Below are 72,089 nucleotides of genomic sequence, written 5' to 3' on the forward strand. Positions count from 1 at the left end.
CTACACCTTCAAGGATATCATTACACTTTACTGCTGACAACATGCTACACATCCAACCATTGCTATACTTTATTAAAGTCACCCTGTGCATCAGCACCATGTTAGCCTGTTCCTGAATCAATGTTACAGATGACAGGAGATGGCACAGGTTTCATCATATGCACAGGGTGTGTTGTTGGTTTGCCAGAGGCCTACACTGAACCATACAATTGACATGTGTGTGTGTGAGGGCCATGAGTACTGTTATGGGCCAATGTTGATGTCATGTGTGCGGGTATGTGTTTGCCGTAGGTTTCTGGTTTATGTGTATGTGTCTGCATGCGCACAGTTCCAGCATGTGTCTGCCATATACTGGGATTTGTGAGACAGCTATAGACTGTACCTGGCAGGCTTTACAGAGCACCATTTCTGGGCAAGGATACGGAACCTGTGCCTGGCAGGGGTGCTACAGACAGTGTCAGGTACTAATCCAGATTGGGTACTATCCTCAGATGTTGACAAATGTCAACTGGATCTAGGTTCCTGCTGGGACTGGCCAGAGCCACGTGCACGTGGTCTGCTAGGACGGTCTATGGACAGCCCCCCCAACATTGCTGGGGCTGGTACTGGCATTACGGGAGCAGCTGTGACTTGCTGGACGTCCACAACGACCTCCAGCTGGTGATGTTGCTGGCATACGTCCATGTCGACGTCTCAACCTTCCCGCACTGTCTTGACACATGGACATGACATTGTAGAGGACATCCAGTGTCTCACCCCAGTGTCTATCAATGACATCAGTGTAGTTACGTATGGCACCTGCTTGGTCACGGATACTGTCATTTACAGAGGTGTAATGAGCCTTCTCTGCCCTTAGCCCCATGTCTGGTGTACCGCTCCATTCGTGTCTCTGCCTCCATGACAGCCTGGAACATGCGTGTAGTAGAAAGAGGTGTGGCGCGTCTGCCAGGGGCATGATGACCAGCAGTGCTCTGATGAGAACCCCTGAGCATATGCCTATGTGGTACCATTCCAGACATCTGGCTATGGCTGCTGTGTCCTGATAGATGTGCCATAGATACCACACTGTCTTGGCCAGTGCCAACCGTACACTGTCCCTCAGCTAAGGGTAATGGTGATGATGGATGTACAGGCAGTATGACTGTGCGCATGGATGGGGTGGAGACTTGTGTACTGTCAGTTGGTGGCCCAGCAACAGACCCTGACAAACCTGCCTGTGCCTCAACACACCTATCCTCATGATCACTGTCTGTGTCAGTGACATCAGGTTCCCTGCTGTACTGAACCAGCCCCACCTCGCCACCTGTGAGAGGAAAACAGAAAACACACTTTAAGACCTGAACATGACTTCAGACCATGACTTCAGACCACATGCACACATGCACACACACAAAACTACACTCCTCCAGAAAGCAGACACACACAACACCAGCAGTCACAGAACATACACAATAGCAGGTGATGGTGGAGTACAGTATCACAAGCAAAACAGTCATATCACACCTGTCAGCATGCAGGACATGTGTTGCTCAAAAGCATGCAGTACAATTGTAGTCAATTCTTGTCACTAACAGTATACATGGCTTTGATGCATGTGTTCTGTTATTCGGTGATGGCCCTCCCCCTGGAACAGAATGCATACATGGACACAGCATTGCTGTGCAGGTATTCATAACCCTGTGATGTACTGTGCACCATAACTCACAGGTGTACATACCATTGCTGGATGTTTATCTGTGTGTCAGATAGGTATCTAATGCTGATTACAGCCTCTGTGTATTTAGCAAATAATTGTTGACACGTGTTAATTGTGGACACATTTTTTGCAAATGCATGATGAGTATTCACCCAACATCATCAGTGGTGCATGGATAACTGATAGAATACCATTCGGCCACATACCCAATGTACGGTACTTATGGTGAGTGTAGATCATATTGTGGACATGCCAGTCTCATCCATGACATGGCATGCTATTACATGACTGCATATTTAAACACTACACATATCCAATATGTGTCATATGACCTAGCCACCCAATAGCATCACAAGATATATGTGTCAGTTGTGCAAATGGTGATTGGTATGCATACTGTTTAGAGGTGCATATGTGTGCACACACGCATCATTATGGTGTGTAGCAATGACAGCTATGTGTAGTACTGTGGTTACAATAACTGGATGGGGTATAGTACCATAGGCCATCATCATGAGGCATCAGGTGGTCACTCAAGGCTACAAATATTTCACAAACCAGCACAAATCATGCTGTGCCCGAACTGTACTACCTTGACTAAATTCACCATTTCACAACCATTTGTTATGTGATTTTGTAAGTAGGCCAGTAAGGAGCATTCCCTGACATGAATGTGTAGTGTGTTGCAGAGTGCTTAGATGCCCCAGGATAGGCTTCTACCCCTCAGATATATTCTGTGTAATGTGTGGATGAGATTTTGGATACTGGAGTGTGTCTTTACAGAGGGTTTGGGAATCCTTTATGTGTAGCATGTCAAAATGCTCTGTGTATGACATAGATGTGTATGTTATGTGCATGTTGAGTATCAACTATGCCTATCCAGTAGTCACTACAGTCTAGCCACATTTGTTTGAGATGGTCTGAATATTGCATGAGTTTGAGGCTGCTAATCACATTAGTGAGATGTGCGTGCTCTTACAGCAAACATGCAAAACATGCATTATGGGTAGGTGTGTTACAGGTGTACATGGCCTACAATTTAACTATGACATGCACTTTTTATTTCCAATAATAAATGTAGAACACACTCACCAGCATCTGTCCGCTGCCTTGACGTCACCCTAGAGGTACCTACATAGAGATGAGACAGTTTGTCAGTGGCCACAACTGTGGCATTGCTATTGTGTGTTTGCAATCTTACAGTACAACAACAGTTTACATTTACAGGGCTATAGATTATGTTCCAAATGATCAGTATTGAACAACAACAGGCTCCACATCTTTGAACGACACACTCCACATCTCACATATGCATGATCTACCAATACAGATAACAGTAGTCTACATATATGCCATGTTACCTGCATGCTCCATGTGTGCTTGCTGGCTGGCTCCAACCTCCATCATGGTGTATGTCTGCTAATGTTGTTGTTGGGCAGGTGCCACCAGGCTCATGAGCAGCTCCTCCACTGTAGTGAGGGGGGAATGGATGCTAACACCACCCCCTGTTGCAAGCTGTTCTGCACGCACATCAGAGGCATGCTGATGGACATGTTGGAGAAGATCACTGCAGTGGTGGCGTACCTGCTCATATGTGCGGTTATGCAGGCCTATCTCATTGATCCTGCGGACAAGATCTTGCCACATTGCAGTACGCTCCTGCTGGTCGTGGCTGGTTCGTGAAAACAGTACATGGTAGTGCTGAATCGTAATGCTAGTGATGATATCATCTTTAGCCCTACTGTAGCTTGGGTTCCTGTGGTGGGCCATGATCCCTGGAAGACATAAATACTAAAAAATATGTCTGAGCAAGTCATATTGCACATTTAACATTATACAGTACAAATATCACTGAACTGCTATATATATATATATATATATATATATATACTTACATACATAATACAATATGTTGTACCTGAGCACAGATTACCAGATTACAATAATTACTCACACACATACATCTACATGTTGGAGTACATTTTCTGTAGTGTTGTATGATTGTATTGGATGTTATGTTTGTGAATATATAAATGATATGTATATCTGAGATGGCTTAGTGGCAAATCACGTATGCTGGAATGTGAATGGTTGTGGGTTTTTTCCTGGTAAATGCTTTTTATTTTGTTACTAACCAAAACAAAGGTCAGTGGCTACAGGTGGAATAAGGCACATTTCAGCATTTGTAAGTGGGTTTTCAGAAGGATAAGAACAGCTTATGGACGTTTAGCAACCTATAAGCTAACCGAGAGTGAAACACTGTAACTGCCACTTTTACCGCTCACCCCACAACTGTTTGAAAGTGCCTTGCTCACTCTCTATCCAATGAGCCATGTTCTGCACAGCAACAGAATAAAATCACTATATAAGACTATACAAGAGTACCTGGCACACTGTATGCAACATGATGCACCACCTAGCCACAGCAGATATACATCAAGCTGATGTATAAATAAATATATCATCCATCACAATCAGTGTAAGGTCCAACAAATGTATTAATATTATACCACACAACTTGTTAATGCCAAACCAGTGGCCAAAATATGTGCACGACTGGGAATATAGGTCACATACTGCTGTAGTACACTATGAATGTTGCTAGATACACAGTTATATGTATTAACACACATATGTCAAAGGACATGTTACCGACATACCCACACACACGTCAGACATAATTACAGGACACAAAGGTATTACAATCCAGATATGCTTTCACTGTGTACTATACAGTACTGTGTGTCAGTACATACACAACCTTAATCTTGAGAAATGTTATCTGTGATGAATACAGGGACCACACAAAGCAATGTGGACATACACCATACTTTGCTGTACAGGCCCAGAGCTTCAGTTAGTACTACAGTACACACAGGATTTGCATTCAACATCGGTACCAATCAATAATCATAGATGTAGTGCTTTAGCCTCCAATGACACACCCTAGTTAAAACCAAGGGACTTAATCACACTGTATGCAATAGCACTTGTTCTGCCTAGCAGCAGAATACACAGCTTTTGCTATGATCAAAGCAAGAACCCAGAATACCATAACATAAACAGTTTCCCAGTAAGCTATCCCACAGATACATATCTTTGACGTATTTACAAACATATTGACCATCACAGTCAGTCAACAGTACAGGGAATCTATTGCAACAAGTAGATGTAGGTAGGTGTGTATGAGTATATATATATATATATATATATATATATATATATGTATGATAAATATATATATATATATATATATATATATATATTTATATATATATGTATATATAAATATATATATATATATATATATATATACACACACACACACACACACACACACACACACACACATATACACATCCATTTGTCTACATCTATATATATATATATATATATATATATATATATATATATATATATATATATATATATATATGGGTCTACTTCTATTCGTTGACAGCCCATTTCACTGAAACCCATTTGGTCGACAGCTCATTTCATCGACAAACATTCTAGGTGGGGGGCTGCGCCCCCCACACCCACCCCAATGTGGGGGGCTGTGCCCCCCACACCCCCCCAACTATATATAACAACTTCACAGTCGCACAACAGTGGGGAGGGGGGCAAATCCCAGGTTTTTGCCCTGAATACTTTTGTCAATGAAATGAGCTGTCGACCAAATGGGTTTCAGTGAAATGGGCTGTCAACGAATAGAAGTAGACCCATATATATATATATATATATATATATATATATATATATATATATATACACACACACACACACACACACACACACACACACACATTTCACCTTTCATAGTGAGAATATCAGTTATACAAAGGATGTAAGGTGTACAGTAATGTAATAACATCGCACAGTCTTGGGATAAATGCATTGAAGGTGTTCACAGCCCAGGTAGCTTTAGCAGGCCTTACTGGCTTCAACATTGCAAACTGAACGAATAACCCACAGTGTTTAACCACCACATGTCATATACCAGCACTGTATGCTGTCGTGTTTGCCACACACTAAAACCTACATACAAATATGTGCATACTAACCTCCAACAACATATATCTCCCCCCTTCGCAAACAGTTGCAATATGTCCCCTGCTCTATGCACATATACAGATGTGAATATATATGACACTTATATATTTCTCTGTATGTGTGTGACATACACACACATGGTCCACACTGTTGTAAGTCCCTGGACCTCACAGCTGAACTGTTGGGCCTTGCTGCAACACAAACAGGTGCCACATATGAACACAGACTAACATTAGGGGGTATATATGGCAACAGATGCTAGATAAGCATACTAGACTGCTACAGCACTTTCCAATGCTAAGCTACACTTTAATATGTCTATCATGCATGTGTTGTTCTGTCATACCCATGTTTATATAATGTCAGCGCTAATCCACCCAACAGCCATTGGCCGCACTACTATACAGAACACAGATAACATGGATCAGATCTTTGACATTTAATGCTGAGCTACACATTTCACAGGTATGTCCCACTGCCCACAGGTACACACAGTATTGTCCATAGCAGTAGTTAAGCAGAACATCTGTGCAGAAAGAAGTACTGCTGCCACATATGAATGTTTCACATTATGTAGACTATTCTTCAGTAACGTATTACATGCCAGTAAATACATATGTGTCACATACCTTATTCATTTCTCTCTCTCTCTCTCTCTCTCTCTCTCTCTCTCTCTCTCTCTCTCTCTCACTCGCTCCAGTAGAGTATTTGAGTTTGTTGGCAGAGATTGCAGCCTGCTTTTGTAGGAACTGCACATGAACATGTGATGGCCTCTGCACCAATTAGTGCCCACTATTTGCTAATTGCATGCAGCCTGCTGTGTAGTAATTGAAGTAATCACTGTCATAGCAACCCAGTACTATAAATTGCTGACTCATGTAGGCGTGGCCCTTTCAGCTTTCCAAGATGGAGATCATCCTTGTTTGATGTGGACATCATTGTTTAAGACAGAAGGTTGATATAGTTCTTCTATTAGAAGCCAGGGGTGTAGCCAGAGATTTACATTTTGTACTCAGTCAGACCTAATGTTGCTGCTTCCAATACCCACTTGTCAGTGTACAAATGTACTCACCCCTCAAAATGCTTCCCCAAGATACTTGGAAAGATGTACTTTCTTTTCAACTGTTACAATTAACTGCCGTACAAAGATAGTTATAGAGATGTATTCCTTTGGCACAAGAATTGTTTGTGAACTGCTATACTGTTAATATTCATTTACACAGTTCTAAACAGTTCAGAAAAACTGGACACATTTCAGTACAGTGAGTATGCTTACCTACATCCTTGGTGGACTCTGCACACACAGGTATGTTCTACATTTGGGTAGGGTAGCAGAAGTACAGAGAGTTTAAGTAGTATTGTGTGGATTTTATCTTGCTGGACTTACAGGTTGCTGTTAGTTTATCAAGGCATGTAGTCTGTCAGTGTAACTCCCAACTGTGGACCTATCCACATGATAGCCAGAGAATAGCCTGTTATTTTTTGCCTGTGCACCACATAGGTCTTTTCAGCAATAAAGCAATGGCATTCTTACAGTTGGTTGCTACCAGTACATGGCTACATCCATTTGTATTTCAGTGTTTTATTCCTACATAAGGGTATGTTTCCAAAACTCCTTCCAAAGCTATTTGCACAGTGTGTAACAGCAGAAAGGCTAATATGCCTCTGTGTTTCTGCCTCTACCAGACCTCACAACCAATCAGGTACAAATTTGAACAGAATCAGGGAAAAGTCAAGAAAAACTCAGGGGCAGTCAGGGAGTCTTTTAAAATATTAGTGCCATTAAGTTGAAACATTGAGAGAATCCGAGTATATGAATTAATACACCTTTTCTGAAGTAAAAGAAGTGTATAACTCTTAATTATTGTCATTATTTCTTAAGTGTAATTCACCACCTTTCTGCCCAAAGTCAGTAGTTTTAGGAGGGATTCAGAGGGACAAAGCTAAAATTTGGGTCAAAATCAGGGACTTCCCTGAAAATTAGGGACAGTTGAGAGGTATGGCTTCTGCCCTAAACAGATATGCCAGTGTTTGTCCTGCTGTGATACTGTGTGTGGTTGTGAAGTGATGGTGTGACATTATTTCCTGCTAGAATGGCTGCTTCTCTTATCACAGTCATGTAATGTAATCCCACAACAACTGTTGATCAACATCCACAGAGCAAGTTGTGTGGTATGATATTCTGAATTTTCCTTTACATTCACTCATTCTGATGCATGATATAATTATTTAAGCAGCAAGTTGATGTATATCTGCTGTGGCTTAGTGGTACTTCATGTTGTGTAGTGTGTGCAAGGTCTGTGGTTCGAGACTTATATAGGTGTTTTCTTTTGTTCCTGAGCAATACAAGGACCCTCACATACAGAGTGACTAAGGCACTTTTAAGCAATTGTAAGCGGGTTTGCAAACAAGCGCAAACCCGCTCACTACTGCTTAATGTTGCTTACTCCCGCTCACCCCCACACTAATTTCTTTGAAAGAAAGAAAAAATGGGGAGATAGGAAAGTGGTGAAAAAGGGGCACAAAGAGGGAAAGACAGTATGGAAAATAGCTCGGGATGTGCAGGACGGGTGTAGGGAAGGTCCATAGCTGCCCATTTCTTCAAAAGCAACAGCTGTGCATATGCAATAAATTTGGAGGTAGATATGAACCCTTCAAACCTTGAAAGAGGGGTGAGGACAACAAAGTATGTTGTAATGCCAATTAAATAGCATTTCATGTGTCCAGTGGACATGTGTGCAAAATAGGCAGCTATGTATGGGGCATATTTTTTTTTTGGGAGCAAATTGCCCTTTTTTTTCAGGTGAGAGTGGAATGTGGGGTAAGGGAAGTAGGTATATTTGAGGAGGTCGGTTGGGGAAGTGAACAGACAAGACAAACAAGACGCATACAGGAGCGGTATATGACACATGTGGTGTGTGAACACCTTTGACGGGGAGGGATGTTTGGAAATCGCAAGCCCATGAGCCCCCAGATGGAAACAGTGGGACTGAGGTCCCCACCCGTGGGCAGTCACCACTGCACCTTCATGGCCCAGAAGGTGGCTGTGCTGGGGACTGTGTAGGAGGGGCAGGCTCACCCGGGAGTTGCGCCACTCGGGCCTCAAGCTGGCGTAGAGGTTCTGCAACAGAATATTCAATCTGTCTATGCACCACAGCCCAGACCGTACGAAGGGTGATAGCTGCCTCTCCGGCCACGCTTGCACGGGGGGGGGGTGAGCCCCATCCCCTGCAGCGCTTCCACCCAAAAGTGGCACAGGGCCAACAGAGGAGGAGGTCCCAGGCTGGGCACCGGATCTGCTGGTGCCAGGTGCCATAGCCGGCTGAGGTGGGACAGGTGGGTCCGCTGGGACCACCCTTCCCATACGAACTATGTTTTGGAGAGTTTAATAAAGATATGGGTTAGTAACAGTCAACAGCATTCCCAATTAGTTATAACAGCATGCAGAAGTATTCCCATTAAACCAACACACCAGATTTTCAACAGTTGAAAAGCAAGCATAGCACATGCATAAATAGTGGATATTACAACAGCATGCAGGTTTAATTGATGGTAACAGGCCGCCAATATTGTGGTATTTTAACAGGGCACATGCATTGAAATAAATGCAAATATTTATAAACCAATAGGACATATGTTCCATAAAATGTTTTGAGATTAGACATACCCATAGAGGTGTGGAATTTCATTTTTTATGCACATACAATAGGGTGAATACATTCCTATTAACTGCAGTTATGTGTCCCTTACATGTATTATTACACTACCCAATGTCCTTATATTGTGCAGTTGGATTTTGCTAGATCATTATAAACATGAGCTGTATCTTACATACAAACTGTCCAAGATGCAGATGTTACTGCAACATATTTTGAGAATTGCTCATACACACTTCTGCTAAGATGGTACACTGACAGCACTACTTTCATATAATTATCTACATATGTTCAGGTGAAAGTATCAATTATATGTTGACAGCTCCCTACATTTCTGGCAACACACTGACATTTCTGGTGAACACAATACCAAGCTACTCATGTGCCAGATTAACCTGTACATGCTGGCCATGAACCAACAGTTGAGGGCTGTACATTTGCATACACGCTATTTGCACTCCCTTCATCCATGTTATATGGGTCTACCCAAGTGTGGGTTGACACTGCGTAATACAACACTACTATTTGTAGAATGCAACAGTACAACAACATATCAAGGAAAATGACACAGACACACTCCATGAATCATACATTTATTAAAGGATTATTACACCTTTATTTATTGGGTTAAAAGACTTTTTGAATGCTCACTCATTTATTTTATATAACAGTACATGCAGAATAATTACTAACCTGCCTCATGATGCAGCCTTTGCAGCCTATCTTCATGGGCTTGCAGGTTCATAGCCCAGTCACCTGCAGCTGTGAAGCAGCTGTGAAGTAAATGCAGTGATATTGAGACATACCTATCCATAGTATAGACAAGCATGGCAATTCTTAACTACTTAATACAATGGCTAATTACTCAGTACTGGGGCATTAGGCATCGTACAGGATTCCTGGAGCCACCGGTCCAATTCATCCCTCCTACGCTGCTTCAGGTCAGAATAATGGTGCCTGACCTACTCACCAGTCTGAGGAACACCAGTGGCACTGGTGAGATCACGGGCAAGACTGTTCCAGGCCTCCGTTTTATATTGGGTACCCTGGTACTGGCCCTGCAGGAGTCTTTCCTCATGTTTGTGGATGAGGAGAAAAACCATAATTTTGGACTCCTGGATGCCCCAGCGTTGTGCTCTAAATCGAGTGCCTTCACCTACACCAGCCATGCTGACTGCAGAAGGAAGCTACAACCAGTTATAGCAAGTATTCCCGCCTGTGGAGCTTAAATATGCCTCATTTCCCACACTTATTTGTGATTGGCCAGTTTTGGAAAAGCTCAGCTGTGGGCACGCCTGCTTAGCTAATGTTAACAATGTTTAAAATCCCTTTGATAAATATATGTCTGTTGAAAGTGCATGTTTGTGAAATGCTGTCATGGCTTAGTGGTTAAGTACTGTGACTATAGTGCACAGTATCCTGAGTTTGAGCCCTATCATTGCTTTTTATTTTCCTGCTGGGCAGACCTGACTGGTTAAGGAACAGTAAAGCAGGTGTGAGCGTGTTTAACCGACTTTGCTCGACTTTGCCCGACTTTGCTGTACGTTGCCTGACGTTGTGCTTGTTAACGCATTGTGCAGCTACGCACGAATGTATTTAAATATGCTCAATAGTGGCAAAATGTGCTTAGCAGTGCTTTATATTGCTTAAAATAGATTACTCATGCCTCAGAATGCATAAACATTTGACACCTTCATATATATATAATTCATGCACTACTACATTTAAGATTTCAATGATTTTACAAAACTTATACATAAAAAATGTCAGGAAATGTTTTTGTATACAGATTTCCCACAGTAAATGGAATGTGCAGTAGTGGGACTCGAACCAGGAATGCCTTCTCTTTGTGCGAAGGCTCAAACCACTATACTATCGCTATGTTGCTTAATTTGCATATATTTTTCTTATTATCCTCTTCTGGTGTCTAAGCTGCTGTAATTGTAGCTAAGCAATGGGCAAACCTGGGCAAACCTGCGCAACTACGGGCAGCTATATCGGAAGAAAAAAAAATGTTTTATTTTTTATTGTGTAAGTTGTTTAACATATGGGCGAGTGTAGTGTTACATTGTACACATGTGAGCAGACTCGCTCATTTAAATGGAAGTTGCGGCATTTCTTCATTGCAGGGGCGTGGATATTTGAACTGCTCGGCAGTCCGACATACCCCCTAAATGTGTCCACGCTCTGTGTAAGCTTTAGAGTTGAGGCAGCGCGCCCTCATTATTATGAATGGCGCGCTGCCGTCATACTCTTACACTGGCGCTTCCGTGCAAGACTAATCTAGTCTTACACAGAAGATTAGTGAATCCGGGGGATTATCTACATAACATAAAAAACTTAAGTTAAACCAAAGATGTACTAATATATGTATGAAAAACACTTAATTAGCGTAACGGCGTATTGATCAAGACCGGTTGAATAGATACCTTATCATTGAGGCCTCTGCCCATATTCACCCTCATCCTAATGATCCACTCAAGTTCCCTGTTTTCAACTCTATTTCTAGTGGCCCCCCTCTTTATATTGAATTTAACATTTTCAATAACCATAAATCTAAATTCATGCCCCATGCCCGTAGCCATAACATGTTGTGAAAGTGCATTGGTATCAGTCTGTCTGGATATATCGTAGAGATGTTCCCTGATCCTGTCTCGTAATCTATGTGTGGTCATCCCTATGTAAAATGAACAGCGATTTATGCAATAACTTAAATATACCAAATTGGTACTATTGCAATCTGCTCTCAATCGAAAACTCACCTGTTTGCCTGTATCTGGATGGCAAAATCCACCAAAGCCATCCAGATATTGGCAAAAATACATTGATTACAGGCCACAGTTCCATGGCCACTCTCTACAGTACAATTATCAGCTGATATACCTGGCTTAGGGCCACAAAGTATCCTTTTGAAGGATTTCTTATTTTTGTAGGTATAATGTGGAATGTCACCAACTATTTGCCTAACATCCTCATCAGCACATAGAATGTTCCAATTTTTCTCAAATATTTCCTGTAGTAGTCTAATATTACTAGCATATATCACAGGGATTCTCATAGCTGTATTACTGGAATTCACATCAGCTGTTGGTCTTCGTTTATTAGGAAATATGGTTTACCCTTCCCTTTCCTCATGGCCTGTATATCAAATAATGCTGAATTGACCTCTTTTGGGAATATCCCTTTCAACAAAACATGTCAAGATTGCCTAGTTCCTCCTTGAATTTCTCATCATTGGCTGTAAGTCTGGATGACCTCAATGCATGTCCATTCATTACATTTTTAAAAATATGTTCTGGGTGCATACTATTACGTTCCACATATGTATTCCTATAGCATGGTTTCCTGCATTTTTCTGTATTAAAATTTCCATTTGGAGATTATGTATGCATACATCTAAAAATTCCAAGCATGTTCTGGATGTACTGGCTGTAAACTTCAAAACGTTAGTTGTATTATTAATATGTTCCAAAAATTGTGCAAATATAAGTTCATCCCCTTCCCAAATAAGAAAGATGTCATCCACAAACCTTGCTGATGAGGATGTTAGGCAAATAGTTGGTGACATTCCTCATTATACCTACAAGAATAAGAAATCCCTCAAAAGGATACTTTGTGGCCCTAAGACAGGATCAGGGGACATCTCTACGATATATCCAGACACACTGATACCAATGCACTTTCACGACATTTTATGGCTATGGGCATGGGGCATGAATTTAGGTTTATGGTTATTGAAAATGTTAAGTTCAATATAAGGAGGGGGGGCACTAGAAATAGAGTTGAAAACAGGAAACTTGAGTGGATCATTAGGATGAGGGCGAATATGGGCAGAGGTCTCAATGATAAGTTATCTATTCAGCTGGTCTTGATCAATAGGCTGTTACGCTAATTAAGTGTTTTTCATACATATATTAGTACATCTTTGGTTTAACTTAAGTTTTTTTATGTTATGTAGATAATATGTATATGTGTAACTACATTATAGGACAGTCTCTCTGAAATTCTACACTGGCCTTTTAAATCTTAATTGTTCTTATTTTAAATTGCTTTTAATTGCATTTAGAGCTATTTGTGATGTATATATGGGTGGAGCTGTGTAATGAACATTGTCTGATGAAGCAGCCTGACTGCGAAAGTGCTCACCATTACTGTTTGTTACAGTCTGTTCATTAAAGTCTTTTATTAAGTTACTCATTGCCATGGTTCAGTGCTCACTATATATTTTTTACATTCATATTGGTTTATTGCTTAAGCACTGTTTATCCACACAGCCTACATTTTTTCTTGCTTGTGTATGTGTGTGTATATATATATATATATATATATATATATATATATATATATATATATATATATATATAAAGAGAGAGGGAGAGAAAGTTAGGAGGTTGTTGGTGGTTTGATTTATTGTGGTTTCTTTTTTGGAGTGCTTGTGGACGAATGGTTCCTAACTCTGGTAAAAAGTCTGTGGTCCGCTGAAGTGAGTTTCACTGATCAGTGTTCAATGAATATATAGTTGAAGAATATGTATTTCAGTTAAGTGATATAAACCCTTTGGAACCTCAGAAAGGTGAAAACAACAACTCCTAAAAAAAAAAAACCCAACATCACAAATCTCAGTGGTTCTCAAATAGAAACAACCACATCCTTTGAATACGTAGGATTATTGCTGAACTAGTTACTTAACCTCCAAAGCCACATTGGAAACACCAAGTAAAAGATTAAATCTGATGTTGTTAATCTTCATTCCATTCATCACTGATAGGTTGTTGGTTCCATCCTTAGAACCGAGTCGTCCTTATACCAAGCTCGCACCAGCCATAAAATTTCGAGCTAAGCTTTTACCCATAGTACCCTTCTCCCTGTTACCTCAGATCGCGTTTGCTGCATAGCCGTAAATTCACATCCAAGCCTGCTCTCAACAAACTTGAACTTTTTTGCTATTTATTACAGTTTTGGTAATAATTTCTTATATTTCTCCATTCCTTTATCTAGCTTTCACTGTTGCTAGCCTTTCCCCTTTTACATTCAGCTTTCTTACCTGTTTACCTTTTGGTAACTTTAGTACCATTGGTGGTGTGGCTATTCTCCCTACCCTTGTGGTAATCCTTATATACCATTGCTGGTATTCCTCCCTTTCTTCCAGATTTAGTGAGGTCATTGTTCCCCTGTACTCTTCACTTATCAGACCAATGATCGAGTACAATGCCCCATTCGGGATGTATCTCACCCGACATCTGCAGCAATTGGAGAGACCCCAAAAGTTCCTCACCAAAAGGATAAAGGGACTCCAAAATCTGTCATATGCTGCCAGATTGAAGAAATTCCAGCTCTATTCAGTTGCATACCGTCTGCTCAGAGGTGACATGTGCTTGACATACAAGGCCATGTCCAACCCGGAATTAATGGACATGCTCCACCTCAAAAAATCTAAATCCACCAAAACCACTAGAGCAAGCAAGTTAAACCTTAGCACGGATATAAATAGGACGTGCTGGAGGGATAGATTTATCACTCAGAGACTCCCTATGCTGTGGAATAAAATCCCGGTCCATGTGAGGCAGAGCACCTCGCTGGCTCTGTTCAAGAGAAATCTTGACCTGTGGATGGGAGATCGTAGGTTTATCCCGGGAATCATCTCTGTGTCACTGCTGGACAAAGGCACAACAAACTAATGGGCACAGTATTTTTTCGTATAAGGGGTGGCGTAAGCCACAAAAATTTGGGCTAGGCTTATAAATGCCTTAGGGCAGATAGCCTAGTATAAACCTATGAACCTATGAACCTATATATATGTATATATGTATAGAATATATATATATATATATATATATATATATATATATATATATATATATATATATATATATATATATATAAAATATATATATATATATATATAAAATATATATATATGTGTGTGTGTGTGTGTGTGTAGTCTCTCTCTTTGCTGTTTATCCTGACTTAGTATGTCTGAAAAGAAGAAAATGTCAGGCTTCAAACATTGCCTGAAATGTTCTTGGAAAATGCCTAATTGTGACTTGCATGATGATTTTGTGTACTATTTGGGAGTGCCTCAGCTCTTGGTACAACCACCTTGCTCTATCTGCAAAGGGTTTAGTACCCGTACTATAAATGAATGGAAAAATAAATTAATTCTGAAGGGCCTTCTTAAGTCACCCTTTTCAGAGGCTCTTTCTGCATCAAAGGGTTCACCCCCTCCTAAAAACGAGAAAAAAGGACCCCACTCTGTGACTTCTTCACCTTCTGATGTTTTGGATAAGCCACCTAACCCTAAGATGCTAAAATTGTCGTCGGAGTCAAAGCCAGTCTCTTCGACACCGGCCTCGGTTCTGCCTACTATTCCTATTTCCTCGACGCCTACTCCCCGTCAGTGGATCCCTTTCTGGGGCAGATATATAGCCCCTTCCTTGAACGGCCAGAGTCCCTGTCGGGGATATCCACTAGATCCACCGGGTGCCTTTCCGAATTTGATGCGGTGCGCCTTGGGGACCAGCTGCTCACAGACCCAACCACCTGCTGAACTTGGGACTGTTCCTCCACGGACTCCATCCTACTCTCCTCCTTTGACCTCTTTGCAGGTTTCAAAGCCTTCAATTCCAGTGCCCCTCTGACTTGGGACTGTTTCTCCACGGACTCCATCCTACTCTCCTCCTTTGACCTCTTTGCAGGTTTCAAAGCCTTTGATTCCAATGCCCCTTTCGGTACCCACATCCTCGGTGCCACTAGTGGACCTCACAGTGGCCCCAGGACCTACTCTTTGGCCTTTGGCTTGTTTGGAGCCAGGTCTTTCTAAAGCCCAGGACTGGGCTTCAGGCTGTTTGGTGCCGGGTATGGTCTCATGTGTTTATACGGTTCCGTCCTCTGTGCCAGGAGCCCTGTCTGTACCGATCCCTTTTGAGGCTCCTCTCTTGGGAGTGGGCTCGGTGGAGCGGGGTGTGATCCTGGTTCCGAGGTTGTCTTGCTCAGTTCCGGGCTCCCATCCCTCTTCGGGTGGGCCTGCCTTCCGAGTGATGCAGAGGTTGCTTGCTTCTGGAAGCAAACCGCTGGCGCCAGAACCCCAAACATCGCCTCCCCCTGAGCTGCAGCTGTCACAAGCTATCACTCTGGGACAGCAGGCAGAAGACCTGCAGGAAACCCTACTACATGGTGTCCCCTCTTCCGAATCCTCCTCAGAAGGTCCCACCGAGGAGGTGCCACAGAAAAGTCATGCAAGAGGAAGCACGTAGACTCCCCTGAGGAGTCTCTTACAGAGGATATGGATTATGATGAAGGGGAAGGGTCCCCACGATCACCTCCTGAAGATGTCTCCTTTGGAGACATCCTTGAAACATTGAAACAGAGGGGTGACTGGACACCCAAAAATCATTCCTCTGCGGAATCCGTTTTCCTGCAGGCCTTTCATGCTCGTCCATCTACCTCTTGGGTGACCCCTCCTGCAGACAAGCTAGTCCAGCCCGTGGTGCAGTGGGCCTGGAAGAATCTGGACTCTATTGAGCCAATCCCATGGAGACCAGATAAAATTTAACCCCCCTCCCTGAGGAGAGCCCACATTGGTCTAAAGATTCACCAGTAGATGCTATGTTGGTGGCGGTGGCCACAAAGAAAGAGCTTGCCGAAGAGAGCCAGACTGTTCACCCACCTAACAGGGAGTCTTAGGTGGTAGACAGATTAGGGAAGCGAGTCTTTGCTTCATTGACCTTTGCAGTAAGTCCTTGACCTATCTGGCACATTTTACGAGGCTCCAAAGAGATTTGATCTCCAAACTCTCGGAACTCTATCAGGACCTCACAGCTCATGACCCTGGAATCGATATCGAACTCATCCATGAGGTTAATATCCCATGCAACTGAAGGGGCGTCAAGACCTGTGGGTTCAGGCGCAGTTATGAGACATCATGCCTGGATGCTCCTGTGTGATTTTGCAGACCCTTTTAAGTCTTCCTTCCTGAACGGTCCAATCGAGGCATCTGCCCTGTTCGACCCAAAAGTGAAGGACACTCTAGGCAGGTGTGAGAAGGACGGTAAGACCCTGTTTGCCGTAGGTGTATCGTTTTCCACTCCCCCCAGTGTTCCATCTCCAGGAATCAGAGGAATGGAAAGTTGTGGTACAAGAAGTCTCAGGGTCCTTTTTGTGGCACACGTGGCGAGTTCACTCCCAAAGGCAGAGGGGGTAACTTTTCTGGAAGATGCCCCTACCGAGGCAGAGGGGGGGCCCCCATAACCTGGGACCCAGAGACTCGTTCTCTAGACAGTCCTATCAGCGTTTCTGAAGAGTGGCCCGATTGCTTTCCTCTGGAAGCAGTCGGGGGATGTTTCTTTCTGGACCATGCTGCCTGGCAATCAACAACCACCGATTCCTGGGTGCAGAAGATAGTAACCAGAGGTTTCCACATCCTATTCGACTCTTATCCAAAGCCACCAAGCCAAATTCCCAATGTTCCACCCAGTCAAAGGGAAGAAGCAACCCTAGTGGTAAAAAGGCTGTGTCAGAAAAGAGTCATCCAAGCAGTCCCTCCAGACCATTGCGGATCCGGATTTTACTTGAGATTCTTTTTGGTGCCAAAAAAGACAGGGGACTGGAGACCAATTTTGGATCTCAGCAATTTAAACAGGTTCATCACAGAAATGAAATTCCCCATGGTCACGGATCAGTCCATTCTCCCTTTTTTGGGGGAAGGCGATTGGATGTGCTCAATGGACCTTCAGGATGCATATTACCACATTAAAATTGACAAGCGTTCCAGAAGGCTACATCGCTTCCAGCTGGGAGCCAAACACTACCAATTCCGTGCTCTGCCCTTCGGACTCTCTACAGCCCCCACAGTGTTCACCAAATGCATGGCAGTAGTGACAGCTTACTTGAGACTGCAAGAATTCCGGGTGTTTCCATATTTAGACGATTGGCTCCTCATCGCCCCCACCATGCATCTGCTTGTAATGGCCCTGACATACACCCTCTCTCTGGCGAGCCTTCTGGGAATATCCATAAATTGGGAGAAATTCAACCTGATGTCGACCAATCCATAGAGTTCATAGGAGCAGTATTCATCACCCATTCCTGCTTAATCTCTCTTCCAAATCATAGATTACAAAGGCTAAGGCTCCAACTCCGGGTGATACTCTGTCAAAACAAAGTGTCAGCACTAGAGGTTTTTCAGATCCTAGGTTCTATCGTAGCTTCTTTACCAATGGTACCTCTTGCAAAACTTCACATGAGACTCCTTCAGTTGCTTCTGCTGTCTCAATGGTACCCAAATGAGCATCCTTTGTCCTTCCAGATTCAAATAAGAAATCATTGCAAACAGGATTTAATGTGGTGGATGAGGCCAGGAGGAGCCACCCCTTCCATTCTCCGCAGCCCAGAGCCACTGTGACCACGGATGCTTCCTTAATAGGCTGGGGGGCCATTGTCACGGAATGACAGTCCAAGGCACACGGTCTGCAATGGAGGCCAGTCTGCATATCGGTGTCCTAGAACTGAGGGCAGTGCTTCTAGAGTTTCAAGCATTCCAGTCTGTCCTTCCTTCCAGAACAACTGCCATTCAGTCAGACAACATTTCAGTAGAGAGGCCATGAGGATATGGCAGTGGGCAGTAGCTTCCAATCGCTTTCTGATAGCAATGCATATTCCGGTGATGCCAGTGTGATTGCGGACAAGCTCAGCAGATGTATTCTTCTACCTCACGAGTGGTCCCTCAATCCTTCTATAGTGGCAAAAACTTTCAGCTATTGGGGCTAGCCTTGCTGCAAACTTTTGCCTCCCCGTCCAACCACAAATGCAGCAACTACTTTGCCCTAATCCCCCCACAGGAGGAGTCCCCAAGGGACGCTGTAATCCAAGGGACTTCTGTATGCTTACTCCCCGCATTCCTCCGATTCCCTAATTCTTGAAGAAAGCTCTTCGGTTGAAAAGCAAAATGATCCTCACAGCCCCCTACTGGCCTCGACAAGTATGGTTCCCTTTCTTCTGCCTCACCTGTTATGTCAACCGGGGATGCAGCTTCCACTATACGAGTCCACCTAGCTGCCACTTCAAACTTTCATAAGGGTTTTGGAAATTCTACCCTGATCTCACATCGTCTGTGGAAAACCTTTCTGAAAGGAGTATCTCACATTAGACCCCCAATCAGACAACCTGTAGAACCATGGACACTAGTCCTACAGTCTTTGACGCAACCTCCCTTTGAACCTGCTGCAACTTGTGACATCAAAGTTCTATTATGGAAATCTCTTTTTCTGGTGGCCATCACTTCAGCTAGGCGAATTTCAGAACGTCATGCTCTATGCATAAAACGTTCCTATTTGATTTTCCACAAGGACAGAGTATCACTCCGGACAAATCCTTCCTTTCTCCCTAAAGTGATTTCGGACTTCTCCATTAGCCAGACTATTGCCCTACCAGTTTTTTCCCATGAATTTTTCAAATAAAGGAGGATACTGTCTGCATTCATTAGACATACACAGACAGTTGAGATTCTGTCTAGATGGGACAAATCCATTGTGCAAATCTGACCAGCTATTTGTTTCCTTTTCTGGTCCTAAAATGGGAAAGTCAGTTTCTAAGTTAACCCTTTCTAAATGGCTCAGAGACTGTATACTCATCATTTACCATCATGAGAAAGAACCTATTCCACAGAAAATCAAAGCTTACTCCACTAGATCTATAGCTACTTCTGTGGATTTTCACTCAAGAGCTTCTTTGGATGATATATGTGCAGCGGCTACATGAGCTACTCCTCATACCTTTATCACTTATTACAAATTGGATCTGGTCTCCAGGGGAAGAGCTTCATTTGGCACAATGGTGCTCAAGAATTTTCTTCCATAGGGCCACCCAAGTGACACAAGGTAGTTGGGGACTCTGTCCCATCAGTGATGAATGGAATGAAGATTAACAACATCAGATAAAGAAGTTATGTCTTACCATAACATTACATCTGTGTTGTTGAACTTCATCCATTCATCATGTCCCACCCTCCTTCCCCCTCCTAAGGTTCCTGGGGAGACTTTTGGTCCAAGTCCTGAAATAGGGTACTTGCACAGAAACTGCCTCTGCTTTACTAATAATGGGCAAACTCGATCTGAGGGAACAGGGAGAAGGGTACTATGGGCAAAAGCTTAGCTCGAGAGTTTTTGGCTGGTGCGAGCTTGGTATAAGGCTGACTCAGTTCCAAGGACAGAACCGACAACCTATCAGCGTGAAGATCAACAACAGAGATGGAACGTTATGGTAAGACATAACTTCTTTTTCTGTTTTATTCGATTTCTGGAAAACATCTCCCTTTCCCTCCAGACCAGCTTGATCTGCAGTAGGCAAAGGAGTCCTCTTTGCTCAGCTTGTGTCTGGGCTCCCAATCATAGCTACAGCCTCTAAAAAAATGTATCAACTCTATAGTGCATTGAAAACAAAATCTTCCAATTAATTTCCAACTCCCAGGAAGACCACTGCACCACCTTCTACAAAGCCAGATGGCTACCAGTCTCCTACAAAGCTGAGCTACTCCTAGGTGATAACCAGCTTTAACCAGGTGCCTTCTTGCCTGTTTCTGCCAAACTCCATAATAAAACCACCCCTTACAACCTCTCCCAATAAACTCTGTCACTCCAGTCCTCCTAAACTAAACTGCACTGTACTGATCATTGATCCCCCATTCTTGCATTCATACTCTGGCAGTCCCTCCCCCCTTTCCTAAAGCAAGTCTCCTCTGCCCCCACTTTTAGAGCACAACTCATAAGACAGATCCATGAAGAAAATCTGAGTGCAAGTGCTTTTCCACTGGACACATCACATCTCTCTCCTCGCCTGCATCACTTATACTTTGACCCTCTGTTTTCACCTGCTCCTTCCGTCACCTATCTGCTACTAAAATGAATCCACGTTTCTTTTTCTACTGTGCTAATCCATCTATCCATCTTTCCACAAACCTTTTTCCCATTTTTCTACAGTCATCTGGAGCCAATAATGTTCCTGTTGTCTATGGGATTCTTTGCTTTTTGTGATTACTCCATGTTTGTGAATTTGTTCTGTTTAAATTTTTTGTGATTTTTTTTTTTTTAACCTGAGCTGTGCCTGCAAATTGTCTGTTTTGATCAATGTACTACACCATTAAACAAACTAATTAAAATAAATATAAAATAAAATAAAATGATATTTATATGCTTACTGCCAGCAGCCAAAAAAAAAAATAGAGGGGGAAGAATTATGTTATCAAATTATAACAAGAGGAGGGCAACAACATATGGGATCCTTAGCTCTGAGCTGACTGGCCTAATGCAAACACTTCCTGAACTGGGCACACACACACACACACACACACACACACACACACACACACACACACACACACACACACACACACACCCTTAGCTAAAGCAAATATACATTGTTAAAATTAATTTGGAAACAGATCAAGAAATGAAAAATCTTCACTTATCTTTGTTGTATGTAATGCGACTATTACTAACCAACAATAGCTTAAAATGAACATAGCAATAACAGTTTGAGAATTCTTAGACCATTAGCTCCGAGCAGGCCTCTTCTTGAAACAGTAAACTGTCAAATTTCAGTTCCAGGATTCTGTACAAGAAGGCTTGGAAGACAGATGTCTTTGCTTTTCATTGAACTGGAATATTCCTGTATGCTTTTCCATTGATTTCCTGAGTACTTCTGAGGATTTAGAATACTCTTCAAAGATCAATGTGATGACTCTTCTGGCCCATATAACAGTAGTCCTCACTTCTTTTGGAAATGCCTAGGGGCAATTACCACAGCTTCCTCACATTCTGTATTTACTCACACAAGATAAAGGGTGTTTGACAGATCCCAACCCCAAACAAACTTCAGTTGACTGTCTGGATGAAAAGGTTTAAATATCTTTAGGCAGCACTTTTTTTTTCTGAGGGCATGTAGCAGGTATTAGTGGAGGAAAGAACACCTGCTCTAGAAAATCATATATTAGCAGGTGGAAGAGGTTTTCTAGTTGGGTCAGTCCAGCAAAAGAACCAGCACCCATTCATGTCTGGTGTTTCTCTGGTTTTATAATATTTGTGAGAGTTGCTGTTCTATGGCCTGTCTTACTCCTCAATAATCTTTGTCCACCGTTTCAGCATGTCTGCCAATGGATCCCCGTGTTTCAATGCATCTCATGTGAAAATATTTTTAAAGGGGTTCTGCATAAGAAGCCGCATAGAAAACTAGTGGTTCCTCCTTGGGATCTTAATTTTGCATTAGACAAGCTAATGGTTGCTCCATATCAACTGGTTCTTGATTTGTAGAACAGTCTTACTCTTTCCTTTGACCTCTGCAAGAAGGGTATCTGAGTTGCAAACTCTTTTATTGGCTCAGCTTTATGTCATTTCCTTACCTTCTTTCACAGCTAAAAATGAGGTAGAAAAGATACTTCATCCCTTGGATGCCCACAGGCAGCTCAGGTACTATCCTTTTTTTAAACAAGTAACACTTTTATTAAATTATTATTATGGTACAGGCAATCATACAGTTATATAAATGAAAACCATACTGACATTTTTTTTCAGAATTTCTGTTGGTTGTCTTTTGTGAAGATAAAAAAAGACAGCCTGTGGCAACAGACTATTTCCAAATGATTGTCTCAGTCTGTTACCCTTTGTTATTCCTACCACAAGAAAACTAATCCAGGTAGGGTCCAGGCTTACTTTTCCAGGGTCATGGCTTCATCTTCGACTTTTTTGAAATGGTTAGATTCTTGAAGTATTGTAAAAGCGGAAATTTGGTCCTGTGTGCATACTTTTATAAAGCATTATAAACTCAATTCCCTTTTTAGATCTACAGTAGATTTTGTCAGGACAAGGGGGTCATGGACACTCTTTCTTCCTTCCTCCTTCCAGTCATTCTAAGCTATGGTAAATGACCCATATAGCTTAGAGTTAGACTACTGCAGCAGTGATCATTATGAAGAACATAATACAGTTGTGGAACTAAAATTACCATAACAGTAGATGTTTGAATGGTCACTGCTGCACTAGTTGCTCCCTCCCTCCTTCTCCTTATATTTTTGTAATTTTTTTATGTCAGGGTATGGACATTTATTTTCTTTTTTTCCCTAGAATTGTCTTTACGCTGATTTTTGCCTTCCTGTATCTGTTGGCATTAACGCACTAAAGGGCTGAGTGCTCAGCTCTGTCCTTTATGCAAGTCAGCTCGAGCTGCATTATATTTTGTGTACTTGGAAGGTTCTCTGAAGCTTTGGAAGCTGACCAACTATCATATCCTTGGCAGGATGTAACCCATATAGCTAAAGTTACTGTAGCAGTGATCACTTGGACATCTGCTGTTATGGTAAGTTTGCTTAGACAACTGTACATTCCTCAGTCTTCCACGTTTTTATACCCTCATACTAGTTCTGACCCAGCAGCTCTTGGTTTAGTAAACCCAGCTGCTCCTTAACATTTGGTTGATATCAATTTATCTCCTTCTGGCAAGGATGGGAAGGCTTATTATACATTTGGGGAAATAGAATATTCTTCTGCGCCACTTGTTTTTAGAATGTTCAGGTGTCATGCTCATATGTTGAAGTTGCTTGGCCCTTTTGAGAACATGAGGAATATGTTTGCATCTGTTGCCTCTTGTGAGGAGAAATTTGCTTTGAGTGACTTGTTTTTTTTCTATTTCTCAAGTGTCTACCCATTTTTTTTTAAATGTGCATGTGACACTTGCTGAAGCCAATTCTAGGACTGGTGTCATTGCAACTGTTAAGAGGAGGTTTGTCTGTTTGTTCTCGGAACCTCCCAAAGAATGTTGACAATTGAATTTTGACTTCTTCCTTGGACAGAAAACTTGTTTTTGGACCTCCTGCTGCAGAGATCATTAAAAAGTGCGATGAGAGAGTAGATTTTCTGCCCTCCTCTTTCAAGTGATTTAACACTCCTTCAGATTTCTGCAAAAACAAAATAAACAGTCTCAGCAATCAGCTGGTAAGCAGACATTTAAAAAGCAGTGGCATGGAGGTTACAAAAAGAAAGCTGGACCCCCCCCCCCCCAGAACAAAGACAGTCTAATAAGTCTGAATGAGTATATAAGGGGCTTCCTTCCCTCCTTCCACTCTGGCAGTCCCTAACTTTTCCAGAAAGGCTGAACCTCCATTTCTGTCTTTGGCAACAGATTGTTTCAGGTGAATGGGTTCTGAGATTAATCCATCAAGGCTGCAGTGAGATTCTTTCACTGCATTTCAGAAGATTGCTCTTCAACTACCAGACCAAACTGTTCTTTTTCCTCCTGTCATCTAGAATATGTTAGGTCAGGGACTAATAGAAGCTGTTCCTTCTTCTTAGTTTTGAGAAGGGTTTTATTCAGAGATTTTCTGGTGCCAAAGAAAAATGATTCTTGGAGACCAGTTCTGGACCTTTCCTTTTTGAACCAGTTTGTGATAGTGCCCAAGTTTAAAATGTTGTCACTTCAAAACTTAGTACCCCTTACTCCCCATATGAGTCTCCTAGTGACCTTAGATATATAAAAGATACATAGCATCACATTCCTATAGATCCAGATTTCAGGCATTTCTTAAGGTTTTCTGTGCCTGGAATACATTATCATTGCTCTGCCTACTCTTTGGGTTATCTACTGCTCTAAGGGTGTTCACAAAGTGTCTGGCTCCTGTGATAGCATACTTCCATCTGCAAGGTATTCACATTTTTCTTTCTTTCTTTCTTTTTGGTTGACCTTATTTTTGCAGAGTACTTTTCAAAGTGCCTGGAATCTCTCACTTTGGCAAGGGATCTCTTACACAGGCTGGGATTCCATGAGAACATCATGAAGGATTTTCTGACTCCTTCTCATGGAATTATTTTCCCGGGTTGTCTGCTGGAACCCTCAGTTCAAGAGCTTTTCTTTCACAGGAAAAAAAAAATCTGTATTTAGAGTTATTCCAGGGGGTTTCCACCCATCCTCCCATCTCTGCAATGGAATTCCTCAAGATTCTGGGTCTCATTGCTTACAAGACTATGGTTCTGTTATCAACGTGTATTGATTTTTCGTATTCCAGTTGTGGGATTTGTTAAAAGGAGAATAAAACATTTCTCGAAAACCAGGTCTCACATTCTCCCCTCCTGATTCAACACAGTTGGAAATAACAGACACCTCAGACTTTGTGGAGCAGTGTAAGTAGGAATAAAAGAGCAGGGTCTTTGGAACAAAAGTGAAAGACCAAAACACACAAACATAAAAGAGATGTTAGCTGTCATAAATGCTGTCAACTCTTTCTATCATCTGTAGTCTCCAGGACCTTCATAAGCATTTACAGACAGTACCACAGTGATGTGGTATAGAAACAATCAAGAGGGAACCAGATCTTACCCTGTGTGCAGACTTGCCATGGTAACCTGGAATATTGCTTTTCAGCACAGTCTCACTCTACAGCCATCTTACATTCTGTCAGAGTAACATTATGTGGCAGGTGAGCTGAGCAGGATCAAAACAGACATTCTTGACTGGAAACTGAATCAAAGGTTCTTCCAAGATTAGATCCATATGTGGGAAGCACCTCAAATAGAGCATGTTATGTAATCCAGTCTTGCCTTCATTCTTAACCGTGGGTTCGGAGCCGAACCTCCGCTCCGACTCGGCCATACTCTAGCTCGAAGTCTTCAATTGGCTCGTGGCTAAGAGGTATCCCATCATGCAACAGGTCTATTTCCCAGATCTCATTTGCCACTCGTTAAGCTCAGACGTGGTCTCGCTTTTGGCCGTGGCTAAGTATATTGTTTATAAAACTTTTATAAACTGTTGACTTTTTGTTGCTTGAAAAAGCTATTTTCATAGCTCTGTGTGTGGTAGTGGTGTTTTACTGCCTGTATTTGTTTCTCTGGCTGTTTTTTTTGCCCTTGTCTGGCTGTTTGGGTATCCCATTCGTTTTCTTTCCCCACGGGCTAGGCCCATTTAAGTTAGAGGACCTAGTCCTCCCCATTGTTTCTGTGTGGTGTTTGGTTTGGTGCTCCATTCTGTTAGCATTTTTGTTGTGTCTGGCTAGTGGTGCTTTCCTGCTTTTGTTTCCCTGGGCTAGGCCCGTTTAAGTTAGAGGACCTATTCCTCGCTGTTGTTTTCCCGCCGGTTTCTGGGCCGTTTGAATTAGAGGCTCTGTTTCTTGTTAGTTGGGTCTAGTGCTTGCACGTATTAATTTGTTCCTTTCAGCATGTCCAAGGATCCTAAGGAATACAGGCCTTCAAGTTTTAAAAAGTGTGTTGAATGTAGCAATAAAATGTCTTTAACTGATGGACACTCTGTGTGTGTGTACTGCTTGGGGGCTATTCACCTCCAAGAGTCCTGCTTGTTTTGTCATTCCTTCAGTCCTCATGTGCTACAGGAGAGGAAGAACAAGCTCATTTTGTAAGGACTGCTTAAACACTCCTTTGTGGAAGACTTGACTAAGTCTTCCAGTGCATTATTCTCTCCAGCCAAAAAGGACAAAAAGACTTTCAAGAAGTGCTCTCCGGCTCCGTCTGTTTCTTCAGAGCCACCAGAGAAAGTTGCTAGAACAGCTTCTCCTTCTTCGGTGCCATTGCCCTCAGTGCCGAAAGAAGGTAGTCTCTTGACTAAATCCGTATCTGCTCCCAGCCTTTCAGAGCCAGTCACGGATATTTTGGTTCGGAGCCGGTCTCCAGTTTTTCAACCGGATTCTCCTTCACAAAAGTCCCCTTCTGCTGGGAGATCTTGATCTCCTACTTTATCTTCCAGGTCTTCCAGGACCCTTTCCGATGAGGACGTTGATAGGGTGATGAAGAAACTGCTTCAGTCATCGGTGTTGGCTAAATTGATTTCGGCTCCAACCCAGTCAGCTCCGGAGCTTATGGCCTCTTCATCTTTTGTTGTGCCTCCTCCAAGCCTTTCTCAGCAGCCTTCGTAGCCAGAGTTGTTGGTGCTGTCGGGTGCCGTTAGGTTGGTTCCAGTAGCCTTGCCTGGCTTCTCGATTCCGATTTCCGCGCCGACCCCTTCTGCTCTGTCCACGGGTTCGAGGGTTCATGGTTCTCCGGTCGGACCCGAGGGGGAGGTCTCGGATCGATCTTCATCGTTTCTGAGCCTTCCTGTCGGTGCTTCGGCCCAAGTGAGCTCGGACCCGACATTAGCTTTGGACCTCATCTCCTTGGCGCCGAGGGCTACTACTGTTTCATCTTCAGTTAGTTGGCCTTCGGAGCCGGGGGGATCAGCCTTCGAGGTTATGAAGAGTGTGCTGACCAGGTCGTCAGCTGCATCCTACGGCACCGATAGTCTGCCCCCTCCAGCACTGGTGTCAGTTTCGATCATGCTCTATCCATGGGCAGTGGAGACCCTAAACCTCAGGATTCCTCCCTGAGTGGTCCCCAACTTTCTGACGTCTCCCCAGAGTTTTTGCCTGAGGAGTCCGCCAGAAAGAGATTGTGTAAGAGGAAACACCTTGACTCCCCGGATGAGTCTTATGTCAGATACCAACCTCGAAGAGTCAGAGGGGTCCCCCAAGTCGTCTTCTGAAGATCTCTTTTTCAGATATCCTGGAGATCCTGAAGCAGAGAGGTGGCTGGCCATCCAAATCTCCTTCTGAAGAGGAGTCGGTGTTCCTGAGGGCTTTCGGGTCTCAACCCTCCGCCTCTTGGGTTTCTCCCCCTTTTGATGAGCTATTAGATCTTGTCTGTCGAAAGGTGTGAGAAACTCCTGACACTGTGGAACTGGTCCCAAGGAGACCCAATAAGTTTTTGTCCGCCCCCTCTGACAAGGAGTATCTATCTAAAGGCATTCCAGTAGATGCCATGGTGGTGGCAGCGGCCACTAAGACGGAACTTGCTGAAACTTCGTCTTCCGTCCATCCACCTAACAATGAGTCCCGGGCTATGGACAGGTATGGGAAGCATGTGTTTACCTCAGCAGCCCTTACACTGTGGTCGCTGAACTACTTGATGCATTTTATGAGGCTGCAGAGAGATTTCCTAAAAGAGCTAGGAGATTCTCTACAGGGTAACATTTCTGATGCCGTGGCACAGAAGGTCAATGCACAGATGTCTAACCTAAATTCCCTTACCAACTCCTCCATGAGGCTGATCTCATATGCAGCTGATGGAGCGATTAAGGGCTGCGGGTTCCAGAGTCTCTCTTAGGAGACACTCCTGGACGTGCCTGTGCAATTTCACGCAGGCCTTCAAGTCTACATTCACCAGTGCCCCATTTGATGGTTCATTGTTGTTCGGAACCAAGGTGAAGGACACTCTCACTAGGTGTGAGCAGGAAGGAAAAATCCTGTCTACCGTGGGAGTTCGTTTTTTCATGCCTTCTAGACCTTACCCCAAGGGCCAGAAGGGTGGGAAAATGTGGTTCAGGAAGTCGCAGAGGTTTTTTCAGGGTGCACAAAGTGATTCCCCCTCCGGAGGCAGGGGAGGGGGTGGAAATTCAAGTAGATGCTGCCCTAGAGGCAGAGGAGGCCCGCATAACCAGGGGGACCGTGATTCCTTTTGTGGTTCTCCCTACCCACGCTCCTGAAGGGAGGCCTGACTGTGCATCTCTGGAGCTGGTCGGGGGTCGCATTTCTTTATACCCCAAAGCCTGGCAAGAAGTCACCCAAGACAAGTGGGTATTAAAGATATTTCCAGAAGTTATCATATCCCCTTCTCTTCTTCTCCCCCGCCATCCAAGAGAATCCCAGACATTCCACTCAGTCACAGGGATTGTGCAACTTTAGAAATAAAAAAAGTTGCTTTCAAAGGGAGCCATCCAGCCTGTCTCCGCAGACCAAGTAGGATTAGGGACTTACTCCCGATTCTTTTTGGTGCTGAAAAGAACAGGGGACCCGAGACCCATCTTGGATCTCAGCCGATTGAACCTTCATGTACAAAAGTCCAAGTTCCGCATGGTCACCTTACAGTCAATACTTCCTTTGTTAGGGAAAGATGTGTGGATGTGCTTCTTCGACCTCAAAGATGCTTACTACCATATCAAGATGGACAGGCCATTGAAAAGTCATTTACGCTTCCGGTTGGGAGCCAGTCATTTTCAGTTTTGCGCTCTGCCCTTTGGTCTCACCACAGCCCCCAGGGTGTTCACCAAATGTGTGGCAGTGGTAACGGCTCACTTGAGAGGTCAGGGATTCTAAGTGTTTCCGTACCTGGACGACTGGCTCCTTTCTGCCACCAACAGGCATCTACTGTTACAGACCAGGGACACCACCATTACACTGTGTCAACGGTTAGGAATTATTCTAAATTGGAAAAAATCTGCCTTGTTGCCCTCACAGTGTGTCACTTTTATCGGCGCCAAACTGATACAGTGCTCAGGAGGGCCTTCTTACCAGAAGAGGGAATTCAGGCTCTACAACAGCAGGTCTATGCCTTACTACCATTGAGGAAGGTCAGGGCAAATGTAGTCCTCAAGTCATTAGAGACCATGGCTGCCATGATCATGCTAGTTCCCCTTGCCAGACTACACATAAGGGTTCTTCAGTGGCTGCTTTTCGCCCAATGGTCACTGCATCTCCCACTCTCCCATTTTATTCTGATTATGGACACGTGCAAGTGGAATCTACGCTGGTGGCTTCAGACCAGTATTCTCAACATGGGCAAGCCCTTTATCCCACCTTCTGCAGTTGCCACGGTGATCATGGATGCCTCCCAGATCGGGTGGGAGGGGGGCATTATCTCAGCAGGACTGTCCAAGGCACGATGCAGGATCATGACACCCATTTTCATGTCAGTGTGTTGGAGATGAGAGCAGTGCTATTAGTGTTGCAAGCACTTCAGAGCTCTCTCCCTCTAGGGACAATTGCAATCCACTCAGACAACATGTTGGTGGTGTAGTACCTGAACAAACAGGGAGAAACCAAATCATACCCCCTTTGCAGAGAGGCACTTCGAGTTTGGCAGTGGGCTGTGCCTTGCCAATGCTTTCTAGTTGCAACGCATATAAGGGGAAGTCCAACGTGATTGACGACAGGCTGAGGAGAGCTATCCTAATGCCTCACGAGTGGTCCCTGAACAATTATGTTGCGGAAGAGATATTCCACAGATGGGGTCAGCCTTGCTGCAATCTATTTGCTAGCCTCCTCAATGCCAAATTCAGCAGCTACTTCACCCTTATACCCCCGGAGGGGGAGACACCCAGGGACGCTCTGGCTCACGATTGGCCCTCCGGTCTTCTCTATGCCTTTCCACCATTACCTCTGATATCAAAGGTCATTCAGAAAGCACAGTCTCTGGGGAGAAAAATGATCCTCATTGCCCTACACTGGCCTCGTCAGATTTGGTTTCCCTTCCTTCAACCCTATTTAATGGTCAAGCCCTGGATTCTGGACCTAGTACCAGATCTGCTGACTCATATGTCAGGACAGTTCCATCCCTCCATCCAGACCATCAGGTTGACAGCTTGGCTGCTCCAGTTCCATCCTTAGTCAGGCTTCATGATTTTTCCCCGGAAGTGGTCCATATTCTATCATCTTCCCACAAGCCTTCTACCGGGAAGATTTATTCCAGTAAGTGGAAGAGATTTTCTATTTGGGTCCGTGAGAGACATATTGATCCTTATACAGCGCCTATTTCGGCAATATTGGAATTTCTTTCTCAACTGTTTAGTCAAGGTTCAGCTGTGGCAACCATTAAAGTGCAACTGGCAGCAATTTCTACCTTTCACATTGCTAGTGAGCCCAACCTTATGGCTCATAGGCTTTGTAGATCTTTTATGAAAGGGACATTGTTACTCTGACCTCCAGTCTTTGATCCAGTGATGCCATGGGACCTCAATTTGTACTACAGAAGCTCACCTCAATTCCCTTTGAGCCCACAGCTACGTGTGACATTAAATTCACTTCATGGAAGACAGTATTCTTGGTAGCCATAACTTCAGCTAAGCGGGTCTCTGAACTCCAAGCATTATCGATTAGACCACCTTATTTAGTGTTTCACAAAGATAGGGTTTCCTTAAGAACCAACCCTTCCTTTGTTCCAAAGGTTTCCTCTGTTGTCAATATCAACCAATCCATTGAGTTGCCTGTGTTTTTTCCTGAATTCTCCAACAAGGCAGAATTTAAGTTTCATCAGCTGGATGTTCACAGACAATTGCGCTTCTATTTACATAGGACGAAAGAGTTCAGGAAATCAGATCAAATGTTTGTCTCATTTTCAGACACTAGACTTGGGGTTCCGGTTTCTAAGGTAACCTTGTCTCGCTGGATCTTCGATTTCATCTCATTTATTTATGCTTCCAATGGCAAAGAATTACCCTTTAAAGTGAAGGCTCATTCTACACGATCTGTGGCTACCTCAACTGCATTTCAGGCTAGGATATCTATGGATGATATTTGTGCTGCAGCAACATGGGCGTCGCCTCATGCCTTTATTAGTCACTACAAATTAGATCTGGTCTCTAGAGGCAGATCTTCCTTTGGTTCCACTGTGCTCAAGAGTATTTTTCACTGAGCCACCCAAGATCAAGGTGCTAGGGATGCTGTCCCACGGGTAAGAATGAAGGCGAGATTGGACTACATAACATCAAGAAGTTATGTACTCACCATAACGTTCGATATATGTAGTCCATATCGCCTTATATTCTTACTAACCCTCCCTCCTTCCCCCTCCTGGAGGACCTGGAGGTATTGTCTCTAGGTGTCAGTAGTCCTTTCTGTTGGGGTTGTTCTTCTTCTCAGTGTGTATGTGTGTGAGCTTACAGCAAACAAGATCTGGGGATTAGACCTATTCCATGATGGGATACCTCTTAGCCACGAGTCAATTGAAGACTTCGAGCTAGAGTATGGCCGAGTCGGAGCCGAGGTTCAGCTCCGAACCCATGGGTAAGAATGTAAAGTGAGATGGACTACATACATCGAACGTTATGGTGAGTATATAACTTCTTGTTTTTACTTTTACTCTAAACAGTCAATTGGCAAAATTCTGCTCCAGGACTCCATGCAAGCAGGACTGGAAGACAGATGCTTTTTCTTTTCCTTGGACAGGAATATTTTTCTATGCTTTCCCACCCATTCCACTAATATCCACGGTACTTATGAAAGTTCTGAAAGTCTCCTGAAAGATTATGATAGTGACTACCTTCTGTCCCAGGCAACAGAGTTTCTGTCTTCTTCTGGAGATTGACAGGGACAGTTACCACAAGCTTCCTCACAGTCTAGATTTACTCACACAAGACCAGTGGTATTTGATGCATACCCTCCCCAAACAACTGCAGTTGACTGCCTAGATTAAGTTCATAGGTTTATAGGTAGGTACTAGGCTATCGGCCCTGGGGCCTATATAAGCCTAGCCAAAAGGGTTCCCTGGCTTTCGCCACCCAAGAAAATTATTTTCCTGTGCCCCTGTCAAGCAGTGCCTTAGAAGTGATCCCCGGGGTGAATTTTCTATTTCCCATCCAGTCGTCAAGATTTTTCTTAGAGGGCCAATGAGGAGCTTTACTTGACATGAATGTGTAGTTTGTTCCAGCTTATGGGAACTCTCTTTGACAAGAATCTATCCCTCCAGCATGTTCTGTTTATTGTGGTGACAATGTTTAGGTCCCTGGAGCATGTGGTTTGGAGAGATTAGGATTTCTTTAAGTGCAGCTCTGGGTTTGACATAGCTTTGTATGTTAGGCAGAGATCGCCTCTGAGTAGGCGATATGCGTCAGAGTAGAGCTGGAGTTTGTTGATACTGTCTGCGTATGGCATCTGTTTGAGGCCAGTAATCCTCTTAGTGAGGTATTTCTGTGGCCTTTCCGATTGTTGTAGGTGTCTTGTGAGATATATGCCAAATGGGGCATTGTACTCTATAATGGGTCTGATGAGGGATGAGTAGAGAGGAACAATGACCTCCTTTTTTCTAGAGGAGAACCCTTTTGTGATGAGGTGTGCCACGCAGAAGGATTTCCTGACTACTGTGTGACTACTGTGGCAAAGTGGTTATCAAAGGAGAGACTACTGTCCACCTGTGTCCCGAGGTCTCTTATCACACTTTCAGTGTTTAATGAGCTGCCGCCTATGTGGTAGTTAATGGGTACCGAGTTTTTCCCAGAGGTGATAGCAATGCACTTCTTGGCATTGAGCTTGAGGCCATGACTTTGACACCAAGCATCTGTCTCTGTGAGGCCCTTTTGTAGAATGTCTATATCATTAGGTGATTCCATTATGGCTCCCAGTTTGCAGTCATGTGCGAACTTTGTTAGCCAAAGACCTTCTGTGTTGCTCTGCACTTCAGAGAAGTAATGCCGAACAGGAGAGGACCCAGAACCGATCCCTGTGGTACTCCACTCATCACTGGTCTGAAGTTGGACTTGGAGTCGGCTACTTTTATTGTGTGGGTTCTGTCAGTGAGCTAGTTGGCCACCCATCTTGTGACATAGGGATTTATACCCAGTTTTGTGAGTTTATCTATAATTCCAGAGTGGGGGATGGTATTGAAAGCCTTGGCGAGGTCAAGATAGGCTATGTGCACTACCTTGCCCTCGTCTACAGCTCTAGTGACTGCTTCAAAGAAGTCAGTCAGGTTTAGTAGACATGATCTACCTTTTACAAACCCAAACTGAGTGGGGTCCAGGGTTTGGAGGTTACCTATGTCTTTGTTTATAAGCTCCAAGATGATACATTCCATGGCCTTGCAGACCAGGCTCGTCAGGGTAATGGGGCAGTAGTTTCCGGGGTCTGTAGTGGCACCCTCTTTGGGGGGTGGGATAACTGTCACTGTGCGCCATTCAGTAGGCACATAGCCTGAGGTGAGGCTATGATTGAACATGGTACTTAGGTGGGGTGCCAGTTCGTTCTGTAGTTTCTGCAGTACGCAGCCTGGGATGTTGTCTGGTCCCATGGATCCTGTATTCTTGGCTTTGGAGTGTGCGGTCTTTACTTTTCATCCATGATTACAGGGGCTTTGCATTCTTCTGGTATTGAGATGGGCCCTTTGGAGGGTGAGAGGGGGGTAAAGTTAGCAGTGAACCTATCTGCCAGGATGTTGGCAATATCGGTTGGTTCTGTATATTTAGTGCCATTATGCTGTAGCTCAGAGCAGATCTGAGTGCTGCGATTGAGATTCTTGACATAGCTATAGAATGCTTTGTAGTTGCCTTTGGAATCAGTGGCAATTTTATTTTCATAACTGGCTTTGGAGAGTTTTATGAGGGATCTCAGCTTCTTGCTGAGGCTGACCAGGGAGTTCCTCCAATCTTGGGATTTTACTCTTTTTTGCAACAGCTTCTTCCTTCTGTTGTAGAGTTTGTTTATGACAGGGGACCATCAGATTGGCTTCCTTGTTTTGGAGGATAGCGTCTTGGTTCTGTTGGGGATGGCATGATCCATGCACTGGTGTATGTGCTTATACAGTGCATTTGTATAAGATTCAGCAGATGTACCTCTATTTTCTGTCTGCATGGGTGTCCTGAAGTTTATCACTTCTGTCTTAAGAAGCATGAAGTTGACTTTGGAGTCATTTTTGACGGTGGTTTCATTAATGGGGGGTGGGATATGGATGTCTAGGGTGATTATCTTGTGGTTGGATCTGACCAGTGAGGAGTTGACCTCTGACATGGAACACTGGTTACCCATATTGGTAATGACCAAGTCCAGGATATTGCTGCCCTGGTGGGGGTGTGGACAAGCTGATCCAAGGTGTTAGAATTTATGAATTCCAGAAAATGTTGAGTGAATGAGTTGGTACATGAGTATTTTTCCCAGTTGATGGTGGGGTAGTTGAAATCGTCCATAATTAAGGTATTGGGTTGTACCTTAATATTTTCCAATATCTTAAGAAATGAATAGTGGGAATCCTGGGGCATGGCGGAGGATCTGTAACAAGCTACAACCTGGATTGCAGTCTTGCCCAATGTTAGTTGCACTTGGATAATTTCAGATCCATTATGTTGATCAACTAGCCTGGAGGTGTGGATATCCTTAATGAATATGGACATGCCTCTGCCTTTAGTGTTTCGGTCCAGGTTAGGTGGCCGAAAGGTGTGGTATGAATTATAGCCTGGTAATGCAGGGGTGCTGTCTGGAGCCTTGAACCAGGTCTCTGTCATTGCACAGATGTCAATGCTCTCCATTTTAAGGAGTGCCTCGAGTGAGTGCATTTTGAGGTTTAGACTTCTAGCATTGAGTGGCATTACCCTCAGACTTTGCTTGCTTGTACCTGTTACGGTGGTGAATTTAGCATTTGAACCTTGATAGTTTTAATGTATTTTAGGCACTTTTTTCTGAGGATATGTAGCAGGTATTAATTGAGGCAAGAAAAACAGACACTATAAAATTATATGTTAGTAAATTGAAACATTTTTTAGTTGGTGTCAGGAAAAGACACAGCACCCATTCAGGAGTAGAGTTTCTGTGGTTCTGTATCATTTGAGTTAGTCACTATCCTATGGCTTGTCTTACTACTCAATCAAAATTAATTTATTGGCCATTTCAGCATGTCTGCCCATGCGTTCTACTCTTACACTGGAGTCTTGTATGAAAATGTTTTTGAAAGGGTGTTGCATAGAAAGCCTCATGGGATTATAATTTTATGTTAACAGTTTACTGTTCCTCCATCTGAACCAGCTCACCAGGCTGACTTGAGGATCTTGATATGGAAAGCTGTCTGACGTATTGATTTAACTTTGCAAAAAGAATATCTGAGTTGTACGCTATTATGGTGAGTCAGCCTTATCTTATTTTCCAGAAAGATAGGGTTTCTTTGAGAACTAATCCTTCTTTTATGCCTAAAGTGGTATCCAAATGTACATTAAGCCAAGCTATCCATCTCTCTGTCTTCTTTCCAAAACTTAAAAATGATGGAGAAAGAACATATCATACCTCGGATTTTAGCAGACAACTTAGGTGCTACCTTGACAGAATGAAATCTTTCAGAACTTATGATCCATTGTTCATTTCTTGTGAAGGTAAGAAGAAAGAACAACCAATATCCAAACAGACTGTTTCTCAATTGTTGTGTTATGTTATTACATTTCGTGATCCCTACCACAGCAAAACTATTCTAGGCATGTTCAAGGCTCATTCTATCAGGGCCTAGGCTTCTTCTGTGGCTTTTTGGTAAGGCTGGATTCTAGAAGTATTCCAAAAGCAACAGCTGGGTCCTCTGTGCATACTTTTACACAGCACAATAAACTAGATACCATCTTCATGTCTAGGACAGAATTTACAAGAAACATTTCCTGTGGGCTCCTGGACCCTCATCTCTCCTCATCCCAGTTTATCTAAGCTGTGGTAATTTATTCATATAGCTAAGGCTACTGCAGCAGTAATGTTTGAAGAACATAGTACAGTTGTGTAAGTACGCTTACCATAACGGTAGATGTTCAAATGATTACTGCTGCTGTAGCCACTCCCTCTCGCCATTCTTCTTATTTTTGGATGTTTTTATGCCAGAGTATGGACATTTATTTTTGATTTTCTAGCTTTGTCCTTCTCAGGGCTTTAGCCTCCCTCTGTCTGTTGGAATGAAATCTGTGAAGGGCTTGGTGTCTAAACTTGACTTCAGTCAGCTCAGTCGGAAGGTGCTCTGAAGCTTTGGAAGCTGACTGGCTGTTATATCCTGTGTGGGATGTAACCCATACTGCTTAGGCTACTACAGCAGTGATAATCTGAACATCTATTGTTATGGTAAAGCTTACTTACTGTACTTTTTTGTATTAAGCTAATAAGTGGCTATTGTCTGCATGCAAGAAGTGGCTCCATTCTGCTACTGTTTCAGACATGGTATTCCAGTAGGTCCCAAAAATGTCCACAGCTTCACCATTTGTTTCATTGAAGTATATCCTGGCATAATCTAGTTTGGCAGTAACTATTGTCAGAACTACTGCTATCTCTACCATTTAGGTGGTGTCTATGGCACACCCTTAAATACAGTCTTAATTATTTCATTATTTTCTTATTTATTTTGGAGGAGATTGTATTGAAACAGTACACAAAAGGGGAAACCTTTAAGGGAAGATACCTTAAAAGTCTGCACTGTGAAGGTTAGAAAAAAGAATAATCACTATGTGGATTATCTGCAGTATTTAATATTAGTGTATGAATTGACCAATTAAACACACACCTGAAAACAATGGCAAGAATAGCAAAGATTGATTAAAAAGATAAGGAGGAAAACCAAAATAATATCAGTAATAGTATGTTTTTTATCACTTTTACAGGTTGCATACCACCACAGAAATCTTCTAGCTTCATTAGCTTATCATTAGTATAACTATTAATCCAGGAATGGAACGGAATTACATATTTAACTTTATTGTATTGGAGTTTGGTTCTTTTTAACTATATTTCCTATTCATTTATTTATACTTTTAGATTATAGGTGATCTTGTTCAAGGACTCTTTTCTGGGCCATTAAGAAAACACAGTTGCACAGAGTGACAGATTACAGTGTACAACAAGATAATGACTGCAGCACACATTGTTGACAGATAAAATTCAATGAAAAATAAATGTTTGCGCCTGTATGTATTTCTCAGTAAACATGTTGTATACAATTGATAATTGCAATCCTAAACAAGATGAAGACTGAAAAACCAATAGAAACACAGTATTGCACATTAGTGATAATTAAAGTAAAATGGAAAATAAGCAGTGGCATTAATAATTATGGACTGCATGATATGTACATTGGATTGGCGAATAGTGATGCTGTGTAGAATACATATGCGTAATGTTCAGGCACAGTGGCTCTGGGTTTTACATGTATGCAGCCAACAAAGGACCTCCCAGCCAAACTCTGCAGAGCTGTAAATGTACAAGTCAGAGAAAAGTGTGCTGGAGGTACACACTTGAAAATCTGCTGTAACTTGGAAGTTTGCTGAGTAGTAAGCAAGCAAGCGTGGTCTCTGCTAAATGGGAGACTTTATTGCAAGAAGATGCACATACCTTAGATGCGCAGATTGCGAGAATCTGTATATTTCTCAGCAGATGGATGCAGCCAAGCTCTCCTAGGCTGTACTGGACCTGCAGATGGAGACAAAGTGAGCAAATAATACAAATAGTTACTTAATTAAAGAAGAGACACTGAAAAAGATGGGGGGACTCAGACAGGCACACTGGTGAAGTTTGATGTCTTGTGCTACAGAACAGAAAGGAATAAAAAAAGGGTACTGCTAGCCCAGTAAATGCACTGTCAGAATGTTTAAAGAATAACAGTATGCTGACCTGGTGAATGAATGTTCTGTGTCAGGTGCAGGTCTTTCAAAGGTTTTAATGGAGTGGGCCACCTCCTGAATCGTAAACTCTGACAGTTTGCCTGCAAACATTTAACACCTGTTCATTTGCACACCTATTCAAAAACTCAGTAGTTAATATTAAAATTGCTGGGTGGCAGGGCTGTACCACTTTATGTGAAAGTGTGTGTGTGTGTGTGTGTGTGTGTGTGTGTGTGTGTGTGTGTGTGTGTGTGTGTGTGTGTGTGTGTGCGTGCGTGCCTCCAAAACCAAAGTCTTCCATGGGTCACATGTGGCTTGGTAAGTGGACATAAAACAGAGCAATAAATACAAAAGTTATTATATAAGTTTGGAAGAGAACAGCAGGAGAATAGAATTGCATTACTGCCAGTAACTATACAGGTATTTACAAAAGGACTCAGGAAATTGCTCATCCACTTTTGCCCCTCACTGGGCAAGCTGGTTGGACTGCCTTCTTTGCAGGTCATCAAACCTGTGCCTGCGCTGTTCTGCACTCCTGAGTATATCTCAGTGTGGCTCTTGGCTTTGCTGGATCATCTTCTCCTACCTGCAGCCTCTACTTATACCTGGCTGCATACAGTTATAGGAAGGTTTTTGGAATCTTTTAAACACCATCGTAGGGTTCTGCCCTGGGCTTTCACAGAAGCCATCCTTGCCATGCAAAGTCAAGAATTAAAATGATGCCCTTTCTGTAAAAGTGCTGTGGTATGAACCACACCTGCTGTAGTTTAACTATAAGCAGTTCTTGTTGCTGCTAGATTGCATGTTGGTCTATGGGGCATGGCGATAAGTTCTACTTACCTGTAATAGTAGATGTTTGTAGAACATACTGCTTTACTGGTAGTATGCACCCTCCAACCCCATTTTGGATGTGTAGTTTAGTGACTGGATTCCCATTGAAAGCTGCTCCACAGCCTTTATTGTTGTATTATGTGTGTGGTTTTTAGTTTGAAACACATCAAAGCAGGCACTTTTAGAGGTTTAGAAAGCATAAAAATAAGAAAGACCTTTAGTAAAATAAATTTGGGGAAAAATGCATTATCCTATTGGGAAGGCAAGAAAAAAAAATAAAAGCACATTAATACTTAACACGCAAAACTAAAATATCTATACACAAATGAAGAAAGAAAACTTGAATCAGACTGATAACAAAAGTCTCTTCACATAGGGCCCAATTAATTAAACAAAGCAGAACAGCCTTACATTTTTAAATGAGGCTGAGTCTGCAGAAAAGGTTACTGTGTCATCCAACATGCTCTTTCTCAACCTCATGTACAGTCCCCCACTATGACCATATCAACTAGATATTTGTGAATGGTATGGAGGAAAATCTGATGCACAAAATGAGTCAATAATGCACTATATAGCATAGCCTACATTTAACACTCCATGCACCGTTTTATCTCTGTCACTTAATTACACTGTCATTTAGTGTTTGTCAAGGCGCATAGTTGTCGCCTAGATGCAACTGCTTTGTCTACACTGATGTATACCATATATTAGCCTGTCTGAGCAGGTGTCATGCTGCTAGTCTTGGCTGGCAGTCTTTTCTTTACTCAGTATCACAAGTTTCAGGTGTATGTGCATATGTGTATGTGTGTGTGTGTGTGTGTGTGTGTGTGTGTGTGTGTGTGTGTGTGTGTGTGTGTGTGTGTGGTGATGGGGTGCTGCATAACTTGTTGAGGGTCCCACTTGTGGTTTATGTTCTGGCACAGATGTTCCTTGCCAGTGCTGAATCATACTGTCCAGAATGTGACATTCAGTAAATATTTTGCATGCAGTAGCCAGGTTATACTGAAGATCCCTCCCAGACTCTTCTAGGCAATGGAGATGGGCTTAAAGCAGGCCAAAATTTTCTCAGTAGCTATTTGGGTCTATGATAGGGTGGTGGCAGTGTAGCACTCCTGTGTAGTTCCCTGTGGATTCTGATTTGGTGTCATTAGCCAGGGCTCAAGTACATAGCCTCCATCATCTGGAAAGCATAATGGCAAAAGGTACATATGGAGTTAAGGTGGTTAATCACCAAACCTCTCTCATTGCTCATGTGGGAACCCATAGAGATGTAGGTCAAAAACAAAAAAAGATAGCAGGGTGCACAAGACCCAGGATAAAAAAGTGCCCGATCCTGGTAGGCACACTAGTGGCAGAACTGGAAAAGATGACAGTGTAGAATCCTTAAAATACAGAAATATTCTTACAATGGGGCCAGGCCAGACCCAGGAGGAAGATGGCCCTCCTGTTGTAGAAGGAAGTAGCAGTCCACAAAAATCACAAAAAACGATAGGCCGAAGAAGAGCCATAAAGACAATAAAGTGGACTACTGAGGATAAGAAAGAAATTATGTATTGTTACTATTATGCAGAAAGCCCAGTATTTCCAGACACAAGATATACAAAATGATTAAGAGAGAAATTAGAGGAAAGAAAAATACTTCCGCAAGAAAAACTGTCAGAAGCTTCAAATGAAAATTTGTGTTCATTAATACAACAGATTTGTCAGCAACAGTATATAGATCAAGACATTTTGATCTGCTTGGAAAATGAAGCATTTGAGGAAGTGTGAAAATATAAACAACAAAACCAAAAGATATTTGAAAAGTATAAAAAAAGAAATACGGACATGGGAACGAAAGAGATATTTGATATGGTGTAATATTTATGCAAAGGAGAAAGCCAAATTAATCAATGTAAAAAGAAGGCAGCCCCAAAGATATTTGAAGAGAAATACAGGCAAAGGCATGCGGATATGGAAATTTCACAATAAAAAATATGTCACAAAGATGGAATGTAGAAAAGGAGATTAGTAGTGGAGAAGTTAAAGAAATAGAAACTGAGGTTATGGAGTACCTGTAAAGTGGAGGATTTAATGTAAAAATCTAATTCAGAAAGAACCTCAGCAGGATAGCGTAATGGATATCCAAATTAAGGGGAAACCAGTGGAACAGGAAGCAATTGGCCAGCGGCCATATGAAGATAATTTGGAGCCTTCCACAGGAGGCAAGTATAAATGTTCACTTAAAGCTAGACAGCAAGGGAAGGAACAGGAAACTGTGATGCAGTCAATGTTGAGGAGTGATAGGCCAGTGAGTTCCCATATGATAAAGCAACGGATGGCACAGGATGAAATTGATGAGACTGTGTCACAGGAAGATGCTGTAGAACCTTCTGTAGAATGCCCGTAGGAATTGGAAAACAAGGGATGTGCCCTCAGTTTGGAAGAAAATGAGCTAGGATAAGAATTACTTGATTTAATAGACATGGACAGGTATATCAATGTCAATGAAAGAAATAGACCGCAGAAGATTAATAAAACCCAAAGTCAAAAGTCTGATAAAACAGATGAACACAGTAATTAGGACTGTTCATAGAGATCCATGTGATATAACAGAAATAAACAGGATATATTACTGTGCAGCTAAATTAATAACTGTTAAAGTTCTAACACAAGAATACAGGGTAGTGAGGGAAAGGAAGGGGAGAAATCGAATACCATCGTGGAAATATCGAATAGAGAATATTATAAAGCAATTAAGACAAGAAGTGTCACTGTTAGAAGACTATAGAAGAGGGAACAGATCGACAATAATACTAAGAAAGACAGATGTGATTAAAGCAATATACAGTATTAGAATAGACTAGGATCTATCATGCACTGACGCAAATAACAAACTAAAAATTTCAGCACAGGTGGAAAAACTTAGAAAATACGAAGATAAATATAAATGAAAAGTGCAAAATAAGCAATTTATTAAGGACCCTAAAAGGTTTTATAGAAAACTGGGAAATAAGATAAAAAGAAATGAAAGACCGCCAAAAAAGAAGAAATAGATACATTTTGGAGAAGCATTTATGAAGATCCTGTGGAACATAACAAAGATGCCAAATGGATAGAAAAAGTAAAAGAAAGAATAAGAAGTTTAAAGGCACAGGATATGAAGTGGGATGAAGTAACAGCTAAAGAGATTGCAACAAAGTTAAGAAAAGCTTCTAATTGGAAAACCCCAGGCCCAGATGCAGTACCTAACTTCTGGTTAAAAGTATTAACATTTTTTCACGAAGATTTAGCTATGAGTAAGAACTATTTATATGCACACCTAGAAAAGACACCAACCTGGCTAACAACAGGAAAAACAATGCTCCTGCTTGAGTGAACTTGCAAGCTATCCTAAAAATTACAGACCAATAGCTTGCCTTCTGATGATGTATAAACTATACATGGGAATTGATGCTGACAGAGTTTATAGTCATCTAGAAGAAAACTCAATTATGGCAGTAGAACAAAAGGGCAATAAAAGAAAGTCATATGGAACAAAGGACCAGTTGTTGTTAAAGTCATAGTGGAGAACTGTAAAATAGGGAAGAATCTAAGTATGCCATGCATTGACTACAAAAAAGCATTGATAGTATCCCTCATTCATGGATAAAAGAGTGTTTAAAAATGTATAAGATACACCCCACACTGATCGATTACATTACACTGACCATGAAACAGTGGCAGAACACTTTGCAATTAAACCATGATAAAGGACAAATTGTTATCCCAGGGATAAAAATTCAAAGGGGGATATTCCACGGTGACTCTCTGTCACAGTTACTATTCTGCCTTGCCCTTAATCCATTAAGCTGTTTACTCAACAGCTTAGGCCATGGCTATAACCTGGCTCCAAGAAAACAAAAAAGTGTAAAGACTTCTTGCATTCTATTTGTCGATGATTTAAAACTGTATAGCTCATCAGATAAGGAACTAAAAGCACAACTGCAAGTTGTCAAAACTTTTTCAGATGATATACGAATGTCATTTGGTCTTGATAAATGTGCAAAAGGAACGTTTAAAGCAGGAAAACTGCAACGCCAGGAAAACATCAGTTTGGGTCAAGAATGTGATATAAAAGAACTTCAGCAAGAAGGAGTATATAAATACTTGGGAATTGATGAAGGATCAACAATAAAACATGAACAAATGTGAATAAAACTTAGTAAGGAATACTTGAAGAGTTAAATTAATTCTGAAAACAGTATTGACATCTACAAATAAAATCCAAGCTATAAATCAGTTTGCTCTTCCTGTCCTAACTTAGTTTTGGAGTGATTGACTGGCCCCAAAATATGTTGGATAGATTAGATAGGATAAAAAGAAAGATGCTTCATGCTCACCAAATGATTTATAAAAATCAGTGCATACCAAGATGATATATTCTGTGTTCCGAAGGAGGGATGGGCCTCCTTGAAATTGATTTATATGTATAGATCTGCAATCGTGGGACTCCACACATATCTGCTGACCTCACAAGACCCAAACGCAGTGAAAGTTTTGAAAAATGAGGAGAATAAATCTAAGATGACGTCTCTGCTTAATCTAGCAGAAGCTTGTCAGGGTCAAGCAGGAATGGATGTCAAACCAGAAGTAGATAAAAATCAGGCAGCAACTGAATGTACCAAAAAACAAAAGAAAGAATATAAGGTGAAGGATCAGATGAGAAGGCAAGAAATGTGGAAAAAACATATAGTTGCAAGTATAGAAAACATCCGGAAGAACCTCATGTTGCTCAGGAACAAACACAGGAATGGTTAAGGAGAAGCAAATTCAAATCAAGAGATGAAAGGTTAATATTTGGCGGCCCAAGATAGTGGGCTGTGTACACGTTGGTTTAGAAAGTCCATTGAACATGTGGGAGAAACAGACAAATGTAGCCTTTGTGAAACCGAATTGGAAACAGTTGCACACCTCATTGCTGGTTGCGACATACTAATCGCAGAAGGACTCTATACAGAAAGGCATAATAATGTGGCGAGACTGGTGCACTGGGGATTGTGCAAACATTATGGTACTGAAGTGGCTGAAAAACACTGGAAACATGAGCCACAAAGCATCATAGAAAATGAAGAAGTCTACATCACATGGGATCATCCATTACCAACAGTTCAAAAGACAGATGCTAGAAAACCGGATATAGCGGTCCAAGAAAAGAAGACAAGAGTAGCATTGATCATTGAAATCACCACACCCAGTGACTACAGTGTCTTGCATACAGAGAGACACAAAGTCATAAAATATCAGGATCTGCAGGCAGAAATGAGAGCAGTGTGGAAGAAAGATACCCAGACAGTTCCAATAGTAGTAGGAGCCACAGGTCTTATAAAAAATAATTTACAATCATATTTAGATATGTTACCAACACATGTAACTCCATACGAACTACAGAAGGAGTCATTACTGGGCACATTGTAGGTGCTGCGAAGAGCACTACTGGCTGACATCAAAGATTGAAACAATACTAATTTCATGAACTTTAATCATACTTTGACCTAGGAATGGGGTTCATTCCTGTCATGGTATTAGAAACCCCAAAACGTTGGAGAAATTAAAAAAATGTTTAGTGATGTATGGAGCACTTATCTACTAGGTGTTCATATAGTGTCCTATTGAGCATGAATTGGCAGTATACTGAACTTGTGAGCCAAATGTGAGAGAGATGGGAACTACCAGAATACTTGGCTGAAATGTTGTTGATACAGCCATGTGCATCACACACTACCTGGCAATTGATGGACTGGTACCCCTTCCTCTTATGATTTCTCTCCCCCTGTGGACAAGGTGACCCCTAATAGCCACATGGGTGCAATTTCTCACACCAAGCACCTCAGAGAAGCATGTTAGACCATATAAATCATGCATGTTTGTAGTTTGTTCATTTGACATCTGTAGGAAATAGATATGATCATTCACTTAGGCTTGAATAGCATCAAAGAACTGTTGCAGTATTCTTGAGGCCGAAACCTGTGAGATACCCAACATGTCCCCAGTCTGACTTTGAAAGGTTTTTGTGGTAATTATAGTAAGAGCTGTATACACCTTGGTATCTACAGGGATAGGAAGGCCATACATTCCCCCATTCTCACACAGTCCATCCATCTGTTTGCTGGAAGCCCTTGTTTCCTCTTTCTTACTTCCTGTCTGCCCAAGTCTTCTTCAGCAGATTGTTTTTCTTCATATGTGCCTGAACCACTGTAATCTGTAATCTGTTTTCTCTGACCTTCTCTGCAATTGGGGCTACTTTGGCTTCTACTTTGATGTCTTCATTTCTTCGTCTATCCCACAGTTTGCATCCTACCACTCATCTCAGGCACTTCATCTCCATCACGTCTAGCTTCCTCAAATGCTTTGTGTTTACTACCCAGGTTTCTGTACCATACAGTAGTACTGGTTGGACCACTACATCATACATTTTACTTTTTGGCTTCTTTGACATTCTTTTGCCACTGGCCATTTTGGCTGCACCCCCTCTTGATTTTAGCTTTGACCTACTTATTCAGATTTCCCTTGTTATTCAGTTGTAGTTTACATCAGTTTATAGAATTCCAGTGGTGCTTGTGTGTAAACACATTACAGAGCTGGTGTGTAGTGACCAGATGGTATTGCATGAGCAGGATCACTAATGTGTCTAAGACAATGTACTACAAACATGTTATACACTTCTTACAACATTAGAAAGCCCTTTTACCAAATCAGCACCTCATGTCTGTATAAAAAGTATATTATTTGCTTGGTAAATGATGCAACCTTGATCATTAAGAGGGTGCTCTTAACCCATTCATACTTATGGTGATGGTGCATTTTTGTTTACTTCCATTTAACACCTTTAGCTCTTTACATTATCATAATGTTGTTTTCCTAGTGCCTGCCTTTACTATGTGATATACCAGTTAGTAAATAAATAGCACAGGAAGGAATAAGGTACAAGAAAGAAAGAAAATGACACTGTTAATGTAAGTGGTTCAAACTGTCGCACATTTGCCTTTCGTGCTGGAAGATCAGAAGGCTGAGGGTTCTTTTCTCAATCTTTCCAGGTGATTGAATTAATTTTCAAATGGCTTGCACTGCAGTGTAGCATTAGAGGGCAGTGCCCTCCTCAGTGCTTCATCCTTCAGATGAGATGTTAAACCAGTGTCCCGTCTGCTTGAGTTTGTGGTAGCTCAAGTGGATGTAAAAGATCTGATGGTACTTAAAAATAATTGTTCTCCATTAAAATGCAATATCTGATCGCATAACAATAAAACAAAAAAGATAATTAAAACAATTAAATGACTAAATACAAACAAAAGAGAAATACTTTGTATTATTTCATGACTGTGCATCTCAACCCATCTCTACACTATTGTCATTGACCAAATTTTAATTTTATCATTAATTTAACAAAGTTCCACTTATTTTTCTAAAGAATTTCAGCACATCTTGACATCCAACTACAGAAGAGCAGGAACCAATGCCGAAAAAACAGAAAACCAATATAATGTAGTCCAACACAGCAGGTGAGGTCCGGTAAAAGTATAATTTAATAGTACAACACAATACATGAGCGCTTTCATCTCATAACAGATAGACTTCATCAGATAAGTTTCATGATTAATCCAGTATAATTACTCTTCCTGCAGTGATAAGAATACGTCATTAATTAGTCACCACCATGTTAACCCCTAGGTATACTCCCACGTCAAAAAATTAACCACTCTTCATATTAATTAAAAAAAAATGTCATGTTAAACTGGAACATCATAAAAACATAATCAGTTGTCATAATATAAAAAAATATGCAAGTACAATAAAAATACATATGTCTGTTAGTATATTTAAAAGAATGTTACACCTTAAAAACTCTGTCATAGATATCAATTTTATACTAAAGCTGCTCCCTGCTTTAACACGGGCATCAAAGACACAGAATTGTTTAGTCCATGGGGGAAAGTGGCTCTCAGTCTCAACTGCCATTTTAATTCCCATTTTTAACAAAATGTTTCCAATCCCCCCATTGATGCTGGGTACTAATGTATTTATAATGCCAAACTTAAACCTGTTAAGTTGGCACATATCCCGGTATGTTTATAGAGGGCATTGGTTTCTTTACTCATACTTATATCGTAAAGATGTTCATAAAGTCTTACTCTTAAGGCCCTTTCTGTTTTGCCAATGTAGACAGCAGGACACCTTTCACATTTTGCTGTGTATATATATATATATATATATATATATATATACATACATATATATATATATACATACATATACATATATATATATATATATATATATATATATATATATATATATATATATATTGTAGCCTTTTGGAACAACAGTTCCCACTTTTAAATTCCACTCTTCTTCCTAACTGATTCTCTAAAATAATATAATCCCCTTTGAAAATATAGGGGCATTGTTTACATCTACCGCAGGTTTTTGTGCCAACTCTACAATTATTAGGGGGATTTGATTTTGATTCAACTATTTGTTTAAAAATTTTTCCTGTCTTTAATGAAAAAAAGGGGGGTCTTACCTACTGCTTTTGTACTTTATTATTAATCCTAAAAAGGCACCAGTTTCTCTTAACAATATCTTGCACCCAACCAATATATTGGTTAAACTCAAGAACTAAGGCTCTATCATAACCAACTAAGGGTTGAGATTCAATGGACCTATCAAGTCCAACACCTAGAAGTGGTTTGAACTTGGTGCCCCAACAACCTTTAACCTCATTGATAATGTCTGTTACCAGTTTGCTAGGATAACCCTTTCTAAAAACACCTCCTGCACTTTTGCCAGTTCAGTGTTGATATCACTATTGTTCTGATGTCATTCTGGCAACTCTAATCACCTGTCCCCTAACTAAATTTTTCTTTTGCCAAAATGGGTGGTTACTAGTGAAATACAAATAGCTGTTACAAAATGTCTTTTTCCTAAATGCTTTAGATTTGAAACCAGAGTTTGTTTGATAAGTAGTGGTGTTGAGATAGTTATTCTAGTCCGTCCTCTTCCTCATTCCATAAAATAAAAATATCATCCAAAAATCTGTGGTACAAAGGAGGAAATTGGAGTAGGGACTCTTAAAAATATATTCCTCTTCCCACCCTAGCATGACCAAGTTAGCATATACCGGGGCGCATGCTGCATCCATTGCAATCCTGGTAACCTGCTGATAGTACTCCCCTTGAAAATAAAGAAAATTGATGTCAAAACAGGTTTCATAAGTTCATTAAGTAAAAGTAAGGTGTCAGTTTAAAATGTGGAGTGTCAGAAAAAAATTCCCAAAAATCTCTACTCTTTTCCCCAAAAAATTATTATCCTTTCACAGCCTTTCAAAGCATATTCTGTAGTTTGTTTCTTTACATTTATTCTATTTAATTTCCTCATTACTATTATACATCCTTAACCTCTTTACAGGATATTTTCAAGCATAGTCTCCAAATAAATTTTAAACCTATCTTTCCTTTTTTGATTGCTTATGTCTGATTATCATTTAACTCAGCCAAAGGACTTAGAAAAAAAAATTGGGGAGGTCGTTTAATTATGCCATTTCTTTCAGTCTTTCTGTACTACTCCAGTAGCAGTTTTCCACCCCAACATCTTTTAATTTACAAATCGTCTCCCCATTCTCTTTTAAAAACGTTCTCTTAAATATATTTTGAAAAAAAATGCTTATTCTTAAATGTAATAATATTTGCAATTGCTTTTCATTGTCATCTCTCATTAAATTAATATCAAAGAAAAGGTATAAAGAACTCAAATGTACCAAAGGATTAATTAAGCCTAAACCACCATTCTCTTTCTTATCATGAACTGCATCTCTTTTGATAGGATTTAGCCTCAAACCCAACATTACATAAAAAAAAAATAAAGCCTGTAACTATTTTATCGTATCTTTCTGAAAAAATAAAATGTCAAAAAGAGTAAGGGAGGATCTCCAATGCCCTGGTCATATTTCTCCTGGTAGTATTAATGCCACCTTAGATCTATCCTGAAAAGAGGTTATTAGCCTAGTGAGACTAACTTGGCCATCAAAGTATAAATAAAATAAAAATAAGATTGCTAATCAAAGATGTCCTGTGGTAGTGATCCTGTTACCTTTTCATATTTGCTTTCATATTTTCTTAATTAAGTTGTTGTTATTGAGGGGTACAGTGTGAAATGTCATGGTGAGAGGCTGAACAGTGCACTGTCACAGTCCATGGATAATATACTACACTGGAAATATTGCTAGTTGGTTGCTAGTGATTATGAATATTATTTACAATTTCCGTATGTAAATCAAGATTTCCAAAACCAAATGACTTACAGACTTTAGCACAATATCGAGTGAAACTTTGATGATGTTGAAGAAAATTGTCAGTGATACTTGTATGTATACTGTTTTAGAGATACTCAAAGTCATTTAAATTGTTACTTAAGTAAGCAAACATAATATTTCATGTTTTAGTTAATATCTCATTAAACAGACACTCAAAAATGAATTTCTTCTTATGTGAAAGTACAAATCTCACTGAGCAGATATTTTTCTGATGGTATAAATCTGAGTTACACATCTTCTAAGACATAAAACGGTTTTAAAAAGTTAAAGAAAAATCTAATTCTGGTTAGTTTTTCTTTTTAAAAAGCACTTTGTTAAATTATCACTAAAGACATAGGCAAACATACACTAACAGAAAAGAAAACAGACCATATTAACTTTTTTTATTTACGTACATTCTATATCACATATTTATTCTTCCTTTGTAAATATCATCAGTCCAACATTATGTAAATTGCTGAGTTCTGTTAAACCATACCTCTCTTCCTCCTGAACATTATTCTGATTGCATTGTTCCCACAATTTCCATTTAATTCTCTTTTCTAAAGCTCTTTCTTCCAGTTCTTTTATCTCTTTTATAATACTCAGTACTAAACATACAGTTGGTTTAGACTTTGATTTCCATTTACTTGTAAGTGCATCGGCAGCCAATAGAATTAAACTTAATAAGACGTTATTATATCTAGGCGGTTCATATACTGTGTCCCAGCTCAAAAGAATCATTTCTTTAGTTGCAGCCATTTGCTGCCCAATATTTCTGACAGAGTACTCTGTAGGGGATTTTATAAAAGCTAACTCACTACAGTACCAAAACATACATTCCCAGATACCTCTTTCTTCCCCACCTCACCCCACTGCCAACATTTTCTATGTACCTGTGGAAAAATTCTTTGAAGTCTGTTTGGGGTATTAAATACCAAAAATAGTTCCAAGCATGATGTTTGAGTTGTATCCGAAAGTTCATTAATAGTCAGAGCTGACAGTTTCTCAGATCCATCCTTCACCTTCTTGGTCCTGGTTCTCTCCTGACACCGTGAGTTCAAGGCTGCATTCACCCATCTTCCAGGAGCTTAGATATTCAAGACCACTTTCAGTGGCTTCTTCTACATGGTCATCCAGAAGCCTGACCAAGCAAGATGTCTTGGCGCTTGATAGCTTAGCTCCTAGATCAGCTTAATTTGTTGAGAGCTGTTGGCTCTGAGGTATCTATCCTGTCTGAGGATAGGTGGAAGCCTGAGGAACTGATGGTGACTTTGAACTTTGAGACTTTTAAAAGGGTCCTATTAATGCCAAGGGAAAAGGTGCATCCATCTAGCTCAGTTCCATTCGAACCCTGACAGAAATCAGGTTTTACTTCCCATCTTCGTCTCAGACAGGGACAGTTGGTACTACAGACTTCTCAGGCTACATTAGCTCCCATTCTGATTTGTAACCTTCTGCTCTCCCACCCGAACCAGTTCATAAGAAACACATGTGCAAGTAGAGGCACATAGACTCTTCTCCAGTGTCTTTCACTGAAGACATAGACTTGGATGAAGGTGAAGGCTTCCCTAGCTCCCCCATCAGAAGATGTCACCTTCCATGAGATCTTTGACTTGAAGCAGAAAGGGGTGGTTTTCCACCAGTAACCCTTCACCAGATGAGTCTGTGTTCCTGGAAGCTTTTGGTCCAGCTCAGCATTTTCTTGGGTGGTATCACCTATTGATCCACTCGACCTTTTGGCTCAGTGGGCATGGAAGGATTCTAACATGGTGAAACCCATTCTCAAAAAACTGACAGGATATTGGTACCACCAAAAGAAAGAAAGCATTGGAGCAAAGGTTCACTGGTGGATGCAATGGTGGTAGCTGCAGACACTAAAAAACTGTCAGAGAAAAGTTCCTTTGTCCATCCCCCGAACGGTGAATCTAGGGCTCTAGACCAATTTGGGAAATGGATGTATGACTTTCGCACTTAGACCACTGAAATGTTTAGCACTTGTCACTAGAATTCAGAGGGACCTGACCAAGTCACTGTGGGGTAACCTGCCTGTGCATGCTCAGAAGACTGTGGATTCCCAGCTTTCTGCCCTTCAGTCTGCTTCCAACATAGCCATGTGGCTGCTTTGTAATGCAGCTGATGGTGCAGTTAGAGCAGTAGGTACTAGCATGACCATGCATTGGCATGTCTGGATGCTTCTTTGTGATCTTGGGGAAAGCTTTAAGATGTTCTTTGTCAAAGCCCACTTTGATGGCTCCACTGTATTTGGACCAAAAATGAAAAACACCAATCAAGAATCAGCAGGATGGTAAGACTCTCTTTGCATTGGGAATCCATTTTCCCACCCCCTCAAAGAACCTTCAGTAGGAATCAGTGGGCAGGGAAGAAAATTTGGTTCCAGATACACCTTCTCATGGCAAGGATGGGGGCAATTACAATAGATAGTTTTTGCGGTCCATTTACTGAGAATCCCGACTGCGTTACTCTGGAGGCAGTTGGGGAGGTGTGCTTGTCTCTGTACCCAGAAGCCTGGCAAAACATAACAAGGTATTCTTGAGTGTTAAATATAATTTCCAGAGACTATTCCATTCCCTTTTCCCTTCCTCCTATAAATAAGTAAAAAAGTTCCTGCTGTTCCACCCAGTCAATGGGAATTCACAGCAGCAGAATTTTCCAAGCTGCTATGAAAGAGTCATCTAAACAGTCCCCAAAGATCAGTTAGTGTCTGGGGTCTACTTCTGGTTCTTTTTATTACCCAAGAATATAGGGGACCTCAGACTCATCTTGAACTTGAGTCACATAAAATAGTAGGTGAAACAGACAAAATTCCTGATGTTCACAATTCAGTACATTTTGCCTCCTCTGAGGGAAGGACAATTGGATGTGCATTATAGATGTCAAGGGTGCATACTGGCATGTAAAAACAGAGAAGAAATTGAGGGGATTCTTCCATTTCTGGCTGGCGGCCAGTCATTATCAATTTAGTACCCTGCCTTTCTGTCTCATCACTGCCCCCCCCCAGGGTGTTTACCAAGATGATGGCAGTGGAGGCAGTGCATCTTCACCTGCTAGGGATCCATGTTTTTCCATACCTTGATGATTGTCTCGTAACCACTAACTCCAGTGACCTGTTATCAAACCATCAGGGCCAGGGACCATCTGATGCAAGGTCTAGGGATCACAGTCAACCTAACCAAAAGTCAGCTTATCCCTAGTAAACAGATTTATTAGATGTCACCTGGAGTTATGTTTACAGATCACCAGACTTTCCCACTCCAGACTACTGTCTCTGCACATCATAGCCATTGAAGTTCTCAATTACCCTTCTCCTCCATCAAGACTAATTCTCTGCCTCTTAGGCATAATGGCTTGTACAGTCCTCATGGTTGTTTCATTAGCCAGATTTTACTTGAGACTGCTACAGTGGACTCTAGCGGTACAGTGGTCCCAAACCTTTTATCCACCACATAAAAAAAATTTGTCTCATTTGAATCTGCAGACAACACATCCCTGGTGGATACACTCTCCTTCAGTGACAGAAGGACATCAATTCCAAATGTATCCTGTTGTGGCTGTAATGACCACAGATGCATCTCTTTTAGAGTGGGAGGGGCATTTCAAAGGGAAGATGGTCCAAGGTACTTGGTCACACACAGATGCCAGCTTTCACATCAATATCTTGGAGATGAGGGTAGTCCTCCTAGCATTGCAAACATTACAAGATGTCCATGCCATGGATGTAATATCTGCACAGTAAGACAGCATGTCATTAGTCTGGTACATCAGCGAACAGGGAGGAACACACTCTTTTCCCCAGTGTCGACAGGCCATGAGAGTTTGGCAGTGGTTGATGTCTTCTCTTCGCTTTTTGATTGTAACACACATACTGAGATGTCCATTGTGCTAGCAGACAAAGTGAGCAGAACTATCTTAATGCCTCATGAGTGGCCCCTTAGTCCAATAGTGACAACCTAGATTTTCCATCATGGGGACAATCTTGCTGCAATCTCATTGCATCTTATCCAAACAACAAATGCAGCAGCTACTTTGCCCTGATCCATCTGCAGAGACAGCTGCCAGGGATTGTTGTAATCCACAGTTGGCCCCCAGGCCTCCTCTATGCCTTTCCCTCATTGCCCTTAATGAATAAATTTATACATTAGGCAAGAATGTGCAAGGCCAGAGTGATCCTCATTGCCCCCTTTTGGCTCAAATAACAGTGGTTTCCCTTCCTATGGTCTCTACGAGTACATCCATCATGGATGTTTGATCACTATCCAAACCTATTAACACACCCATCCAAACTGCCTCCTCCAGACCAGAAATCCAAGACATTAACTGTTGGTTTCCTCTAGTTCTAATCTTAGCCAAAGGTGCCAGGCCCCTTTTTCACTGTCCAGTTATTTCAGCATCTCAAAAAAAGTCCCCTATGAAGATCTACCATAGTAAATGGAAGAGGTTTTCCATTTGGGTTATGTCAAAAGGTTTAGATCCTTTCTTTGCTCGTGTTTCTTCTATTTTGGAATTCTTGTCTGAGCTTTTCCACAGCAGCTGTAGCTATTCAGCTGTCAAAGTACAAATGGCCACTCTCTGAAGTCTCCACAAAGGGCAGTATGACAACTCTGTAGCTTCCTTAAGAGTCTCAAAGGCCTTCTTGAAGGGAACTTTTCTCCTATGACTACCTGACAGAGATCCATTACCTCTCCATTATCTCTGGAATATCCCTGTCATACAACCCTTTGAATCAGCAGCATCAGTTGACTTTTAAGTTTTTCTTCTCTAAGGCAATTTTCCTGGTGGCTCTTACGTCAGCCATGTGAATTTCAGAGATATAGGCACTTTACTGCAAGCCTCCTTATCTGTTTTTTCTCACAAAGACAGAGTTTCCTTAAGAACTAAAACATATTTCCTTCCTAAGGTGGCATATGGGGCTAACTTAAACTAGTCAATAAACTTATGAGTCTTTTTCCCCAAATTCTCAATCAAAGGCAAATACATTTTACATATGCTGGATGTTCATCATCAACTTACATTCTGTCTTCATAGGACCAAGCAATTCAGAAAGTCTGATCAACTGTCTATTGCTTTCTCAAAACCTAAATTAGGCAAAGCAGTTGATAAGGCTACTGATGTTAAGTTGTCTATCTCGCCTTCATTCTTGCTGGATGGGTTCGGAGCCGACCTCGGCTCCGACTCGGCCACTCTAAAAGCTCGAGAGTTGGTTCCACCGGCTCGAGGCTCCCCTTATATCCCACAATGCTAGGCGAGAGTTACCTCAGATCTCGTTTGCCGCTACAGCTTCGAGGTTGGTTGCTTCTACCGGTTCCTGGTGAGTGTTAGCTTTTTATTCTAAAAAGTTATTCTTTTTTCCCCTTTTAACCTTAATTCTTCACAAATTAGTGTAGAATATAGTTTTTTATCCCGACCCTATTTTTCCCCGTTTTCTCTTTAAAAGAACCGCTGGTTCTTCCCTTGGGCCTTTGGCCTTCCCTTCCTTAGGGTGTGTTTGTGTAGTTTCTTTAACTTTTTTGTGCTTAATTTCTAGTATTTTTACTAAAATTGTTAATTATTTTAGTATTAATAATTTTTCTGACAGGGTATAACTGTGTGTTTGGTGTGTGTTAGTGTACACCTGTCAGTTAGGATAATGTCAAAGGAAGCAAAGGTCTCTGGATTCAAGAAGTGTGATGCGTGCTGTCAGAAAATGTCTCTGACAGACGCTCACACTTCTTGTGTCTACTGTCTGGGGCCTTTGCACCTGCAGGACTCCTGTGCTGTGTGCCATGGCTTCAGCCCCAGGGTCCTGCAGGAGAGAAAGAACAAGTTAATTTTGAGAGGCTTGTTAAAACCAGAGGATTCCCTGTCAGTGTCAACAGGGAAGCCCTCTAAGGCATCGAGGTCTTCGGCTCCGGCTTCTGAGCCGAGACCTCAGGTTGTTCAACCTTTGCCTTTATCGGCTCGGTCTGGAGCCGACAAGACACTGACCACAGTTTCTGTGGCTTCCTCGGCCGGAGCCGAGGTTATCGAGGTACCTGTGTCGGCTCCGACAAGATCTTGAGCCGACAACCAGAAAGAGGTCTAGGTCACCTTCTCTTGGCTCCGTTCATTCGGCTCCAGGATCTCCCCTGCTGTCTGAACGGAGCCAAAGGTCTCATTCCTCTAGGTCATCGAGGCTTTCCGATCATGACCTTCAGAGGGTGGTGAGTCGACTACTTAAGTCCGAGGCACTTGCCCAGATGCTTCAGAGCCCGACTCATCAGTCGGTGCCTGCCCCAGTCCATCAACTCTTTCCTCCTTCGACTCTTTTGAGTTCGGAGCCGGGTCGTGTCGGAGCCGAGACTGTGGTCACTTCGGAGCCGAGACAATTGTCTTCTGCTCCGTCGTCGGCTCCGTTTTCTTCTGTGGAGGAATCTCGGCGCCGGACTTCCCTCGTCGGCTCCGAGGGGGTGAGTGGCATCGGGCCCTTGTCCGACCCCCCTCTCCCTCTCGGTGCTTCGGCGCTGGTGAGTTCGGCTCCGACATCGGCCTCGGAGCCATCACTGTCGGTGCCGAGGGGGGTCCTTAGCTCCTCGGAGCGGGGACCTCTGGCTCTGCCTGACAGGGGTGCTTTCGAGGTCATGCGGAGTGTGTTAGAGCCTGGCTCTACTCCACAGTCGGCTCCGTCAGCCCCTCCCTCTATGCTGCCTCAGGGTAAGTCGACTCACTCCCTCATCCCGGACCGCAGAGAGCCAGCTCCTCAGGAGCCCCCTTTGGGGATTTCATCCTCTTCCGAGGCCTCTCCTGATTTGGCAGAAGAGCCCCCTCGGAAGAGGAAGTGCAAGAGGAAGCACATTGACTCACCTGAGTCTATCACGTCGGACACAGATCTGGATGATTCTGAGGGTTCCCGACGTTCCCCTTCTGAAGATGTCTCATTTGCAGACATTCTGGAGATCCTTAAACAGAGGGGAAATTGGCCAGCCCTCAACCCATCAGAGGACGAATCTGTGTATCTTGAGGCGTTTGGCTCTCGTCCTTCCACCTCCTGGGTGTCCCCCCCCCTTCGACCCCCTCATGCAGGTGGTTGCTAAAAAGGCATGGACGGCTCCTGATTCAGTGGACCCCACTCCCAGGAGACCCTCCAAATTCATCACAGCTCCATCAGACAAGCAATTTTTATCAAAAGGAGTTTCTGTGGATGCTATGGTGGTAGCTGCCGCCACAAAGAAGGAACTGGCTGATCCTTCAGTGCCTGTCCATCCACCTAACAAGGAATCTAGGTCCATGGATAGGTGCGGAAGCGGATGTTCTCCTCAGCGACTTTTACCATGCGTTCGCTGAATTACCTGTGCCATTTCACTCGTCTTCAAAGGGACTTGGTCAAGGAAGCGAGTGAGATGTTGAAGGACCCTACAGCTGCGGGGTTCCAAGAAAAAATGAACACGCAGCTGGCTATCCTTAATTCCATTTCCAACTCCTCCATGCGCCTCCTCTCTTATGCGGCCGATGGAGCGAGCAGAGCCGCAGGAACAGGGGTAGCCTTACGTAGGCACGCCTGGATGCGGCTATGCAACTTTGCGGAACCTTTCAAGACGTCTTTCACGAACTCCCCTTTTGATGGATCATCTCTTTTTGGTCCTCAAGTGAAAGAAACCCTGACTAGGTGCGAGACTGATGGCAAGACCCTTTCTGCCGTCGGAGTCCGTTTTTCGACTCCTTCTAGGCCTTACCCCAAAGGCCAGAAGGGGGGAAAGATGTGGTTCCGTAAACAATCTCAAGGGACTTCGCCTGACGCACAGAGTCGTTTTCCTACCAGAGGCAGAGGTGGGAATAACAATGGTAGACGTCGCCCTAGGGGCAGGGGGGGTCCGCAGAACCAGGGCAATCGGGAAGCCTTTCCTGACAAGCCTTTTCAGCATCCCTGAGGTGTTGCCCGACTGCCCATCTTCGGAGGCAGTCGGGGGAAGATTGTCACTGTACCCAGAAGCCTGGCTATCCTTGACGCAAGACAAATGGGTACAGTCCATCATTTCCGAAGGTTATTCCATCCCCTTTCTTCGTTTTCCAAATCAGTCAAAAAAATCCCTTCCAGATGTTCCACCCGCTCAAAGGGATATAGCAGCTTTGGAAATTTCAAAACTGCTTGCAAAAGAGCTATTCAGCCAGTGCCAGCAGACCAACAAGGATCCGGAATCTACTCAAGGTTCTTTTTAGTTCCAAAGAAAACTGGGGACTGGAGACCAATTTTGGATCTCAGTATCTTGAACAGATCGGTCAAGAAAACAAGATTTCGGATGGTCACGCTGCAATCCATTCTTCCCCTATTGGGAAAAGGAAACTGGATGTGCTCTATAGACCTTCAGGACGCGTACTATCACATAAAATGAACAGACGCTCCAGAAGATTCCTCCGCTTCAGGCTGGGAACCAGTCATTTTCAATTCAGGGCCCTGCCCTTTGGTCTCACCACTGCCCCGGTGTTTACCAAATGCATGGCAGTGGTAGCTTCTCACCTGAGACGACAAGGATTCCAGGTGTTTCCATATTTGGACGACTGGCTCCTCACAGCTCCCACCAAGCATCTCCTTCTGATGGCCAGAGATTACACTTTTCGCGTCTGTCAAAAACTGGGTATCTCAATAAATTGCGAAAAGTCTGTTTTGTCGCCTTGTCGTACTATTACCTACATAGGCGCAAATTTAGATACTGTAAACATGTCTGCAACACTAACGAACCAAAGGATATCAGACATTCAAAAATTGGTGTCACTTCTTCTCAACAACAACAGAGCCAAAGCCAGGTTAGTTCTGAAGGTGTTGGGAATCATGGCAGCGGCCATACCTCTCCTCCCATTGGCCAGATACCACATGCGGATCCTTCAGTGGATGCTCTTTTCTCAATGGTCATACCAGGAACTTCCAATGTCTCACACCATTATGATCACGCAAGCGTGCAAAAAGCATCTCATGTGGTGGATGTCTTCCCCCCAGCTCCTGTTGGGGAGACCATTTGTTCCACCTCCTCCGGTTGCTACTCTGACAACGGATGCCTCCCTGATCGGGTGGGGGGGGCATTATCAGGGCAGGACAGTCCAGGGCACATGGCAACCAAACGAATGCCACTTGCACATAAATGTTCTGGAGATGAGAGCAGTGCTTTTAGCGTTGCAAGCCCTTCAAGACTCTCTTCCCTTGGGAGCGATTGCAATCCAGACAGACAATATGTCTGTAGTGTGGTACATCAACAAACAAGGCGGAACCAGATCATACCCCTGTGTCGAGAAGCACTCAGACTGTGGCAATGGGCGATTTCTTCTCAGCGTTTTCTGATAGCAACGCACATCCCCGGGAAGTCCAATCACATTGCGGACAAGTTGAGCAGAGCTATTCTCATGCCTCACGAGTGGTCTCTGAAAGACTCTGTAGTGAGAGAGATTTTTCTCAAGTGGGGTCAGCCTTGCTGCGATCTTTTTGCTACTCCCCAAAACAGCAAGTGCAGAGAATACTTCACTCTATTCCCTTTACCAGGCCAACCCAGCAGGGACGCGCTAGTCCAAGTTTGGCCCCGGGGACTTCTGTATGCATTTCCTCCTTTTCCCACTGATCTCTCAAGTAATACAGAAAGCCATCGCTCAGAAGGCCTCATTGATCCTCATTGCTCCTTACTGGCCTCGACAAGTGTGGTTCCCCTTTCTACATCGATTTCTTTTGGAGCGACCGTGGAATCTGAACCTAGTTCCAGATCTTTTGATCCATCAGTCGGGTCAGTTTCATCGCTCCCTCCCCTCTCTGAACCTCACTGCTTGGTTCCTCCACTTCCAACCGTAGCCAGGCTTCCTCAATTATCTCACTCTGTTAGAGATATTTTGATAGCTTCCCATAAATCTTCCACTCGAAAGATTTATTTGAGTAAGTGGAAACGCTTCTCATATTGGGCACAAGGAAAGGACATAGATCCTTTCACCGCTTCCATCCAACTAGTCCTTGATTTTCTTGCTGAACTCTTCCATGCAGGTTCATCTCCATCTACTCTTAAGGTTCAATTGGCAGCTATTTCTAATTTCCATGTGGGTATTTCTGAATCTGCCCTAATGTCCCACAAACTCTGCAAAGCCTTTTTGAAAGGAGTTTTTCTTCTCAGACCTCCTGTAAGAAACCCTCCTTCTCCTTGGGACCTAAATTTAGTTCTTGCTTCTCTGATTCTTTCCCCTTTCGAACCTGCAGCTTCATGTTCCTTAAAGTTATTATCATGGAAGACTCTCTTTCTGGTGGCTATCACATCAGCTAGAAGAATTTCAGAACTTCAAGCACTCAGTTGTCGTTCTCCTTACCTTGTGTTCCATAAGGACAGAGTTTCCTTACGAACTAACCCGTCCTTTTTGCCTAAGGTGGTTTCAACATCAAATCTAAACCAATGCATTGACCTCCCTGTCTTTTTCCCGGAGTATTCAAATAGGTCTGAACAAAAATTACACTACCTGGATGTTCATCGTCAATTAAGGTACTACTTGGACAGGACGAAACTATTCAGAAAATCTGATCAGCTGTTTGTCTCCTATGCGGAAAGCAGAAAGGGACTTCCAGTTTCAAAGGTATCTTTATCCAGATGGCTAACATCTCTGATTACCCTTGTTTATGAGATTAGACACCAGAAACTGCCTAATAAACCTAAAGCCCATTCCACCAGAGCTTTGGCTACTTCTCTAGCCTTCCAAGACAGACTGCCTATTGACACCATTTGTGCAGCGGCTACTTGGGCTACTCCTCACACTTTTATTTCCCATTATAAGTTGGATTTAGCTTCTAGGCATAGAGCTAATTTTGGTTCCACTGTTCTCAGGAGTCTGTTCCGTTAGGCCACCCGGGACAAGGTCCTAGGGAGCCGTTCCCATCCAGCAAGAATGAAGGCGAGATAGACAACTTAACATATAGAAGTTATGTTCTTACCATAACGTTCCATGTTAGTTGTCTTCTTCTCGCCTTCTTCTTCGCCCACCCTCCTTCCCCCTGGCCTGGACAGACCTAGAGGAGTTGTGATCGTGACCTCTCTTTCTACCACCTCTTTCTTACTCATATGCTATTATGCATATTTTCTTGTTTCAGGATATAGGTCACCCCTTTTCTTCCTGCTGTTAGAGGTGGATTCTGTTTCACAGTTATACTGTTTTTGATATAAGCTGGGTTAGCTTACAAACGAGAGCTGAGGTAACTCTCGCCTAGCATTGTGGGATATAAGGGGAGCCTCGAGCCGGTGGAACCAACTCTCGAGCTTTTAGAGTGGCCGAGTCGGAGCCGAGGTCGGCTCCGAACCCATCCAGCAAGAAGAAGGCGAGAAGAAGACAACTAACATGGAACGTTATGGTAAGAACATAACTTCTATTTTCCATATGGTTATCAGACTGTATTTCTTTTGTTCACAATAAAAAGGGCTTCTTTTTGCAATCTAAACCTAAGGCACATTCCACAAGGGCAACGGCCACGTCAATAGCCTTTACTAGTAAACTAGCTATTAATGATATTTGTGCTGCAGCAATTTTGTCAACAGTTCACACCTTTGTATCTCATTACATACTGGATGTACAGTCCAGACCGCTCTCTTCCTTTGGTTCCACCATTCTCAGGAACATCCTTCCTTGATACCACCCAAGTATAACAGGTTGGGAATCTGTTCCATGGGTGAATTAGATGAAAATACACAACACTAGATATAAAGGTTATTTACTTATGTAACAGTAGATCCATGTTGTCTGATTTTGATCCAGTTCAACCTCCTCCCATCCTGCCCCCTTCCAAATGGAAACAAACGGGCTTTTGGTGACCGAATAGTTTTTTCTGGCACACCCTGTCTGCAAGCAGTCCATATTGACTATCTTCTAATCCTGCTACTTTTTCCTGTATACTAGATTTAGTCTTGAACAATGGTGCTATATATTATCTTACTGGGGCAAACTCAATCTGAGGTGCTGAGATTGAGTGGAGGGGATCTATGGATAGGGTAGAGTTAAAGCCCTGAAACTGAGAAGCTTCAGAGTCAGTGCTGAGGTTGGATCTGATCAGATCTGACAACCCATAGTTGAACTGGACAAAAATCAGAAAATATGGACCCATTGTCATGGTAAGTACACAACATTCATTTGTCATTGTAAAGGGAGACTTTTTATAGGTTCATAGGTTCATACTAGGCTGTCTGCCCTAGGGCATTTATAAGCCTAGCCAGAGTGTGTTTGGCTTTCACCACCCATTTTAAATTAATTTTGCTATACCCTTTTTCGAGGTTAGTATACTGTGCCTCTGACTAACAGTGACACAGAAGTGATACCCGGGGTAAACCTACGATCTCCCATCCACTCATCAAGATTCCTCTTAAAGAGAGTCAATGAGGGACTTTGCCTAACCTGGACTGGTATTTTATTCCAGAGTGAAGGGAGCCTCTGGGTTATGAATCTGCCCCTCCAGCATGTCCTATTTATTTCAGTACTGAGGTTCAAGTCTCTCGAGTGCGTAGCTCGATGGGATTTGGACAATGGATTTGGTAGGTACAAGGGGGTCTATATTATAACATCGAAGTTATAAACTTCGAATGTTATAATATCGAACCCTTTAGTGCGAAAGCTGAGAGTAGCACAGCCTCGGAACATCGACATTTTACCTAGGGTAAGATTTTGGTGGTCCGTGGCTTCGCCATTTACAGCAGTGTGATGTGATGGTTATGGACTGGGTTTAGGGAAGTGAGCAAACGGAGGTTACGGACTGGGTTCAGGTAAGTGTGGTGCAATGGTTACGGACCGGGTTAAGGTAAGTGAAAGAACGGACTGGGTTAAGGTGAGTGTGTGGTAGTTAGGGACTTTAGGGTTAGGGCGTGGGTGATGTGAGTGTGCGGTAGTGACAGACTTTAGGGTTAGGGGCGGATTAAGTGAGTTAGGGTTAGGACACGGGTCAGGTAAATGTGCGATTGTGTGGACGTGAGGGTTAGGGTGGGGTAGGTGAGTTAGGGTTAGGGAGCGGGTAAGATGAGTGTGCAATAGTTAGGGACCTTAGGGTTAGGGTTGCGTTAAGGTAAATGGGTAGCTAGTGGCGTATGTCTGGTTTAGTGTAGGGTTTTGTGAAGTGTATGTGTGTGGATTACTTATTTTGGTGTGCTTGAGTTGTGTGTATGTTTGTCGGAACAGCAAATTTTTTCCCTGGGAAAAAATTTGCTATTCTGACTGTTCGGTTTTCTGGTGTTTCGATTAAATGGGGTCGATATTATAACATTTGATGTTTTTAGACTTCGATGTTATAATATAGACCCGGTACTAGGCTATCTGTCTGAGGGCATTTATAAGCCTAGCTGGAGTGTGTCAGCTTTCGCCACCCCATTGATTAATTAACTGAGCCTCTGTCAAGAAGAGCCAATGAAGTGATCCCTGGGGTGTATTTTCTGTTACCCATCCACTCTCCCAGGGGTGTATTTTCTGTTACCCATCCACTCGTCAAGGTTTCTCTTGAAGAGTGTTAGTGAGGGTGCTCTACCTAATGTAGTTAGGAATTTTGTTCCAAAGCATGGGGAGTCTCTGTGACAGGAATCTATCCCTCCAGCATGTTCTAGCGAGTGGCTCGCAGTGACTTGGATTTCTTTAGGTGGAGCATGTCCATCAATTCTGAGTTGGACATGGCTTTGTAAGTCAGGCATAGATCACCTCTGAGTAAGTGATATGCGACTGAGTACAGCTGGAGTTTTTCCAGTTGGGCCGCATAGGACATATGTTTGAGGCCAGTAATCCTCTTGGTGAGGTACTTTTGTGGTCTTTCCAGCTGTTGGAAGTGTCTTGTGAGGTACATCCCAAATGGGGCATTGATGGGTCTGATGAGTGATGAGTAGAGGGGCACTATAACCTCTTTATTTCTAGATGCGAACGCTTTAGTAATTAGATGGGCTACATAGAAGGATTTCCTAACTACTATGGCAATATGATTGCCAAAGGAGAGATTACTATCTGCCTGGGTCCCCAGATCTCTTATTACCTCTTCTGTATTAAGGGGGCTGCCACCTATGTGGTAATTCATGGGTGTTTTGTTTTTCCCAAATGGGATGACTATGCATTTTTTGGCATTTAGCTTGAGACCATGATTTTGACACCAGGTGTCCATCTCAGTAAGGCCCTTTTGGAGAATAAAAAAGTGGAGCCAGCAAACGTTGATCCAGTAAGATCCAAATTTATTATAGGTTAACAAACCTACACATTTATGTTACAGACCGGTTTCGGTAGAAAAACACAACCTTCTTCAGTGTATTTAAACAAAGCATAAATGTGATACGCTAATATAGAGGCATCTAACTCCCTATTGGTGGGTCATAAATTCTCATTGAGACCAGGTGGGAATAATCCCCTAAGTTTAATTATCCATTTTTCCTCTTTGTTATTGAGAATTTGGTGCCATCCTATTTTGTTGGTCCTGTTTCCTAATATGATGTCAATAGTAATAAAAGTAAATTTGGCAGAATTGTGTACCAAAAGATGTTTGTACAGTGTTCTGCTGGTTTTCTTGTTCCGAATGTTACTGGTATGCTCTGATATTCTAATTCTAAATGGTCGTGAAGTTTGTCCTATGTAGAAAGCGCCACAATGACAACTGGCCATGTAAATAATCCAGTCACTACTGCAGTTTGCGAAAAAATTGATGTCATATACCTGTGAACAATTCCTGCTAGAAAACTGTTTGGATTTATTGATTTTATTGCAGTGGGTACAGTGTCCACATGGAAAACAGCCTATTAAAGGTTCCCCAGAAAGTGTAGTTTGTTTAAATTGTGTATTTGTGATCTTGTTGCTGTGTTTGAAATGATTGAAAAAGCCATCTAGATTTTTCCCTTTCCTGTATGAAAATTGACACTGGTTTGGAATAAAATTGGAGATATCTGGATCATATTGCAAAATATTCCAATGTCTATTAATGCTTGCAATCAATTGATTGGTATTGCGAGCATATGTGGTAGTAAATCTAAGTGTGGTACAATCCTTAGAAATCCGTTCTTTGTATTGTAAAAAATCAACTCTGTTTGAAGAATTTGTCATATTGCTTGCATTGATCACATGACCCATACCATAGCCTCTTGACCTGAATCGTTCTGTAAGGTCCTGCCTGTGATGTTGGAAAGTGGAATCTGTGGAGCAAATACGTTTAATACGAATGAACTGTGACTTGGGAATATTACGTATTACGTGGGGTGGATGAAAACTAGAACCGTGTAGAATTGTGTTAAATTCAGGATGTTTCCTGAATACCTCTGTGGAAAGTGTGTTATCAATCTGTTTGGTAATGGAAACATCCAAAAAGGTGATTTTGTTATAATCATAGTAGACTGTAAATTCCATACCCCATTTGTTGTGATTTAAATATGAAACAAAATCCCTCAAACCTGGTATGCCCCCTCTCCAAACCATCCAGCAGTCATCCAGGTAACGTCGCCAAATATCAATGTTTTCTAAGAAGATGTTATTGTGGCAATCATATATGAGGTGGTGTTCTACAAAAGCCATGAAAAGATCTGCATATATTGGGGCAAAGGATGCTCCCATGGCTGTACCCTTTACTTGCCAATAACATTTATCTTGGTAATAGAAAACATTGCTGGTTAACACAAATTTGGCTAGTTCTACCAAAAAGGAGTTGATTAAAGATTGATATAACCCAACTTTCTCCAGCCAAAAAGACAAGGCCTCCAACCCGGACTTGTGAGGGATGTTGGTATATAATGAACACACATCAAGAGTGCACATAAGCCAATCCTCCTCCAACTGACTGTCTGATATAATGTTGAGGAACATAGTGGTATCATGTATACGTGACCTTACCAAACTCAATAAAGGTTTGAGATGTAAAGTCAGAAACAAGGAAAGAGGTTCTGTGATGTACCCTTTCCCTGAGACAATTGGTCTCCCCGGAGGGTTGACCAAATTCTTGTGTGTCTTGGGTAAAAAATATATGTATTGTGTAGCGGGATCATGTGCAATAAGTTGTTGTGCAGTTTCATTTGTAATAATGGATTCATCCCTGGCCCAGAGGACAAAATCTTCAATCTTCATTCCTTTTGGAGAATGTCCGTGTCAGCCGGAGAGTCAGTTATGGCTCCCATTTTGCAGTCATCGGCAAACTTGGTTAGCCATAGTCCTCCTGTGTTTGCCTGTACTCCTGAGACGTATATGCCGAACAGTAGGGGTCCCAGGACCGAGCCTTGTGGGACACCACTTGTGACTGGTTTAGAGTCGGACCTGGAGCCCGCTATTCTTACCGTGTGAGTTCTGTCTGTAAGCTGTGTGAACTACCTTTCGCTCATCTATGGCCTTGGTGACTGTCTCGAAGAAGTCAACCAGGTTTAATAGGTATGATCTGCCCTTAACAAAGCCAAACGGGGTTGGGTAAAGTGTTTGGAGGTTCCCAATGTCTTTGTTAATGAGTTCCATGATGATGCGCTCCATAGCCTTGCAGACTAGGCTAGTCAGGCTTATGAGGCGATAGTTACCGGGGTCAGTTGTGGCCGCTCCTTTGTGGAGCGGAATAACTGTTGCTGTGCGCCATTCTATGGGCACATAGCCTGTGGAGAGGCTGAGGTTGAACAGTGTATTTAGGTGGGGGGTTAGTTCATTCTGTAGTTTGTGCAAGACGCAGCCTGGGACACCATCTGGCCCCACTGACGCTGTGCTTTTGGCTTTTGAAAGGGCTGTTTTCACCTGTGCGTCTGTGACACTACACTTTTCCGGTATTGTTGTGGGCCCTTTTGGGGGTGAGAGGGGGGTGAAGTTTGCACTGAAGCTATCTGCCAGGATGTTGGCAATATCAGTAGGTTCAGTATATTTTGTGTTATTTTTGTACTAGCTCAGAGCATATCTGCGAGTTGCCACTTAGATTCTTGACATAGCTAAAGAAGGCTTTGTGGTTATCTTTCGAATCCTTGGCTATTTTTCTTTTGAAGTTAGCCTTGGAGGATTTTATGAGGGACCTTAGTTTCTTACTGATACTGATCAGGGATGTCTTTCCTTCTTGGGATTTGCTTTTTTTCTGAACTAGTTTCCTCCTTCTATTGTATAGCCTGTTAATGGCAGGGGTCCACCAGACTAGTTTCCTTCTCTTAGGGGAGTGAGTCTTGGTTTTGCTAGGGATGGCATGATCCATGCATCCTTGTAGGTGCTCATAGAGTGCATTTGTAAAGGTTCCTGCATCTTGGGCAGTGTTATCCTTTAGCGTGGGGGCTGTGAAACTTACCACCTCTGTCTTAAGTAAGGTGAAGTTTGCTATAGAAGAGTTTTTCACAGTGGTTTCTTTGGTTGGAGGTGGTGGTGTGGTGTGGACATCCAGAGTGATTAGTTTATGGTCTGATCTAACCAGTGATGGGTTGACCTCTGGTGTGGAACACCTGTCGCCCATGTTGGTGATGACCAGTTCCAATATGTTTTCACCTCTAGTAGCCAAAATGTGTGGTATGAGTTGTAGCCCGGTAGTGCTGGGGTGCTCTGTGTAGCCTTGAACCAGGTTTCAGTTACTGCACAGATGTCGACATTCTCCATACTGAGGAGTGCTTCGAGCGCGTGCATTTTGAGATCTCAACTCCTGGCAATGAGTAGCATAACCCTCATTTTTTTATTTGTGCTGTCCAGGAATACTAATACAAATACAAATATCTTTTGATAAAGATATTTGTATTTGCACCTTTTTAAATAGAATTTCCTATTCATAAGATATTTACATTTGTTTGGCACTTGCTTTTTGACTTTTATCAGAAAGTGCTTAACATTCTAAGGATGTGAATGTGTTGGCTGCTACATGTGTGATATTTCAGAACACCTTGGTGTCAATTCCATTCTTCATTAAGTGGTTTTCACCTAGCAATGCTGACGAAAAACAAAATATTCATCATACTGATCACTGCTGCAGCCTTAGCTGTATGGGTTATATCCTGCCAAGGATATAGAGCCAGCCAGCTTCCAAAGCTCAAGGGCACCTTCTACATGTCCAAACCTTTAGTCAGCTTGAGCTGAGCTGATTAAAAAGATATGTTTGGGCACCTATACCCCCAGAGCGTTCCTGCTGTTAATGAGAGTGCACCTCTCTATGGCTTGTGAGGATTGATGTCTGCTTGTACCTTTGCTGGGAAGATAAGTTGCCTTTGTGGAAAACCTTCCACATTTAAAACTTAGTTTATTGTATCTTCCTGCTTACGAAAGTTATTTTTAGACTAGGAGTTTGTGTTTTACTGCACTTTTAAACAGAAGTGCACTTTTTTCCTATCAGTTTAAAAGTTGTTTAAAGAAATTAAAAAACATTTTTCTGTAGAGAAATTGTGCTTTTTTAGGTTGGGGGGGCTGGAAAAATATTTTAAACTGTTTTTTACTGTGGTATTCTGTGAAAGAAGTGACTTATAAAGACTTTAAATGTTATTTGCTTTTGCTGCTTGTTTTCCTGGGAAAAAGGCACCATTTTCGGCATGACCATGGAACAGGTTTCGTCAAGTCACAAAAAGAAAAAGTTAAGTAAACAGCCTTTGCTACCAAAGCTAACTAGCAATTTGCTTCACCTGCATTTGGGTGACTCTTCTGTAGCCATAGCCTGTTCTTACGCCACTCATCTTTTACCACAGATTCTTCTGATATAACAAGTAGAGCCACTATGGACTGGGGTTAGCCACATCCCTTGCAGCTTTTGAGGACCCCTCAGTGCGCAAGGGAGAGCCACTCTTGTCTGTTCTGGAGGAGGGAACAGGGAGGACTTCCCTGTTTAGTCAGAGTGCTGTGCCCATCCCTAGAGAAGTACTTCTGCTATTAATAACACTGCTGGCCCCCCTTTTTCCCGGTCAGAAAGAAACAGAAAACTAAACACATTATCTTCTACTTCTCAGATTTGCTTAGATAGGAGTAGTTTACTGAGTTTGGCTCAAGGTTTAATTCAGGATATTGATCTTTCTTATAAGGTGGTTTCTGGTAAAAGAAAGAGGGATATCTCTTTTTCTGAAGATATTTAAGATTCTGAACCTTGACAGGAAGATGATGGGCTGTTACAGTTTTTTTTTTTTTCTCCTCAGTTTTCTGATTCAGATTAGATGAGAGATCAGTTTGTGATTCTCCCTGTGGGGTTTCTCTTTCTCTGAGACTATTTCCAGAATGTGCTTTTCAGTGGGAGAGCAATGAGTTTTCTTAGTCCTGCTGAAAATACTGTGAGCTGTTATAGAAGGAATTTCCAGAACCTTCACCCATTCCTCCTGATGTCCTTCCTTATCACTGTTGCTGTATTCCTTACATGTGGGATATGCTGTTGAGGATAGCTTAATATCTGTACAGAATACAGAAGCTTCATAGGAACAACACATGTCAAACACATGCTTCCCATGCAGGCAAAGACCATAAAGGTGACGTACAAATGCTCAGTCCTCAAAACGTCTTTGCTGCCAGTCTAAATGCCACATTTGAACTTCGGCCTAAGACTCTTTTCCCCTGTGCTGGTTTTACCAAGCCATTTACAAATAGGTGGCCCACTGGGGTTCCCTTTCTTCAGTTTCTTTGTTTGTATTGTGAGCTCATGTCATCCAGGAAAGAAATAAAGCAGCTTGGGAGGAAGAATCCTCATAAATATAGACATGAAAAGTACCTGTTCTACTTAGGTGCAATGCACAATCATACTTGATGTACTAGTTGTCAGATCTTTATTCCCAAAAATCTTCGCAGCCATCTGTCCTTCTTATCCATCTATCAAGAACACTAGTCCATCTACCTGCTTAACTGAATAAACTACTTGAAACTTCAACAATGCATCTTTCCTCACACAGGAAGGGTATCAGAGAGAAAGTCTCCTAAATCTGCTAGCTAAAGTGATTTTATCTGGATGAATCCTTTCTACTTTGTTCCTTATCCATCAATCCAGAGAACCAATGAGTTAAGCTTTTGACTCAAGGTGCCATGGTCAAATCTGCTTACCCCAATGTTCAGCTGCCTCTTTAAAAGAAGACTAAAAAGTCATGCTTCGATTCTGTTGCTGTCAAGTATCCACCAGCTATCTCTCTTCAGGTGAATGAAGACTCTGAAGACTGTTTGGTGATGACACCAGTTCCTTCTGCAGTGACCCAGCTGGAGGCCAGCATGGAGCTTAATTCTTGCACATTCTCTGAGGCTGTGCATACGTCTGCCATGGATGTTGAAGGGGAACCATGGCTGATCATTTCTTTGGGACCTGGGGGGGTTAACTAAATTGTAGTTCAGGAAAAGTGCCTGGTCCTTTCATAGAATCTAGGCAAGGCTCTGAACTATCTATATTACCAAAGGCTAATGTCCCATTAAAAAAGAAATAGAAGACCAGGCATATCCCATCCATTACTAAGGATCCCCATAAAGAATGGCAGGACTTTACTCAGGGATTGTTTAATGTACTTAAGGCCTTAAAGGCACCTCAGGCCATATCTGTTCCTGTTATTCTTTGGTCATCCACTCCCTCCCAAGAGACCTAGGGATTCTGATTCCTCTTATGAGGAGTTGGATGCCAGAGATGAATCTTTAGCCTGCTCTTCATAGATTCCTTTTGCCTTGGACTGTATGAATCAGTAGAAGAGGATTCCTTATCTTCTGATTCTCCCCTTGAGAAGTTATCATTTGGAGATACTGTGATCAACATGATGGAGCACTTCAAGTGGGATTGTTCCCAAGTGTCAGAGACTCTGAAAAGGTATTATGAGCTACTACAAACTAACTGAATCTCCTGCTCCTTCAACTGTTCCACCCTCTGCAGACATTCCAGACCTCCATCCTCCACATCTTCTCTTAGGTCTTCAAGACGTTTATCTCAGTCTGACTTGGATCGGATGATAAGAGAATTTCTTAGAGCTCAGATGCAGATGGGGGTATTCCCAGCTCCAGCTCCCACCATATCTACTAGCCAACCTTTGACTACTTCCCCACTGATTACTCCTTCTCCTATATGACCCACTGTTTCAGAGCCCTCTGAATCTAGACCCCTAGGGTGTCTTCTTCTGATCCACAGATAGCATCAGCTCTAGATCGGGGGGGGGGGGGGGCTAGGTTAACCTCTGAAGCTATCGGAGCCATCTCTGCCTCTCGGGGATTTGGCACTGGACTGCTCAGATCTGACTCCCTCCTTGAGTGGAGTGCATGTGGGGGTTGCAGGAACTGACAGTCTGCACATTATCAAATTGTTTGCCATTGACTTTGGTCTCCTCCAGGCACATTGTCTTCGAGGTTGTGTAGAAGGCCTTCTCTTTATCTAAAGATAAGACACCCCTACCCTCCTTGCATCAGAAGACTCTGCCTCTTTTGGGTCTCTGCTCTGAACCTCATTCATCCATTCTGTTGGAACAGTTATCCCGATCAAGCCTCCAGTCAGTCCCTCAGGACATCCTCATCTCTTCCAGTGCTTCCACAGACCATCCCACTAAGGAAGTCTCTCGGAAGAAGATATGTAAAAGGAGACACCTAGATTCCCCAGAGAAATCTCTCACTGAGGTCACTGATTTCAATGAAGAGGTTGGGTCCCCTAGATCTCCACCTTAAAGATGTCTCATTTGGAGACATTCTAGAACTGTTAAAACAAAAAGGTGGTTCTTCTTCCGATACCCTTTCCCAAGAGGAAATTATATTCCTGGAAGCTTTCACATCTGGCCTGGCTACTTCTTGGGTGACTCCCCTGGGTGACAAACTCATAGATCTTGTTTCTCACTGGATGTGGAAGGAACAGAACACTGTGGAGCTGATCCATAAATGTCCTGACAAACTTTTAGCCCCCTCCTAAAGACAAGGCACACTGGAGTAAGGGGGTTCCTGTTGATGCCATGGTTGTGGCAGCAGCCACTAAAAAAGAACTTGTAGAACAGAGGTGTTGTGTTCTGTTCAGCCCCCTAACAGGGAGTCCAGAGCCTTGGACAGATTTGGTAAGCTCATGTACATATCAGTGACTTTTGCCCTTCGGTCACTGAATTACCTGGCACATTGTACAGGGTTACAAAGAGATTTAAATAGAAAACTTTCCACATCTGTTTCTGGCCCCATGTCTTCCGAGGACCAGAACAGAGTATTCTAACAACTGGCCAACCTCCAATAAATTTCTAATGCGTCCATGTGGCTAATCTCCCATGCAAAGGAAGGTACCTCAAGGGCAGTGGGTTCAAGCATAGCCATTAGTAGACATGCCTGGATACGACTGTGTGATTTTGTGGCGCCCTTTTAAAGTCTTTGTTCATCATTGTTCACTTTGATGGATCATGCTTATTTATCCCCAAAGTCAAGGACATGCTCTCCAGATGTGAGCAAGAGGGAAAGACCCTCTCTGCCATGGGCATCCATTTTTCTACTCCTCAAAGACCTTTCTCTAGAAATCAACAGGGAGGTAGAAAGATATGGTTCTGTAAATCCTAGGGTCCTTTTCAAGACTCACCTGGAAATAGTTTTCCCATGGGCAGAGGGGGGGGTACTCAAATGGAAG

This window comes from Protopterus annectens, chromosome 8.part0 (assembly GCF_019279795.1).
Source record: "Protopterus annectens isolate FY-2018-M chromosome 8.part0, PAN1.0, whole genome shotgun sequence".
In the NCBI taxonomy this organism is placed as follows: domain Eukaryota; kingdom Metazoa; phylum Chordata; order Ceratodontiformes; family Protopteridae; genus Protopterus; species Protopterus annectens.